Genomic DNA, 72,089 nt, shown 5'->3' on the forward strand with positions numbered 1-72,089 from the left:
CAGCTGTTTCCAGAGAGGAAACTGAGGCTGGGAGGAGAAGTCACATGACCACCGGGGCTGAGCCCCAGATCTCTGCCTTAAGTAGCCCGAATTCTTCCTGCTGCACCTGAGGTTCAGTCTGCTTAGGACTCAGGAGTGATTTGAGCTTGGCCATGGGAAGGCCGGGCTGCTGTATTTGTGACGGGTGCTTTTTGCTCACCCCGTGCTCTTGGATGGGCTCCGGGTTAAGTAGGGCTGGGATCCCTCCTGGCCAGGGTCCCCGAGTTCGGGTTGAGACTCCTCCCACTGTGGCCGAGGCCAGGGCAGACCTCAGAGGCCAGCTCCCTGCTCACTGCCCCCAGCTCCCATTCTAGCTACACTTTCTCAGGCTCTGCCTTATCTCTCCCAGATAATGCGCTCCACTCCCCGCCATCCACATTCTTTGACACCCAGTAAGTATGAAGCTTGACTTGGTAGGAAAAAGAACGCTCAGTGCTAAGCCTTGACTCTCTTTGTTGCTTTCAAAGGCTCTTATGTCATTTCTCTCTGTTACTGTAGGAAAAATAAAATTCCCAGCTGTGGTTCACGTGGGAGAGCTGGAACATTCAGCTTCCTTTCAGGCTCGTTACCCTTTGCCTAGCCTGTGGGTGATGCCCCAGTTCTCCGGATAGTGGTTCATCAACTCAAGTGTACAAAGGGTGAATTCCTCTATTTAGCTAAATTCTCCACTTGATGCCAATTTTGAACCTCAGGGTGGCAGAAATCGAATCTCCATCGATTCAAGAAAACTTTCCTCTTTTCCTAGGGTTGGTGCCTAGGGGCTTATGAGGCACCAAGGTCATGAGGTTGTGGAGGCCAGGCCCCTACTAGCCTTCTTTCATGCTGGAGTCTGCGAAATGGCCGTTGTCACCAGTGTTCACTGCTGCTGGGTCATCCTCATTCGTCTCCCTGAGACACCCCCAGGTCTGATGTTCTCCGTGGCACTTCTGGGCACTGTGGAGACGTCTGCTCCTCTCACACCATACTCGGGCAAGAGAAGCTTTCTGAGGGCCAAGACAGGTGTATTCATGTTTTGGCTGGAGTTTTGCTACATTCTTGGTGGCTCCATCAGGATCTGTGGCATCGGTTACTCCGCTTCAGGTTTCCAAAAATCATTCTTGGATTTTCTCATCTTCCTGCCGCACTCAGATCTTGGGGCGCAGGTGGGGGATTTGGGCTCCCTCTTAGAAACCCACTGTTATCTAAGTTACCTTCCCTTCAGACTCTCCCTTTCTCTCAACTTGAGAATCTTTATCCAGTATGAAAGGCAGGACTCGAATTGCTGTCACACAAACGCCCTGCTTCAGCCTGGTCCTCCCAGACCTGGGCTTTTTTTTGTTTGGCTTGTGGGATCTTAGTTCTGGACCAAGGACTGAACCTGGGCCCTCGGCAGTGAAAGCACTGAGACCTCACCACTAGACCACCAGGGAATTTCCAGACCTGAGCTTTTGAGGTTTCTTTTCCCTTTCCTTTCCAAGTAAAAAAATTGTACACACACACACACACACACACACACACACAGATTTACCGAGGCATAATTTACATCATAGAAGACAAACATTTTAAGTATACAGTTGGATGAGCGTTTGTCGATTTATGTAGTTCTGCGACCATCACCACAATCCAGGTTTAGAACACTTCCATCACCCCCAAAAGTTTCCTTGTGCCCATTCCCAGTCAAACCCCACTCACCCATGGCCCCAGGGAATCATTGATCTACTTTCTGTTTTTACAGTTTTGCCTTGTCCAGAAATTCCATATAAGTGGAATCATACACTGTGTAGTTTTTGGTTTCTAGCTTCTTTTTCTTCTGCTGTATAGTTTTTAAAGCTTCCTGGATAATTATGATTCAGGTGGTCTGAAGATGAGGGCTGGGGAACATGAGTTCTCCTTTAAGAAGTGTAGTCATGAATGGAGGCTGCAAGTATGGTGGTGGCTTGGCAGGGACAAGGGGAGGAGGGAAGGGCTTGTTTGTTTTAAGATATAAGAGACTTGAGAAGCTTAAATGCTGCAAGAAGAGTCATTAGCGGAAGAGAAGTTGAGGATGCAGAGCAGGTGCAGGGTGAGGAGAGCTGAGCTGAGAGCGTGGGGAAGAGGCTGGAACGTAGCACTTAGATAGGAGGAGGGAAGATGGAAGGACAGGCAGGTGGGCATTGAGGACATCCTCCTCTTACTATGGCTTCTTGTTTCTCTGTCATCTGCTGAGAGTAAGGAGGGTGAAGAGTAAGTGAGAAATTTGAGTAGAATGCAAGTTTGAAATAATTGTTGTGGGGAAGGGAAGGCTGAACCGATCAAGGAGACACAGTTGGATGGCCAGGCAGAATGAAAGGCCCAGGCGGTGCTGGTGAGCATGACTTCATGATGGCAGCCTTCTGTTCGGACATCCCATTGTCTCCAACAAGGCTTGGTCTTCTGGTTGCATGTGGGAAGAAGTCAGCCTTGAGAGGATTTGGTGTTTAAGTTTCACCTGGTGACAGAGATGGAAGGATGGGCAGGGAATTTAGGGTTTTGGTAGGGGAAAGTTTGAATCAGTCATTGAACCCAAGCTGAATATGGAGGGACATAAAGGGATGAAGAAAGGTTGGGGGGGAGTCGATAAATGGGCAAGTAAGTGTGGTACTGGGAATTACTGAAAGAGCAAGCTAAAGGGAAAGGAAGCCAGGATCTCAGAGAGGAATGTCTGACTTTGTGGTTTCAGAGGTGGAGCATTCTGTAGAGAAGACCACCAGGTGGCCGAATGGGAGCGGAGAATAAAGTTGATGGGCGTAAGAGGTCAAGGATTTGAGAAGGCAGGTGTAGGAGGGCTGTTCCCATGCTCTCCTGTGAAGCTTCTTCCAGGGTAAGAGTGGGGTTGGGCTGGAGTGGGAGAGTGATGGAATGACCACGTGGGCTGTGGGACGTCATGGTGGGAACAGGCAAGAGGGGTGAAAGAAACCCACTTACCTAAGGATGGTGGTCTGGAAACCTCTAGTGGGTTAAGGAGGGCTCCAAGAAAGCTATACTGGGTGTGGAAGCTGCGCAGAACTCCTTTGAGATGAGGCCGTAGGGAGCAATGGTCTCAGTGGAGAACAGGTTTCCAATGGGGCCAGTAGATCAGAGCTGGGGATGGGTAGGAACACACTGTCACCTCCTTCCCACCTGTTCACACATAACAGGATGAAGAGCAAAAGCCAATCCCAAGTGCAAATTACCCTCACAAGTTTCTGTAAAATCAGCAGCTCATCCCTGTTTGAAATAGCTCGGGGAACTGCCTGATTCCCCAGCCGCAGTAAGGAAAGGAATTAAAATTGTTGGTGATGCTTTTCTGTTCAAATCTGCATTCCGCTATTTAAGCTTCTTTTGTTGCCCTGAACATCTGCTGTGTGCGCTGCTGCGTGAAGGCCTGTTTGGATAGGAATGAATGATGTGCCTTCAACCAGGCAAGATGGGCTTTCCACTGTCTCTGTCTGTACAGGGTATTGGCTGTGGTGACTTGTTCTGGTGAATAATATAAAATCGCCATTGGAAATTCTTCTTCATGAGAAGACCAAAAAAAAAAAAAATTATTTTATGGAAGATAAATGCTCCATTTCATCCAACTACATGATTTTTATTTCTGAAAGCTGAGTGCTATTTAACTCTTCTGTTTGCTCCTCTGGGGTCAAAGAGCCTTAATCTTTTAAGTGTATTTCATAACCTTCCAACATCTGAAACCACCATGTTGCCTGCCACTTCTGGGCAGAGGAGGAATAGCCATTTCGATTGTGCAGGCCTGTCCACCACTGTTATCCATTGAGTCCGTGCCCTGAAGTGACTTTGCAATGGGTGGTGAGAATCTACTGTTCCTCCCCTGGCTCTAGTTCCTGCTCACCTCTCCGAAGGGAGCATCTCACTGTGCTGAGTGAGATGACAAGGCTTAGAGGTAGGGAGCTGTTTTTGACTCTATGTGATTTTTTACCTTTGCTCTGACCTTGAAACCCAAATCCATTGCATTTTTCTGAGGTCAGGATTGCATTGAGTTCCTTGGTGTTGTCTTATAGAGATACACAAATGAGGCCGTGGTAATGCACGTCAAATACATGAAAGAATGTAGGATCTTTCTTTGAGTCTCCACTTTGGACATTTATAGGATTCTCTGCGTGGTGTCTCCCCCTTCCTTATTATCTGGGGACATCTTGTCCCCTGAATTCACATGGCTCTTGCAGGGACTAACATGTTCTAGTATGACCTGCCCTGCTGGCCACTGTCAGTGGGTATTAGGTAGACCCTGACCCAAGCTGGGCCAATCAGTCCCTTACTTTTGGATGTGAGAATGGAGGAGGGTGACCAACTTGTCCCAGTTTGCCCAGAACTTTCCCAGTTTTAGCCCTAAATTTCCATGTCCTGGGAAACCCTTCAGTCCCCAGCAAAGCAAGGCAATTGGCTGCCCTGGGCCAGAGAGAGCATTAAAGCCAGTTCCTCTGTGTGATTGAAGCTCTAAGCCAGTCTGGAGCAGGAAAAATGTGCTGATGGGGAAACTCTGGCAGAGAAGGGAGATGGAGAGAGAGATACCCACTTCATCTCTGCATTTCCCGTGCTCCCCGCATGAACCCTCCTCAAAGCCCACCAGCCACTGTATTGCACTTTTTGCTGACGTATATTAAATGGAGCTTCATCACCTCAGCCACAAGCAGCCTGCTGGCTGGAGTGCTCTGTCTACAGCTGTGCTAGGTCCTGCCTTCTCATTTAATCTGAGAACAACCTGTGGGCCAGGCAGGACTGTGAACTTTTACAAATAAAGAAACGAAGGCGCAAAGATTTTAAGAGACTGAAGGTCAATGTCACCAAAGTAGGAAGATACAGAACTGGGAGTGACATCTAGGCCCAGAGTCTCCAAGTTTAGGGTCCTATTGTCACCCTGCTGCTGCCTCTGTAGCTGATATCTGAACCTGGCAATACTGGCAAGGTATTGGTCAGTCTGACATCTCATTTGAATGTTAGCAAGTCTGGAAAGGGTCAGTAGACCAGCGGACGCTCACTTTTTTTTTTTTTTTTTCCGACTGTGCATGGCTTGTGGGATCTTAGTTCTCCAACCAGGGATTGAACCTGGGCCCTCGGCAGTGAAAGCATGGCATCCTAACCACTGGACCACCAGGAAATTCCCTATGCTTACTTCTTAAAGTCCAGCTTCCCACTTTGGATGGGGGACATCTTTAGTGTTTTGCCTTGTTTTCCCCCAAAGTATTAAACGGCTTACAGAATTTTTGAGAAGGTTGAAGAAACAGACTCTAGGTTGACTATTCGAGAACAAGCCCCAAATTGGCAGCGCAGAACTGACTGCCAAGATGATATGGGCCCTTCTGTGAAAAGGAAGCCCTTGGCTCCTGCAATCCGGAAGCTGCCCTAAGCAGGAGGCCACCACTGCTTCCACCAGCCCCAGAACCAGGCCGCGTCTGCTATGATGTACATCAGCGAAGCGGATGCCTCATACTGTGCTTCCTGACGCCTGTGAAGCTGGAGCTCTGAGCACTGCTCAGGGAAGCCAGATGGCTCCAAGGCCAAGCTTACCAGTAGGGAGAGTCAACAAAGTGTGAGTTCCATCTACTTCTATCTTCCTAATCATACATGCTTGCATCTGATTGGCTGAGACTAAATCTGGCATCCTAGTTGCAGGGGAGTCTGGGAAATGTAGTTTTTAGCTTTCTGGCCTCTGCAACTCAAGTAGGCAACTAAGAAAGAGGACAGAATGGGTGTTGGGTACCAATGGATATTGGGGATTTATATACCACACTAGGGTTTCCCCATAGGCAGGGCTCTCTGCAGGATGCTGAATGGAGCTTCTGGGTAGAACCGCTGATGCTCTCCGTGAAATTGATTGCTGGGTGCTCAGATGAGGAACAGGGTGTGCACACGCTGGATGGCAAACTCCCCGGTCCTCCACAGCGTCAGCACTGTGAGCGTGACAGCTGTGCAACACACCCTCTGGGAAATACCTTTCTCTGCATTTTATGTGCTAGGTGGAGTGGGCAATGTGGTGGGGCATGAGGGACTCTGGACAGAGGTTCTGGTCGCCCTTTGCTAGTGACAAGGTGTGATATTGAGCATATGTCCTCTTTTGTAAATGAAGGGACTGGCCGAGGCCTCCTCTTACACTGAGCAACCTCTGAATTTACAAGAAACAGACTCACATGTGGTCACTTCATTCCAGAGCAACAATGGAGAAAGAACATATTTCTTTTCAATATCAACGTTGTCAAAACCACAATATCTGGGTCTGCATGGTTTCTGGTAAAACAGAGGCTGTTAAAACTATGTCAGCACAAATGTGGACATAAATAGATAATAAATCTTGGTAGGTATATAGGACTGCTATATTTGGATTCAAACCTGTTAACCCTCACAAGATAAAGTTCAGTTTGATGGCTCAGCTTCCCAAACTGGGCAAAGGTTCAGAAATGGAAGGTTTGTGGATTTCATTGCTAAGAAAACAGAGAGGAGAAGTAGCAATCTGGAGTGTCAACATTGTTGCTGAATTTCACTGTTGGAACCCAGGCCAAAATCCTGCCCGTAGTCTTTGGCTTGGTGGAGGTCAGGCGTAAATTCCTGGATTCTATTAACCTGACATTTCAAGGGACTAGAGCCACTTTAAAAAGCTGAAGATGCATACAAAGATCAATGTGTAAGGGCCAACGTTTAGATTCTGTTTAAGAGCTCCTAGCAGCCGAGGTGACCTTCCTAAGTATAGGCAAGCCCTCGTTGAAGAAAGCCCAGATTTACAAATGTTTGATCAGGGGGTTTATACGAGAGTATTTACATGGAAAAATCCCAAGTATCACAGTAGTCAGCTTTTTTCTGCATTTTACACGAATAAGTCTTTCCTGGCTCTTCAGAAATCCATCCTTTATGGGGCACGAAGTCCCCCAGACCAGGCAAAGCTCTTCCCTAGGAATGTACGTTTTCTTGGTTGCTAATGGTATTCACTGTTTTATTTTGTTGTTGTTCCTGAGAGCACCTGGGAATGAAGTCAAAATAGGAAAACTTTAGAGGAGAGGGCTCCCCCCACAGCCCACCCTTAGCCAACAGTGCATTCAGCTCGCCTCCTGGACGCTGATGCTCTGTGGCTCAGTTCCTCCCCACTCCCGTTCCATCCCTTTTTTTTTTTTTTTTTCCTTTCTTTCTTAAGGAATCTGTGTTGTGTTTCCTGAAAAGACTTCCCCAGTGCTTCAGCATCTCGGACACTTAACTAGCTTTGAAGCTATCCAGCTTAGCTTAGCTTCTGAGTCTGATCAGTTCCTAATTATTGATCCATCACTTGACTGAAACCCCTCTCTTTCCCCTCTACCCCCATCCACACCCACTCATGGAAATGGATAGGTCTTGGCTGGACCAGGGGTGGGGGGACCTGGACCAGTGTGAGCAGCTTCTCATCCAGAGCAGTGAGGATGCCCACAGGAACCAGTGGAGACGGGACAGAGCAGGAACCTGCAAGTCCTGTAGGTCTCCAAAGCAGAGGAGCCACTGGCGGATGCTGAAGCCGGGAGACTAGACCAGAAGAGAACAACCTCAAGGGCAGGCCCTGGGGGGCTTGGCTAGAGCAGGACTGCTCCTTCATGCTAACCAGAGCGAGTGGGGAATGCTCAGCTTGGTATATAGGCCAGGATGAAATAACAGCATCTACTGTGATCTCAGCAGAGTGTATGTGTGTAGGGACCTATGTGCAACGTGAAGCTTAAGACACGGTCCTTAGTGATGGTTTCTAATCCATTTAGAAACATGTCACAAACCCATATAATGCAGCCAGCCATGTATTACATGCTAAATTAAGGCGGACAGAGAGCTATACAAGTAACGAAGGTGCCCCATTCTAACTGTGCACCTGCTCCCTTAACTTGGCTGTGTGGGCCTCAGTTTGCTCTTCTGCAATGTGGAGGGATGGAACTAAATAATTTAAGGAAAAAAAAAATTAGAGAAAAAGATAATGTAGATCCAGGAATGCACACAGAACGTGTGAATTTCCACAAAGCAAACACTGGATCTTATGGCGTCAGTATCACCCAGGTCAAGTCTTAGAATAAAGCCTGCACCCAGCGGCCACTTTTGATCATCCCCTCTTTACTTCTCCCCTTTTTTCTCCAGATGCACCTGCTACAGTCTTCATAGTTTTGAACTCCCTTTCAGCTCTAGATACCACCACCATGGACAGAAGGTCTCCCCAGCTCTGGCCAAAACTGTTGAAAACTAGAACTCTGTGTATCTAAGTTCTTTTAAATAGTTTTGCCATAGTGAGTATTTAGGGCCTGGATTGTTCTTTTGGCCATCAGGACTCTAATTTTTTTTTTAACAGCTGAGGATGATCAACCAAGTTGCTATATCTGCTCTTTCTCCTGTGTGCTTGGTACCGTGGTTCTGAGGTTGTGCTGTGGGTCAGAAAATTCCTGCTTTCATCCCAAAGCCCAGGACCGAGTACAGAGCTATTTTTTTCTGGTGGTTCAGAAATGAGCTGGGTGGGTACATCATGGTGCTAAGCTGTTCCTCGGGGCTGCCAAATTGTGACTTGGCTTGTGTACTTACGCCCGTAAAAGGTTGTTTCAAGCACAGAAAGAGGGCAAGCATCGTGATTAAACACACACGCACACACATACACATGCACACCAGAAAGCATGACCACCAGCACAATATCTACACTACGCACCCATTCAAACGATGTTTGCAAAAGGAAATGATTTGAAAGTTCTTTGAATGGAAAAAATGGGGCTGGATAGTGTTCAGAGACAAATGAGTACATGAGGTTTTACTGAAAAGCTGGTTTCCAGCAAGGCTTAGGATAATTTTGCTGTGGCTTTCGCCGTATTAGAGGTTTCTACCCTCTTTCAGTTGGTGACGCAGTTGGGACTTCTGATGATTCACGGGGGAGTGAGTGACCTTCTGTCTGTCTGCATCCGCCCATCAGCTCAGCCCCGTCGGATCACGCCTGCCCACGTGCTCCCTGCCTCAGCTCCTGAGCACATCGGTGCACAGTCACACACATCTCCACACCTACGCGTGTGCACGCACGTGCCCCGCCTCTCCACTTCGGCTCCCGCTACCTCTGCCCACACCCATCAGAAGCGAGGTCAAGGCTGGCCTGACCCTCAACCTGCTGGTCGGGATAATGTCAAAGAAGCCAGTCCTAGGGGTTCTCTTCTGACCCCAAAGCATGGCGAAACGTGGCCTCTGATGAGCTGAAGTGCACACTCCATGCCCTGCCTGCTGGGATTTAAATAATTCTCACCACATGGAGTCTTTCACAGGGGTGGGTCACAGGTGGAGCTGGAGAAGGTTGTTACTTACGTTGCGTGATTTGAGGAGTGGCGAGGGCTCCATCGCCTCCATCTATCCCCTTTTCTCCATCCCACCAGCCTGTCACAGTGACCAAAGTCCACCAGCTTATCTCCACTCCTATGGGCTGTGAAAGATTTTTTTTTTTTTTTTTTTTTTTTTTGCGGTATGCGGGCCTCTCACTTCCGTGGCCTCTCCGGTTGCGGAGCACAGGCTCCGGACGCGCAGGCGCAGCGGCCATGGCTCACGGGCCCAGCCGCTCCGCGGCACGTGGGATCTTCCCGGACCGGGGCACGAACCCGCGTCCCCTGCATGGGCAGGCGGACTCTCAACCACTGCGCCACCCGGGAAGCCCTGTGAAAGATTTTTGGTCATCAGGAGTTTCTCATTGAGAGGCAGGTGCTCAAGCCGTTATAAGCTGACACCTAGTAGCTATCAGAGAGCACAAGTGAGGGGCTGTGGAGAGGAGCTGCTGGGGGCTGAGGACAACTTTGCTTCCTAGCAGCCAGGTGGATTGCTGAAGTTCATTGCGACAGGCAGAAGGGGATGTCCAGCTTCCAGGTAAGCCCTGGTTACAGGGGGAACCGGTCTACCAACTGGGGTGGTGGGACCGAGGCTTTCTGGAAGGCGTGTTCAAGGTGCTAATGACAATCAGCTTGGTGCTCATGGGGGTGGCTTCCTGTCTGTTTACTACTTGGTGCTTTTCTTTCTCTGCGACGAGGAAGAAGGCACATTGTCCTGGCACAGTCCCAGGGATAGACCACGACCTTTAGGGACACAGCAAAGCTTGTTCAGTGTCCCTGATTTGCACAAATCAGTGGCACTGCTTTGCAGAGGGTGCCTCCCTGACACCCAAAAGGCGCTGCAGAGTCGGGGACTCCATCAAGCAGGGTAACCCCCCGGTGGGCCCGAGGCAAGCCCGTCCAACAACTTGAGGATTATTAATAGAAGGAAAGCAAAGTAGTTCTTGAATGGGAGTCCATGCAAGACTGCAAATGAAAATATAGAGTGAAACTTGATCAGACCTGGCGCTCCTCTCCCAGGCTTCCTCGGGGCGGAGGAGATTGCTATAGACTGGAAAATGTGATTTCAAGAGGGCCTGGAGAGAGACAGCAATAAAGACCAGTTTGTTTTATTGAACATTTTGAGGGGAAAGGCTTAGGAAATGCCTTAATGGATGAAATGAGAGATGGTTCTAGAGGACAGAGCTTGATAAAAGGAAGGCGGTCGGAGCGCTCAACAGGAGAGGTCACGCTTCTTTAATTTGGTGGAATTCACGAAGGTTTTACTGTAACTGCAGCACAGCAGAAACCAGGGGCTGTTTGAGCTTCTCTTTATCGGTGCTGATGAAGCAAAGATGAAAAAGAGCTGTGGCTAGTTGTCAAATAAACAGTGGTGTGCTGGTAAATGTTTAACCAGTGGCTCTGGGGGAGGGGCAGAGGCAAGTTCTGGTCTGTAGTGTTTGCTGATTTCCTTGGTGTAAATACTCACACTGTATTCAAGCTTCCCATGTGATGTCACTGAGCACGGATTTGGGAAGAGATGCGCAGAATGGGTTCTCATGAGCCTTTATAAGCCAGCTCCAGCCCAGCTCTGCTTAAACAACCCAGGCAGTCATTTCTGTGGCTTTGATGTGGGGTGAAAGGGGAGGGAGGGCGGCTGATCTGGTTGTCCTTCCTCGGATGAGAGTTGACAGCTTGCTTCAGGATGGCAGGCCAAGCTGTTTTAGGTGGCACGAGACTAGGGCCAGGGAGGAGAGCCAGATACAGGCCACTCTCTCCCGAAGCTGTGATTTAAAATTCTAATGTTTTCAAAATGATTCCTGAGGCATCGGAAATGTTTCAGGGAAATTCCAGTAAGCCCAAAGGATTCTGAACAACACACAATACGAATGGCAAAAGAATATTGGGTCTTTAGGGGAAAGTGCCCATTATTTGAAATGGACTCTTTTTTAATGAGGTGTGTGCTGACCCCGGGTAACAGGATCAACAGGGGTCACGGGGTCATCCCTCTTGTAGCGGGTGAAGATTGCTTAGAAAGGAATGGCTGTTTCTTCCCTTGGAGCTCCTTATCCTTGCTCCATATGTCTTGCTTTTTTTTTTTTAAAGACCAGACCTGAAATAAAATGTTCTGTCCTCTTACCCCGAAAAGTACAGTCATACTTGTCAGACCGAGAACGCTATGTTTGGTCCACGTATGAGGCACCTTTCCTTTGAGTGTAGGGTTTCAACTCTTTGGGCCTCAGAGTACCACGGAGCAGCCCTCTCCCCTCCCAGCAGCCATGGGAAAGGGGACGCCCTGGGTGGGTCCCTTGATCCTTCCATGAAGCAGCCCTGCATTTGGGGTGTTTGAGGCAGATTCTGATTGGACAAAGTTTTCTGTAGCTAATGAATAGATAAATGATCAAAACCCTCAAATACAAACACCCACACCTCCATTTCCCCACCCCCATAAAAATCTTGAAAGAACCATTAAAAAGGAAAATCTGCTGTTTAATAGCTTATTCCTGCTTGTTATTTTCCTCTAATATGTCCCATGCTTAGCGGACATTTACGTCTTTTAAATCTAAAGACTGGAAGGCTGGGAAGCCCCTTAGGCAGTTTATTCTGTGTATATTTATTTCTAAGTGCTGGAAAAATAGATAAGACCTGGTTTCAGGATACTCGTTATTTAATAAGGAATGTCATATCTGGAAGGAGTTGGAACTTATGCCAGGAGGCAGTGGGGAGGCATGGGCAGTTTTTCATCAGGGGCAGACGCAGAGCTGTGCTCTTGAAAAGAGAGACCATGATAAATGTACAGGTTTCAGGAGAGAGGTCACAGCAGTCCATGCAGGTGGAGATAGTGGGAAGGGAGGAGATAGAGGGTGAGTGGTCTCACCATCAAGAGAAACATAAATGTTAAGAGCAGCTATTTTGAGGGCAGGATGAGGAGTTCAACTGAATTGTCAAGCTTGAGGGGAGGTAGGAAGAAACTGATACATTCTCCATGGGTTTCTGCTGTTTCTGCACGTCTGGTGAGCAGAGGCTCTGAGGGCTTTTGTCCCAGACTCTCTTTTCAAGGATGTTTGTCTGGCGAACAGACTTGGAAGACAGAGATAATGTGTTCCTCTGGAGCAGAAGGTAAGTTTGTTTGCTGTCCAGTAAAATAACGTCTACCTCAAAGTTCGGGCAGAGTGGCTCGTAGACCATTACGAAAATGAAGCTCATACCGCCTGCCGCGCTGTGAGCAGTAACGTCCTCGGTCTCTGACCTGGGAGTCTTGCGTGTTCCTCCAACACTCATGAACCTGCGGCAGGCTCATGGGTTAGCCTGCAAGTAGGGCAAAAATCTCAGACCCTCCACAGTTCTGGACACATGGAAGTAGACGTTTAGGTCTAGGTAGACTTTTCATATCATTTATTTCAATTTTCTTGGATTAGAGATGAGGAAACTGCAGGCCAAGGTGACTTGTTCCAGGACACAGAGCAAGCTGGTGGCCAAGATAAAACTTTGTACCAGGTGCCCCCCAAGTCCTTCTCTAGAACCTTCTCTCCATCGCATGTTGTACTTGCCTTGACTGTAAGAGATCTTCTGTGGATGATAATGGCAGGAGCTCTATGGAGTACCCTGCTGCTCCAGCCAGGGGTGCTTCCCAGAGCTTTACAAGCACTTGCCATCTCATTTAAACTTCTTCTACCATTGTCTCCAGTTGAGAGATGAGGAAGCTGAGGCACGCAGTGGGTAGGTGCTGGATCTGCACCCAGCAGTCCGGTTCTAGCATCTGTGGCCTTTACCACCATCCTGTACGGCCTCAGGCTGGTCAGAGTGGAAAGCCACTTCCTGCAAGGGGGCATAGGTGAACTTTCAAAGTGTATATATATATATATATTTTTTTAATTAATTAATTTTTTATTTTTGGCTGTATTAGGTCTTCGTTCCTGTGCGAGGGCTTTCTCTAGTTGTGGCAAGCGGGGGCCACTCTTCATCGCAGTGCACGGACCTCTCACTATTGCAGCCTCTCTTGTTGCGGAGCACAGGCTCCGGACGCGCAGGCTCAGCGGCCATGGCTCACGGGCCCAGCCGCTCCGCGGCATGTGGGATCTTCCCAGACCGCGGCTCAAACCCGTGTCCCCTGCATTAGCAGGCAGATTCTCAACCACTGCGCCACCAGGGAAGCCCTCGAGGTGTATATTTTTATTGGATGGGTCATGAAAAGAGAGGAAGGCCTAAAATGTGTTTTGATCATGAGAGTCTTGATGATTCCATTGGGATTATTTTTATTTATAACTATACATTTCCTTTTCTTTTTTTTTGTGATAAGTCTAGTTACGATCTGTCACCATACAAAGATATTAATTATTAATTATATTCCCCACACTGTGGGGAATTTAATTGTTTTTCGTACTGTGACTCATTTATTTTGCAACTGAAAGTTTGTACATTTCATTTCTGATTTACTTATGAGTTGAGAAAACCTCACGTTCAATAAGATGACAAAGATATCATCTGTTGAGAGAGAGAAGGGAAGAGGAGAGGGTCAGGAGCACAAGCCAGCAGTGACAATTCCCTCGAGTGAGAAGGGACAGGGATTTGCTTTTGCCTTTTGTTTTCAGTAATACTCAACATGTCCTGGCCTCTTACTATGTGCCAGCGACTACGTGAAGCATTTTACATGTATTATCTCATAGGAACCCCCAGTGAGTCTGTGGAGTAGGTATTTTCATCACGTCCGTGTTACAGATGAGGAAATTGAAGGCCAGAGAGGTAAAGTCATTTAGCAGCTATGTGTTAGGACCCAGGATTAATTCCAGACAGTCTTCCTTCAGGCCCTGTACTCTCAGCACTAACTTGGCTGTGGGATCATGGAAGGCTCCGTGGAAGAGGTGGCATCTGAAGGCTAGGCAGGCTTCTGATGTGGGAGTGGGGATGGCACCCTGGTTAAAGGACACGATACCAGCAAAGGCACAGTTAGCTCTCTGGTTGATGTGGGTAGTGGGAGATGGAGTTGGAGAGACAGGATTGGATCAGATTGTGGAGAGTCTTGAATGAGAAACTAAGGGAGTCTGAGATGGCTTTCAAGGAGGAAGAGGAACAAATCATTAATGCTGCTGTTTCAGACATAGGAAATGGCAAGAAGAAGAGGGCTTTGGCTGGATTCTAGGATAGTAATGGGAGGATGGAAAAGAAGGGGCTGGCTTCCTGCTTCCTCTCTTCCTGTCCATGTGTTTCATGAAAATGGCTGTTTCATTACCTAGTAATTCTCCTTGTTTGTGGTCTTAACACAGTTCAAAATACTTCAGCCTAGACTATTAGACATGAATGTGTGGATTAGGTAGTTACTACCCACGCTCTAGGAGCAATCAATCGTTCCACTTGGGAAGAAACACCCAGAGGTGATCCGTATTTGAAACATTATTCCCAAGGGCGCTCTCTGCAGGTAGGTACTGCAGGCTTTAGCGATCTTTACGTACAAACCCAGGGGCTTTTGTTGATAGCATAACAGATGAGGGAAATTGCTTTCCATTGGTGAGTTATGTTTGAGACTGGCCTGCAGTATGAAACCAGCACTTCCCTGCTGTACAAGCAGGTAGAGGAATGTACCGGGGGTCCAACAAACGGTCTGCGCCCTTTGGAATGATGACCCAAGCTTGATTCTGAGCCAGCCCAGTCCAGCTAGTGCTTTGGAGGAGTCTCACTGTCCGCATCTAAGGACTGGCCTTGGACATTGACCTTGAATGACATTGACCTTTCATGCAAGTGCGATTGAAGCACCTGAAAAGACGGCTGAGACTTCCTCAAGTTTTCAGGAGAGCTGTGTGACTGTTTTTGTGCCACTTTGCTATGTTTATATCTGGGGCACAATCAGTCTGAAACTAACTTTCATTGTAACCTAGAAGGGAGGTTATGGGGAGGAGACCCTGGCCCCATTTACATCTAATTGTTGGAGACTACTGATATTCTCCCCAAAGAAGCTCATTATTGGGAATGACCAAATTGCCTGTGGGTTTGCAACTCTCCCGTATGAGGTAGTTATTATTAATACCTTCCTAGTCCAGGTGAGAAAACTGAGGCATGGAGAAGGGGACCAGCTTGCCCAAGGCCACGCAGCTAGGAAACATGAGCTCCGAGATTCAAAATGTCACCTTCACTTGTTCTGCTAAAGCAAAATATATGTCATTCCTTCCTCATCATGAAAATTTAATTTGTAGCAAGGAAGGAGTGGAGATTATATATGTGGAGTTTGCTATTTAAAATACATGACTGTCAAAGGTCTATATTTTTAGAATTCATTGCCAGGGGGCAGATGAAGTTGCCACAGGAGGGGCCCAGCCCTAGGGGATCCAAATATAGATTTTAACATTGGTGCCTTTCCCTCCGGCTTATTCTGATCTTATTTTAAGGGCAAAGAAGAATGCTGACCTTGGCTTGGGTAAAATTGGAATTTACCTGCCTGGTGTTTTTTCTTCTCATAAGTTAATGTTAGTCTTGGTTCTGTGAAGGTAGATTAATGAGTCATTGGTGGTAGATGCCTCCCAAGAGCTAATCTCCTTTTTTCCTTGATAAGCTTGGCCTAAGCCAGCCATGGAAATTCCATCCTCCTTTACTGGTGAGTGGTTTATGGGGAAACATGTAACCCAATCCTGGACAACCATGGGGGTTTTGTGAGTGATTTTGGGAAATATTTGCCTTCCTGATAAAAGGCAGAGAGCATTATGAGGAGAAAGCCCTTTTCTCCTGGCTTCTTCCTTCCTGCGTGGATGGGACACTGTCATGTGAGGATATGATGTCTGGTGCTGCAGCAGTCATCTTGTGACCATGAGGGGAGACTCACCAACATGTGAGGATGGCAGGCAGAGGAAGGACAGAAAGATCTGGGGTCTCTGGTGGCATTATTGAGTTGCCTAACCATCCCTGGGAAGGCTTACCTGCAGCCCAGTTGTTGTGGGAGACTAATAGTTTAAGCCACTCTCAGTTGGATGTTCTGTTACTTGTGGCTGGAAGCATTCATAACTGAATAATTGTTAATTAGTAAAGAACACATCAAGGGAACAGTGACTAATTCTCTGAAAGAATAGTCAGCGCCAATGTGCATGAAAGATATGTCCTGAGACCTTGATTAATCCCATATTCATAAATCAATGATAGGCCCATAAAAAGCAATAAAGCATTACTAAAAAATTGAAGGGAATTTTTGTCCTACTAAGGGATCTTTTGGTTGCAAATGGATGTGAAAAATCAACGAAAAGAATCTATTGGCCCAGTAAGTAAAAGATGGGAAATGTAAGCTTCAGATACGGCTTGGTCCAGGGCTCAGTGATGTTACTACGTCCTAGTCCCTCTCCATCACTCAGTTCTGCTCTTCTTAGAGTTGACTTCAGGCTCCAAGTGGCAGCAAAAATGCTGCCATCAGTTTCAGGTCCACAGACTCCATTATTCAAGCCCAGCACTAAAAGGGTAAGTTCCCTTAAAGGTCCCAGCAAGACCCATTGTTTCCATTGGCTCTAATTGGGCTGTGTGATCCCCGAGGAATGTGGTGCTTTGATTTAGGCCATAGTCACCTGCCCAGGCTTGGTGCGTGGGTAGAGTTAACCTCACCTGAAAGTGCATAGGCTGGGAGTGGGGAAAGACTGCATTTCCTGAAGGAATCGGGACTGTTGCCAGAAAGTGAATGGGAGGTGAATGGCAAAAACTGGAGTGGTCCACTCTGCCCCTTCAGATCCTTTAGAAAGTCTGTTTTCTGCTATTTCTTCAATATTCTCATTTTTTATACACATACACTGTTGAAAATTCCATTACAAACATTCCTTTTCAGTGTCATTTTTCTTGAAGTTTTTAATGTGATGAGCAGAAAACAGGCCACAGATATGAATGCAGAGAGGTCTGCTAAGACCCCTCGCCAGCCTGAAGGTGTACAAATTAAAATTCACACCTTGGAAAGTTACAGATTAGTGCAGGGCACACAGCTTCTGGTTTTGCTCTCAAGTTGTTAGACGGGTAAGTTTGTAAAGTGACAAAGAACGGCAGTGATGAACATTCTACTGTGGGTGACAAAAAACTTGGAAGGACGGACAGATGCTGGAGTGACCCTATTTGTGATTCCATTTGTCACAATTTAGCAGAAAACAATGAATGCCTCTTTCCCTGACAGCTGTGACAAGGCCTGGGGTGTGCCTGGGGGAGGCCACTGAAGACCCTCCCAGGAGCTGCCGGAGGCAGCGGTGTTAACCTATAGTGCAGTGTCTTTTGGAATATGGGGCTCACACCAGGGGGGAAATACACTGTGACATTAGGGGTGACACAAGTAAGCTGTTCCTCACTTTAATAGCTATTAGAGTATAAATAGTAGGTTAAAAAAAAAACCCACAGCTAGCACACCAGGTTTTGATTTTCTGGATTTTGCTGCAGAAAAGGAGACTGTAGCAAGCAGCTCTCAGGTGTTTGTCATATGCAGCCCTTGTCGATCACAGGTGCAGCCCCCGGGGGAAGGTGCATGTGGCGGGTGTTGGGAAGACAGACTGCAAAAGCTGAGGTTTGGGAAACAGGACCCCTCAGAGTCCTCTCAGGTTAGAAATGTTTGCCATTGCATTCATTTTCTATTGCTGGGTAACAGATCACCATAAATTTGGCCGTTAAAACAGCACCCATCTTGCAGTTGCTGTGGGTCAGGGTACTGGGCATGGCTTAGCTGAGTCCTCTGCTCAGGGTCTCCCAAGGCTGCAGTCAAGGTGTCCACTGGGCTCCTTCTCTTCCTGAGCTCAGGGTTCTCACCCAAGCTCATGGGGCTGTTGGTAGAATTCAGCTCCTTGTGGTTGCAGGACTAAGGTCTCTGCTTTCTTGCCGGCTGTCAGATGAAGGCCGCCTGTAGTGAGTGCCTTGCCATGCAGCCTCCTCATAGACCCACCTAAAACGTGGCAGCTCACTTCTTCTAGGCCAGTGTTCAGCAAAAGTCCCTTCCTCCAGTCCGCTAAGACAGAGTCTTATATAGAGCGATTTAATTATAGGAGCGACTCCTTTGCTATGTAACATAATCGAATCAAGGGAGTGACAGCTCTTCGTATTCTCTGGTCCCACCACTTCAAGGGGAGGGATTTTGCTGGGTGTGTGTACCAGGTGGCAGGAATCTAGGGCAATCTTGGAATTCTGCCTTGATTTCTCCCTGTGGATGGTTAATTTTATGTTGTCAACTTGACTGTGCCAGGGGTGTCCAGATATTTGGCTAAATATTATTCTGGGTGTGTCTTTCTGGATGATATAAACCTACAGATAGCTCTCTACATAGAAACACCCCTGTTGGTGCTCATGTGATTATGGAGGCTGAGAAATCAAGACTCAGAAGAACTGATGCTATAAGTTCCAGTCAGAGTCTGAGACCGAAGGCAGGAGAAGACAGATGTCCCAGCTCGAAGACAGTCCAGCAGAAAGACGTCTTTCTCACTCGGCCTTTTATTCTATTCAGGCCTCGCTGGATTGGATGAAGTCCACCCACACTGGCTTCTGCTGCTCTTGGTACTGGGATTCTGGTTGAATGTGAGCAGCCAGTCAAGGCTGTTCGTCCCTTGGTCTCTTTTACTGCTGCCTTTGTACCTGACAGTGTTCTCATTTATCCAATAGAATTTGAAACTGTTGACCCAGATGTTTGGTTTCTCTATTTACGATGGCCCTCAAACACTAAGTGCTCGTTCACTGTGAACCCCTGGATAGAGAGAGGTTCCCTAATGGTCCACAGGATGCGGGAACAGCCAGGTCCCAGAGGTTTCTCTGTGAAACTCTAGGTGTAGAGGCAGGAGGCTGAATCTTGCAGGTATTGGGTGAAGGACACACCAGATGCCCAGGTGGGCAGAACTGAGGAAGCGTGGAATCAGGCTGGCTTTGTGGCCTTGTGACCCGTGTAGCTGCCCCGTGCTTAGAAGGGGCCCACACTTAGTTTAAGTCTCTGCTCTTGTCATCTTGAAATTCTTGATAATTTTTGAACAAGGGACCCTGCATTTGCATTTAGCACCGGGATATGTATATTATACAGTCTATCTTGCCTCGATTTGTATTGGGTAGCTTGTAGGATTCAGGTAAAACAGCCTGAGAAAAATATGTAAAATAGGATGAGTACTTTTATGACCTGAAAGCTAGACTCGTGTCTGTAATTACAGGGACACCCGGGGTGTTTTTGTGGGCTTGGGGACAAGCCATTGAGAGTTCCTGCCCAGGATTGCTGGTTTGGGGTGAAGCAAAGGGAACTCACAAAGAGCCCATGGTTTGATGGGAAATAAAGACCCCCGAAGAGGAGTGTAATAGAGAACCATGAGGTGAGCACAGGGATTGTGGGAAAGTGGAGGAGCAATCCCTACCCACTGGGGAAGGAGGATGGGAGAGTGAAGCTGGGGAGACTCCCTGGAGGAATTGAGGCCAGAGCCAAGCCTAAAGGGTGAACAGAAGGTAGCCCAGGGACTTCCCTGGGGGTACAGTGGTTAAGAAGCTGCCTGCCAGTGCAGGAGACATAGGGTCAATAGGTGGTCTGGAGATCCCACATGCCGCGGAGCAACTAAATCCGTGTGCGGCGACTACTGAAGCCTGTGTGCTCTAGGGCCTGTGGCCGCAGCTACTGAGCCCACATGCTGTAACTACTGAAGCCCGCGCACCTAGACCCTGTGCTCCACAACAAGAGAAGCCACCGCAATGAGAAGCCCACGCACCGCAATGAAGAGTAGCCCCACTTGCTGCAGCTAGAGAAAGCCCACACACAGCAACTAAGACCCAACACAGCCAAAAAAAAAAAAAAAGAAAGCCCAGCAAACTGCGGGAATGTAGTGGGACGTATGGGTGTGTGTGTGTGCGTGTGTGTGTGTGTGTGTATGCATGCACTGGGGCAGGGGAACGATTCTAGGTAAAGTAACCCCATGAACAAAAACACAGAAGTTGGGGCTTCCCTGGTGGCGCAGTGGTTGAGAGTCCGCCTGCCGATGCAGGGGACACGGGTTCGTGCCCCGGTCCGGGAAGATCCCACATGCTGTGGAGCGGCTGGACCCGTGAGCCATGGCCGCTGAGCCTGCGTGTCCGGAGCCTGTGCTCCGCAATGGGAGAGGCCACAACAGTGAGGGGCCCGCGTACCGCAAAAACAACAACAACAACAACCAAAACAATACAGAAATAAGAGAACCGTAAACATCTTGTAAATGTCAGTCTATAAAGCATGGACAGTAAGGGATGCAGCTGGAAGGACTGATTGTGGGGCCCCTGGCAGCCCTGTTGTGATGACTGGGGCATCACGCTGTAGGTGGTGAGGAATCATCCACCGTATATAGCAAAGGCGGCTGACTCTAGAGAGGCAGCTACCCTGCCCAAGTTTGTATAGCTAATTAGCAGCAGAACTGGCATGCAAATCCAGGTCTGGCCGATCCCCAACTAGGGCTGTCAGATTTAGCAAATAGAAATAGAGGATGCCCAGTTAAATATGAATTTCAGACAAGCAAGAAACAACTCTTTTAGGCATAAGTCCCTTGCATTATTTTGCATGCACTTATACTTAAACTTATTTGTTGTTTATACTAAATTCAAATTTAAGTGGCAACCGAAATCTGGCAAGCCTCCTCTCCAAACCGTGTTCTTTCTCCTGTTACATGATGGTCTACCACTGTTAATGCTCCTCCATCCAAGGAAAGTTCCATGAAAGACATGTGAGATGGCATAAAACATGAGATGAGGAGAAAGAAATGTCCGGAATATGCAGAGTTGCAATTTAAATAGATATTTATTTTAAAAATCATTTTTAAAATCATTTATTTATTTATGGCTGCGTTGGGTCTTCGTTGCTGTGCGCAGGCTTCCTTTAGTTGCGGTGAGCGGGGGCTACTCCTTGCTGCGGTGCGTGGGCTTCTCATTGCAGTGGCCTCTCCTGTCGCGGAGCACGGGCTCTAGGAGCGCAGGCTTCAGTAGTTGTGGCACGTGGGCTCTAAAGCGCAGGCTCAGTAGTTGTGGCACATGGGGTTAATTGCTCCGCGGCATGTGGGATCTTCCCGGGCCAGGGGTCAAACCCGTATCCCCAGCATTGGCAGGCAGACTCTTAACCACTGCACCACCAGGGAAGTCCCTAAATAGATATTTAAAAATAAAAGTCTTTTCTGGTTGCCTATGTCAGGGAGCTGGGATTTAAATTAACCAGTGCTATGGTCCACCATCCCATTATCCTGAATGCCAAACGGGATTCTCCAATTTCATGTGCATATGGGGAGACAGAGAAGCAAGTTCTTTGACACCGGGATTATTTTGTCTTTTTTTCACCCATTATATTTCAGGAGCTTTACCATCTTTAAAGACAACCTCGGGGGCAAGTACAGATGTCACTTATAGTTTTAAGCATTTTCTATTGTGTAAAAGAAAAAGAGGAATTCCAAATATGGAAGACCATATTTTCCAGTGTTCCAAGCCACTTTAAATACTCTTCAAAGGAAGTGCCAAGAAGAATGAGAGTGTAGAAAAGTTTTTTTTTTAATGTCTCCCTTATTATGTTCTTGCCTTCGTAAGATCTTAACATGCCTGTGTCAGATGCAAGTAGCTTTTTACTATTATCTTGAAACAGAATCATGAGACGTTGACTCTTGAAAAATGTAGATGATTTTTTTCTTCTTCTCTAAGTAGAAATAGCACATTATGGTTAGCATATGTGTCTCTCCCTTTCATGTGCTCCTTTTGATTACGTGTTCTGTCTCTCTAGGTCTTTGTAGTTGAAAAGGTGAGGCTTTCCCTTATAAACACTGCAGTCCTGTGGAAATGCCTTGGCCAGCATTACCCTGAGAAGCGTATCTGCCTGGTTGATAATTGTCAGTGCTGTGCGTTTCTGACGGGTGTCTAGAGAGCTCCCATCTCCAGGCTGTATTCCATCCACGCGCCTTGCTGCATTGCAGGGTTCTTTCTCCCCTTGTTTGGAATTGTTTTTGACTGGGCAGGAAAGCGATGACTCTTTGATTCGTGTTCCTGGCCATGTCGACTTGAGTGACACTCACTACTTGGAATCCTCCTTTGCTCACCTGTAAGTCAGGAGTGGTAATATCCCCCTCTCAGCATTGTTGTAAGCACTAAACTCCACCGGGACGTACGTACAGTTTGCATTAGTTTCTCGAGGCCGCCTCAACAAATTGCTACCAGCTTGGTGGCTTCACACAACAAAAATTTGTTCTCTCACAGTTCTGGAAGCCAGAAGTCTGAAATTAAGGTGTCAGCAGGGCCATGCTTCCTTGGAAGTTTCTAGGGGAGGATCCTTCCCCGTCTCTTCCAGCTTCTGACGGCGTCACTGCCCTATCTGCATTGTTTTCATGTGGGCTTCTCTCTGTGTCTCCGGGGGTCCTTTTCTGTCTCTTATAAAGACACCTTCATTGGGTTAGCGCCCACTCTAATCCAGTATGACCTCATCCTTACCTTTTTCATCTGCCAAGACCCTATTTCCAAATAAGTTCCCGTTCTGAGGTTCCTGGAGGACATGAATTTCTGGAGGACACTGTTTCACCCACTACACAGCTTCTAGTGCAGTGCTGGGCTGCAGACAATGGAAGTTCCCTGTTCCACCTCTGCCGTCCGGGCATATGTTAACTTAGCCAAGATTTTATGTAACTTTCTCAGTCCCTCTAAAGAATAGGCTATTTACACACGGCCTCAGAAGATGTCTTGTAGGGCCACTGTCTGAGTGGCTCCTCTGCCAGCTGGCCCATGCCAGATGCTGGGAGCCAGGGGCGAGGTGACGGCCGTCCCAGCCCTTTAGGAACCTACGGTCCAGCAGAGGAGAGTGACATGTAAACAAGTAATTACAATACTCCTATTTATTAGGCTGGTGCTTGCCCGGGACTCCGTCCAGAACAATGCTTCCAGAGCTGTTGGCTTCACACGTGGTTCAAGAAGCCAGCCCTAGCCTGGCTCTCCCTGCTGGCTCCTTGGGCCTCACCCTCCTACCCCCGCGTCTGGGGATGGCAGGTTACTTACAGGTTAATCTCAATCGTCACACTCATCCAGATCCTTGTCTACTCTCTGGTTTTGGCCTTTATCTTTATTGGAAGCATCTCAGCTGGCTTACTGCTGTTTCACTTTTTTTCCTTGGTGATGGATTTCTACACCCCTTTTCAAAAGACAAAACAAATTGTTTGTTTAACCTCCCCAGGAATAAGTGGGCCAGGGGTGGCGTGGGAAGGGAAGCGTACTTATTATTCTTGTGGGCAGGCCTTCCTGGGTATTTCCAAAGAGATTCTTGACTGACTCACCTTATTTCATTTTCCCCATTGTATTAAAGAAAAAAGTCACCTCTCTGATTCTTCCTTATCCATCCCCGCTTCTCTTTCTTTTTGTCTCCCAACCCCATGATCTTCCTTTATAAGATGTGGCTAACGTGTACTTTCGGATGACTTACTCTTAAATTTTTTAGAGATCAGTGCATGGGGCACAGAAGCCACTCCAGATGTCATCTGATGACGGACAAATGACTGTTATGTTGGTTGAATGGGGTCGGGGGCTGCTATGTTAGAAGCGTATGTCTGTGGCAGAGCTCAGAAGAACCAATCTTTTGGGCAAATTCCCAAGGTAATGCTTCTCAAAACCAGTGACTACGTCGGAATCACATGGGTGGAAGGTGCTTGTTAGAAATGATCAGTCCACCCTGGAGATTCCGATTCCTTAAGTCCAGGGGGAAGGCCCAGCCCTGACATGTTTTAGAAGCTTCTCGGGTACCTGACACATAGCCAGGCTTGAAATTCTGATGCCTGGGGTGTGTCCCAGACCCATCAAATCGGACTGTCTGGTGTGAGACCCAGGCATCACTTTGCTGGGCTTTAAATCTACCCAGGTGATTGCAGCGTGTGGCCAAGGCTGAGGAGGCCCAACCACGCTCAGACTTGAGCTGGAGGGCAGGTTGAAAACATGGTGGGCACCGTCCTGGACTCTGATGCAGTCGGGCCGTGGTGGGGCCTGAGAACTGACATTTCTAACATGGTTCCAGGTACTGCTGCTGCCGCCTGTCTGAGACCACACTCTGGGGACCACGGCTGTACAGCCAAGTCGCTTTGCCCTAAGTCACATGTTATTCTCATTTTCTGCATCTTCCCTTAATCGTCACCATCTCCTCCCTGCCCTTCAGTCCATCCTCATCAACTCAGAGACACTGGTATTTCTTTTGAGTGCAACCGCCCAGGGTTTGTCCTCTGTATCACAAATAAAGGGCAATCGCAGAGTGGATTTGCAGAGGAAGAGAGACCTACTTTTTTTTGGTTTTCTTTCTCGGGCCATCACTCTGGGTGCAGGTACAGTGAGTCCGCAGGGAGCCAGATTCCCTGACATCTGCTCCCCTTCCCTGGAGGAGGCTGGGCTGTGTCCCCAGGGCTGGTGAGGACCCCTCTTAGCACAGCCAAGAGATCTAGTCTACACTGGGTGCCACAGGGCACCTGAGCCTTTGGCAGGTGTGGGCAGCTGATGGGGAATCCGGGGGACGGTGCGGGGGTCGGGGAAGGGTGGGATGCTCTGGGCTGCAAAGGCTACAAAGCTGGAACTTCAGGAAACCAGGAGCCCAGGAGCCCCGTAATCATGGGTGTTCTGCAGGGTTTAAGGCAGGTGGACAGCTATGCAATCTGGAAAGGAGATTGGGACGAGGTGAGCACAGGCCTGGCTGCTGCAGGAAGGAGTTGTCTCTCTTTGTCTGTCTCCTCCCCAGAGCAGAGAATTTGCCATCCAGATCTGTGGCCCAGGAGCCACTTAATTTAAAGGACATGATCCTGTAGTAATCATGGAGGCTTCTAGTATCCTCCCCACTCTTACCCTGTGGGACAAAAGCAGCAAGTGTCCAAAACGGCACTCCCCGTGGAATAGAAGGCCGTCTTTGTTGAGTGCCAGGCTTATCTGAGAACTCTTCACAAACTTCAGGCAACACCCCCACTCCTGTTTCCCTTGGGCCAGGTAAGCCCGAGTCCTGAAACCCTTGTGAAGTTATCTGTTGAGGAAGTGGGCTCTGTTTGAGGCGGGGAGGGATGCCTGGGAGGGGGGCGACAAGGAGGCCGGCTGCTCCCCAAAGGGGACAAGTGAGGACACTGGGGTGTCTCTGGGCTCCTAGGACAGGGGTGTTCTACTCAGATTTCTTTCCTTTTGGGACTTCAGTGTCCCTTAAAGCTGCCGTGACCAGCTCATGGCAGCTCGTGTTGACCTGGGCACGAGATCTGGGTTTACTGTAGGAGAGTCTGTTCATCCTGAGCGAGCAGTAAGGAGAAGGTTCCAGAAATCAGGCCCGAGAAGGCTGGAACTTGGGGGAAATGGCTTCAAAGAGCATCTCTTCTTTACTGTAAGAGATAGGGTTCTGTGCTTTTCAAACCCATTTCCCCAGCAAAGTCAGTGAAGGAAAGAGAATGATGAGACAGTTGCTGGAGAGACCCATCTCGTCGCTCTGCACACATCCGTCGGGCGCCCCCCACGGTCCCGGGGTTGTTGTGGGTGGTGATGCTGAGAATCACGAAGGCAGGATCTCTATCCCCTAGGAGAGCAGTCCTCAAATTTTTGAGTCTAAGACATTTTATAGGCTTAAAAGTCGAGGACCTGCAAGAATTTTCTTTGAGGGTTATATCTGTCAGTATTGATCATGTTAGAAATACAGAGAAACGTTTAACACATTTATTTATTTATTTATTTATTTATTTATTTATTTGCGGTACGCGGGCCTCTCACTGTTGTGGCCTCTCCCGTTGCGGAGCACAGGCTCCAAACGCACAGGCTCAGCGGCCATGGCTCACGGGCCCAGCCGCTCCGCGGCACGTGGGATCTTCCCGGACCGGGGCACGAACCCGTGTCCCCTGCATCGGCAGGCGGACTCTCAACCACTGCGCCACCAGGGAAGCCCCCCACATTTATTTTTTAATTCATTAGAAAATAAGTCCAATACATCTTAATGAGGAAACTGTATTGTCTTTATTCTAAACAGGTTTATTGAATTATAATTGATATCCAGTAAGTTGTACATACTTAACGCGTATCATTTGATGTTTGACATACGTGTACGCCCTTGAAACCATCGCAGAACATCCATCCCCCCGAGAAGCTTCCTTGTGCTGCTTTGTGCTTCTCCTTCAGTCCCTGCCTCCCCCCTTCCCAACAACCATTGATCTGCTCTCTGTCACTGTACATTAGTTTGCCTTTTATAGGGTTTGTATAAATGGAATCCGACAGCCTGTAGTCTTTTTTCCTAGCTTCTTTCACGCAGTGTAATTATTTCGAGATTCATCCAAGCTGTTATATGTAGCAATAATTCATTCCTTTTTTTATTGCTGAGAAGTATTCCATTCTACGAATTTACCACAATTTGTTTATTCACTCATCTGTCGATGAACATTTAGGCTGCTCCCAATTTTGGGCTCTTAGAAATAAAGCTGCTATAGATATTCATGTACAAGTATTTATATGGACGTATGCTTCCCTTTCTGTTGTGTAAATATGTAGGAGTGGAATAGCTGATCATACAGTAGGCATGTGCTTAACGTTTTAGGAAACGGCCAGACTGTCTTCCGAAGCAGTTGTACATTTTACATTTCTACTAGTAGAGAATGAGAGAGCTAGTCCTCCCATATTCTTGTCGATACTTGGCATGATCAGTCTTTTAAATTTTAGCCATTCTAATAGGTAATGGTATCTAATTGTGTGTTTAACTTGCAGTTCTCTAATAACTAGTGGTAACTGTGCATCTTTTATGTGAATTTCATGTTTATCATTTTTGATGAATTTCTATTTAAATACTTTAGTCGTTTAAAAAAATTGGGCTGTGTTTTATTGAGTTTTGAGAGTTAAAAAAAATATATATATATATATATTCTGGATACAAGTCCTTTATTAGAAAATGCTTTGCAAAGTGTTCTCCCAGCCCATGACTTGTCTTTTCATTCTATTAAAAATGTCTTGAAGAGAACCTAGGGGCAAGATGGGAATAAAGACGCAGACCTACTAGAGAATGGACTTGAGGATATGGGGAGGGGGAAGGGTAAGCTGGGACAAAGCGAGAGAGTGACATGGACATATATACACTACCAAACGTAAAATAGATAGCTAGTGGGAAGCGGCCGCATAGCACAGGGAGATCAACTTGGTGCTTTGTGACCACCTGGAGGGGTGGGATAGGGAGGGTGGGAGGGAGGGAGACGCAAGAGGGAAGAGATATGGGGACGTATGTATATGTATAACTGATTCACTTTGTTATAAAGCAGAAACTAGCACACCATTGTAAAGCAATTATACTCGGTAATAAAGACGTTAAAAAAATAATAAAATAAAATAACTAGTGATAATAATATTGCATTATCTGTTAGTTGGGCACTAATTTTTGACCCACAATTATTTATATTTGCTGTTTGGAGGAAATGTGATTAAAATTCATTTCACTAAAAAAATTAAAAAAGTGTCTTGAAGAGTTGCAATTTTATTTTCTATGAGGTCCATTTTATCAGTTTGTTCTTTCATGGATTGTGCTTTTGCTGTCTAATCTCACAAATATTTGCCTAGTTCAAGGTTACAAAGATTTTCTCCCACATTTTCTTCTAGAAGTTTTATAGTTTTAGGTCTTACATTTACATGACCAGTTTACATTTAATTAACTTTTTAATTTTGGTATAATTGCATGCTCACATGCAATTCTAAGAAATAATACAGAGAAACATCATATTACCATTTACCCAATTTTCTTCAATAGCAACATCTTGCAAAACTATAGGAGAATGTTACATCAAGGATGTTGACATTGATACAGTCAAAATACAGAACATCTCCATCACCTCAAAGAGCCCTCCTATTGCTCTTTTATAACCACACCCACCGACTTTTCTCTGCCCCCTCCTCCATAAAACCACTACTCTCCTCTCGGGCTGTATAATTTTGTCATTTCAAGATTGTTATATAAATGGACTTAAACAGTATGTAACCTTTGGGGACTAGCTTGTTTTCATGCAGCCTAATTCCCTGGAGATTCATATAAGTCACTGAGTGTATGAACAGTTTGTTTCTTTTTATTGCTGAGTGGTAATCCATGGTATGGATGTACCATGATTCATTTAACCATTCACTCATTGAAGAACGTCTGAGTTGTTCCAGCTTTTATGGAAAAACTTTATTATAAATAATACTATTTGTATTTGTACTACTTGTGTGCCAGATTTTATGTGAATGTAAGTTTTTATTCTTCTGGGATGAATGCCCAAGGGTGCAATTGCAGGGCTGTATGGCAGTTACATGTTTCGTTTTGTAAAAACTGCCGAACTGTTTCCCAGAGTGGCGCTACCATTTTGCATTCCCGGCAACAGTGTATGAATGATCCATTTTCCCTACATTCTGGCCAGCGTTTGGTGGTGTCACTACTTTTTCTTCTAGCCATTCTGATAGGTATGTAGTGATATCTCATTCTGATTTAAATTGTTATAGATCCCGAAGATTTTCTCCCACGTTGTTCTCTAAAAGTTCTGTCGTTTTATGTTTTATACTTAAGTTTGTGATCCATTTTGAGTGAACTGTTGTAAAATGTGTGAGGTTTAGCTCAAAGTTCAATTTTTGGCCTATGGATATCCAGTTGTTCCAACACAATTTATTGCAAAGTGTGTCCTTCCATCATTGGATTGCTTTACATTTTTGTCAAAAATCAAGTGGGCATATCTGTATGGATTATTTCTGAGTTCTCTATTCTGCTCCACTGATTTCTGTCTGTCCCCCCATCAATCCCACACTATCTTGATTACTGTAGCTGTATAGTAAGTAAGCCTTAATACGAGATAGAGTGATTCTTTCTCACAACTTTATTTTTCTTTTTCAAGATTGTTTTAGCTATTCTAGGATCTGTGGCTCTCCATATAAATTTTAGTGTAAGTTTGTCTATACCTACAAAAATCTCGCTGGGGTTTTGATAGGAATTACATTAAACCTATAGATCAATTTGGGGAGAATTGTCATCTTTACTATGTTGAGCCTTCCGCTCCATGAACATATGCTACATCTCTCCATTTATTTGATTTTTAAAATCAGCATGTTGCAATTTCCAGAACACATGTACTGTACATGTTTTGTTAAGTTTATACTTAATATTACATTTTATTTGGAGTGATTTATTTGTAGCGGTATTTATTGTGTCTTTAATTTGGTTTCCACACATTCATTGTTACCATACAGAAATGCGACTGATTTTTTTCTGTGTGCTGAACTTGTTTCTACAATCTTGCTAAACTCCCTTATCGGTTCCAGGAGTGTTCTCAATCATGTCATCTGCAAAGAGAGATATTTTTACGTGTTCCTTTCTAATCTGTAAGCTTTCTATTTATTTATTTATTTTCTTGCTTTCTTGCTGTGGCGAGAACTATGTTGAATAAAAATAAGGGCTGGGGCTTCCCTGGTGGCGCAGTGGTTGAGAGTTGGCCTGCCGATGCAGGGGACACGGGTTCGTGCCCCAGTCCGGGAAGATCCCACATGCCGGGGAGCGGCTGGGCCCGTGAGCCATGGCCGCTGAGCCTGCGCGTCCGGAGCCTGTGCTCCGCAATGGGAGAGGCCACAACAGTGAGAGGCCCGCGAACCGCAAAAAAAAAAAAAAAAAAAAAATAAGGGCTGATGTCCTTGACTTGTTTCCAGTCTTAGAGAGAAGGCATCCAGTCTTTCACCATTAAGTATGTTAGCTATAAGCGGTTTTATAGATGCTATTTTTCAGGTTGAGGAAGTTCCCCTCTATTTTTAGTTTGCTGACAATTTTCATGAATTATCACAAATGTATGTTGAATTTTGAATGTTTTTATGGTGTCAGTTGACACAATATTTTTGGTTGGGTTGAGTCTTCCTTGCCGTGCTCGGGTTTTCTCTAGTGGCGAGCCGGGGCTACTCATCGTCGCGGTGCACAGGCTTCTTGTTGCGGTGGCTTCTCTTGTTGCGGAGCACGGGCTCGAGGTGCGTGGGCTTCAGTAGTTGTGGCTCGCGGGCTCTAGAGTGCAGGCTCAGTAGTTGTGGCGCACAGGCTTAGTTGCTCCGCGGCATGTGGGATCTTCCCAAACCAGGGCTCGAACCCGTGTCCCCTGCATTGGCAGGTGGATTCTTAACCACTGTGTCACCAGGGAAGCCCATAATTTTTATTCTTTAGCACATCTATATGGTGAAATATAGTGATTGATTTTTTTTATTTTAAATGCTGAACCAACTTTGTATACTTGGAATAAACCCCATTTGGTCATGGTGTATGATTATTTTTTTATGTTGCCAGATTTGATTTGCTAACATTTTGTTGAGGATATTTGCTTCAAAGTTCATGAGAAAATTGGTCTATAATTTTCTTTTTTTGTACTCTCTTTGTCTGATTTTGGTATGAGGATAATACTGGTCTCATAGAATGAGTTGAGAAATATTCCTTCTATTTTTTTTTGGAAGAATTAAATTGTTTGTTACATTGGTGTTAATTCTTTTAAAATTGCTTGGTAGAATTCTGCGGTGAAATCATCTGGGCTTGGAGATTTCTTTTTAGGGCGCCTTTAAAATTACAAATTCTATTTTTTAAATGGTTGTAGGACTATTCAGGTTGTCTGTTTCATCTTGATTGAGTTGTTGTAGTTTGTGATTTTTGACAAATTGTTCTACTTCTTCTAACTTGTCAAATTTATGAGCATAATTGTAGTATTCCCTTATTTTCCTATAAAGGGATATGCAATAATATCCTGTTTCATTTCTGATATTATTGATTGTACTTTCTCTCTTTTTATCTTTGTCAGTCTTGCTAGAGACTTATCAATTTTATTGACTTATATTTTTTAAGAATCAGCTTTTTATATCATTGACTTTCTCTATGGTTCTCCTGTATTCAATTTTATCAGTTTTCTGTATTTATCTTTGTTATTTCCTTTTGCTTGCTTTGGGCTTGTTTTGTTCTTCATTTTCTAAATGTCATTATGTCCAGAATTTTTAATTTTAAGAAGGAGGACCAGGGAGGAATGGGGCTGCTCCGTATCAGTGGAACTTAAAGTCAATTATCTTTTAAAAAGATTTAAAAAATAAGAAAAAATATCTTACATGGTTTCTCATTTACTAACTGTTTCAAATGGTCCAAATTTCTTTGTGTACATTCAGATTTTCATATGAGGTCATTTTCCTTCTGCCTGAAAGGACATCTTTTAACATTACTTATAGAATAGAGCTGTTGATAATAAATCCTTTCAACTTTTGAATATCTGACGATGTATTTTGCTTTCATTTTATTTTTAATAAATTTTAATTTTAGAATATTTTAGACTTACAGAAAATTTACAAAGATAGTAAAAAGAGTCCCCAAATACCCCAGACCCAGTTTCCCCTATTGTTAACATCTTTCATCACTGTGGTATATTTGTCACAAGTAATGAACCAATATTATTAAAGTCCATACTTTTTTCATATATCCTCGACTCGCTTTTACCTAATGTCCTTCTCTTCCAGGATGTCACATTACATTTAATCATGTCTCTTAGGTTCCTCTTGCCTATGACAGTTTCTCAGACTTTCCTTGTTCTTTATGACGTTGAAAATTTTGAGATATACTGGTCAGATTTTTTTAGAATGCCTCATAATATCGTATTTTTCGATGTTTTCCTCATGATTAGATTGGAGTTATGGGGTTTGGGGAGGAAGATCGCAGAGGTAAAGTGCCATTTTCATCACATCCTATCAAGGCTACATACTGTCAACATGACTTATCACTGTTGATGTTTGGTGTTTATCAGGTTTTTCCACTGTAAAGTCATCCCCTTCCCTTCCATAGTGTACTCTCTGGAAGGAAGTTGCTATGTGAGGTCCACACTTATGGAGTCCAGAGTTATAGTTTACCTCTTTGAGTAGGTGGTCTCCTCAAAAATTATTCCCCACTTATTTATTTGTCCAATCATTTTATTATATCACAACGATTCGTAGATATTTATTTTATTCTTTGGATGATAATCTAATACCATGTGTTTTTGTTTTTTTGCGGTACGCAGGCCTCTCACTGTTGTGGCCTCTCCCGTTGCGGAGCACGGGCTCCGGACGCGCAGGCTCAGTGGCCATGGCTCACGGGCCCAGCCGCTCCGCGGCATGTGGGATCTTCCCGGACCGGGGCACGAGCCCGCGTCCCCTGCATCGGCAGGCAGACTCTCAACCACTGCGCCACCAGGGAAGCCCATAGCATGTTTTTTTAAATTTTGTTGCTGCCTTCATTTTGAAAGATATTTTTGCCGGATACAGAATCCTAGGTTGACAGGTATTTTCTTTTAGTACTTTAAACATGTCACATCAGTGTCTTCTTGCTTACATTTTTCCAATGATAAATCGGCTGTCATTTTTTTGTTGTTGTTGTTCCTCTGTACATAACATGTTTTTCTCTGGCTGCTTTTAAGATTTTCTCTGATGTGCCTTGGTGTAGTTTTTTCCATGTTTCTTCTGCTTGGGATTTGTTGAATTTCTTGGAGTGTAGGTTTATAATTTTCATTACATTAGGAAAGTTTTAGCTATTACTTCTTTAAATTTTTTTTTTTTTTGGTCATGAACTCTATCTTCTCCTTTAGGAACTCCAATTATCCATATATGAGGTGGCTTGAAATTGTCCCACAACATTGATATGCTGCCTATTTATTTTGATTTTTTAAAAAATGTGTTTCACTTTTGATAGTTTCTTTTTTATCTATGCCTTCAAGTTTACTAATTTTTTCTTCTGCAGTGTCTAATCTTCCACTAAGCTCATCTAGTGTATTTTCCATTTATAGGACATTCAGTTTAGGACTTTAGAAAATATCTTCCATGTCTCTAGCTAACTGAATTTCATATGTTCAAAAGTTATAATAACAGACTTAGTATCCTTCTTTGCTAATTCTAACATCAGCATCATTTCTGGGTCCCTTTCCATTGACTGATTATTCTCTTCATTGTGGGTCATGTTTTTCTGCCTCTTTGCCTGATGATCTTTGATCGGATGCCAGACACTGTGATTTTTACCTTGTTAGGTGCTGAAAATTTTTATTTTACTATACATATTTTTGAGCTTTATACTGGGATGCAGTTATGTGAATTGGAAGCAGTTGAATTCTTTGAGTCTCACATTTATGTTTTGCTAGGTTGACCCATAGCAGCACTCATTCTAGGGTTAATAATTCCTCGTCACTGAGGGAAGACCTTCCTGAGTGCACAACAAATACTCCGTGAATTATGAGCTTTGCCAGTCGGGCTGGTGAGGACTAGTTCTATACCTGGCCTGTGTGAGCACGAGGCATTGTTTCTTCTAATCCTTTTGAGTGAGTTCTTTCCTGGCCCTTGGGTAGTTTTCTTTTACCCATGCACTGATTATTTCTCAGCTGAATCTTTGAAGAGGACCGTCTGCAGATCTCTGGAGTTTTCTTACTATGCAGTTTATTCCTCTTCGTCCTATGATCTCTAGCTGCCTTGGTCTTTCTGGACTCTTAGCTCTGTATCCTCAACTCAGAGGATCTCTGAAGCTGTGCCTCAGTTTCCCTTCCTGTGTAACATCCTGCAGACTCTCTCAAGACAATTGTATGGCTCACCTTGTTTGTTTCCTGTTTTTCAGGGATCACATTTCTTCATTGCTTGATGCCTAGTGCCATGATAACTGCATTATATATTTTGTCTGGGTTTTTGGTTGTTTCAGATGAGAGAATAAATCCAATTCTTGTTATTCCATTTTGATTGGAAAATCTGTAGAGTTTTAAAAAACTGTACATGGTCAGATCCTAGACATGGGGATTCTGACTCACTATGACGTCTGAGGTGAGCACTGGGCATTCAGGTTTCCAAGTTGAGAAAACAAAAATCATAACAACAGCAACATTAGCAACAAACTAGCATTGGTGATTCTTATGTACCACCTTCTCCCACCCAACTGAGAACTCTACTATAGATGAGAATAATAGTTATAATACTTTTCCCATGAAGTATGCACCATGTTAGCTGTTTTACATGCTTTGTATAATTTCATTTTTGTAATAAACCATCGATCAAGGTGTGCTTAGCAGTGCATCTCAGAAGATGAAACCGAAATTTAAGAAAGGATAGAAGGATAAGAAAGGAGAACAAGGAAGAAAGATCCTAGCCCTTAGTCACTTCAGGCCAGTTTTCTAATCCTGCTGAAGTGGTGCCCTGCGGTCCACATCCTCTCCCATCTACAAAGTGCTCACTCTGATATCTCAACAAAGCAGGCAGATGCTTTCAGAATCATTTTTATTCGTTGTGATGATTTACTGGGTTTTACTAATTCTGTCCTTGTGCAATTACTTTGCCATTTAGAGATATCTTTTCCTTTCTTAGTTATGATATTTTTGTTGTTGTTCTTTCGGTCCTTCTAAAGAAAAATTGAACAATTATTAAACACAAACAGAAGGACATTTACAAAATGTGTAAGGCGTAAAGAATTTCAGCTCAAGAAAGAGTTGAATGGTTCTCTGCAGATATTTCAGGTGAGACTAAGGTGCTTTGACTGAGTGCGTAGACCTCAAACTGCACCCTTCCGCCTCAGCCCCTCCCACCTCCGTTTGCTCTAATCTTTATTCTGAGCAAGCTCTCCAAAATGTTTTATTTGATAAGGTTCAGGGATCAGGAGCCCTTGTGAATGGGGCGCGCTACCTCACATATCCCGGGGAATAGATGCTCTCAAAGGCATCGTTTGGCTGTTTGCAAAAGAAGAAGCACTTTTGGCAATCATGTAGCAAATTGCATAGTTAATAAAAAAGGAAATACCTCAGAGGGAAGAGTGGAGCATATGTTACAGTCTCAGGGAAGCAATATCTCATTTTCTGTGCCAAAAATCAGAAACTGTTTAGGAATTGCATCAGGTAACTTCTCTACGCTGGTGTTCTGGCCAAAAACAAAACAGCCCTTGACCACCACCTCTTTCACAGAAGATAAAACATGACATCTGTTTTCTTTATTTTTCTCTCCAAAGGAAGTTACCTATAGGCATCATAAGTGGAACTACAGATGTGTTGCTTTGTGGATTACACCTCCTCTCCCAAGCTGGCTGAGTGAATTGTGTCGATTCATACCATGAAGATCTGTGGTTCCCGTGTGTGGCAGCTGTGATGTCCGGGAGATGGTGCCAGATGGCGATGGGGGATGTCTCAGAGTAAAAATTCATATGTACACCAAAGCTTGTGCACACATATACTACTGGTTGTCAGATATAGGTAGATGCTTTGGGAATTAAAGATGTGAATCAGTTCAGTTTCTGAATTAATGGTTAAGTTTTTACCGTATATATACATTTTCAATCAAGAGACAAAATACCACTATGAAGGGATTTGTGAAGTTTTCTGACTTTAAAAATAGACTCATTACTCAAAGTTGAGAACTGTTGGACTAGATCATCTCTAACCTTTCTTCTTGTCTAAAATCCCATGATTCTGTAACCTTGGGTATGTCCTTGGATATATTCTGGGCTTTTCATGTTTTTCACCTCCTAGGATTCTATCTCATGTGCCAGAACGTGTGTCTTGATTTTACATTTTGAGCAGAGTATTTCCATGGACTTCAGCTGAAGAGCTCCTCAAAGTTCACTGTGGGTCTTTTGCTCCCTGCTAAGTCTGAACTTTCCGTGCCATTTTTACAGCCCTTGGGTATTTCTGTGTTTTTTCACTCATTGCTTTCATAATCTCCTAATTACCTGACTGTAGCATTTAATCCATCCTTCCCTAGTCCCCCAAGTGATCTCTGAACTAAAATGACTGCAACTACTTCTTCTCCCATCACATAGTAAAACTCCAATTCCCATAGTGCCAATGATCTCAATTAGCTAGGGGTTAGGAGGAATGCGCTCTGATTTAACGTATTCATACAAATTCATACAAGTATGACTGAGAGCCCCATAGAGACTAACTCCCCTCATGCATTTACCTTTGCAAAAGAAAATGCTTATTAATCTCAATTATCCCTTAATTGGTAACTTTCAACAGTGAGGAAAAAAAGATGTGAAAAAGTACAGATACCTAGGAAGAGGAAATAATTTTTTGGGCATGAGCCCACCAGACAGGTGGGCCAGTCTGGGCTAAAGTCTCTTCACAAAGTCAGCATCCCCCCTCCCCTTCTCCCTTCCTCCCCTCCCTCCCTCTCTTCATTCTTCTACTTCAAAACACTGCACATTTTTACAAGTGCCAATATTTTCCACTGTGGCTTACCTATCAGGGAGGGCAGAGGAAGGAGAGAAAACCTGTAGGTTGTTGACAGTGGCAGATTTTTAATTTTTTTATATAATTTTCCAGTGTGAGTCTAGTACTTTCCTACTGGGAGTGGGGAGCAGAGCAATCATAATGGTGAAGAATTAATATTAAAGCATGGCTGAAGATGTGAGTGTCTTGCAGCATTTATATCCTGACTGTATTCATTTAGAAGTTTTGTGCATTCTAGAGTTTTTCCCTACTCTGTCAGAAATAGTGAGTCAATGGACTTGGTAACAAAGCCTGATTTCTAGAGAGCGTTTATCCCAGAAGAGTGGGAGTGAGGGGCTTGGGAAAGCAGGGGTGGGGACAGTGTAGGGATGGGGACGGGCACTGTTCAGCAGGGGCTGATCCAGAGAGGTGAAGGGTACCTGGACATCGTGAATCCTTCTCTGTAAGAAAACAGGGCTGCAGTTTCCACTGGAGGCTTGGGGCCAGATTCTAGTTCCTGGTGGTCGATGGGGCATGGCATACCAGAGTCCCTGTGTTATCAGAATAAAGACTTGGAAAACTGCAACGGCTTGTGCTGAGGGGAAAGCAAAGTCTCCATGGTCAGGATGGAGAAGCCGTGAAGGGGGCTGGGACAGGGATATTGGAAGCCCAAGCATTATCCCTGGACTCCATATCCCAGGTCAGCCTAATGGTGAACTTGGCCCTGTGCTAAGGCCTTGTGCATGAGGGGCTGGAGAACAGAGGTCTTACCTGTCACAACTCAGGTTTGGTTTGCTAAAGTTTCCTGATCTCCGCAGAGCTTAGCCTACCTGGGGATCCAGCAGAGCAAGAGGACATTTAGAATACAATTAGGTTAAGTGATACAAAATCAGTATGAACAAGCTCTGGGAGAATTGTGGGAGACCAGAAAAAGGTAGAACTAACTCTGTCTTATGTTAGGTGTTGGGAAAGGTTTTTCGGGAGGAAGACCTCTGCCAGGCATTGAGACGTTGAAGCTCTAAGCATTTCATAGTAACTTGAATGAATGATGTGGCCAAGCTCTGTTCATTTTTAACTTTTTTAACCCCCTAAACTTTAAAAAAAATTTGGGCTAATTTTAGGCTCACAGAGAAGTTTCAATAATAGTACAGAGAGTCCTCAGATGCCACTCACCCAGTTTCCCTTAATATTAACATCTTATATAACCATAGTATAATGATCAAAACCAGGAAATTAACATTGGAAGCATGCAATGAGCCAAACTGCAGACCTTATTAGAATTCTACTAGATTTTCCACAAGTGTCCTTTTCTCTTCCAGGGTCCTATTCAAGATCCCACAATATATCTAGTTGTTATTTCTCTTCAGTTTCCTCCAATCTGAGTGATAGCTCGGCTTTTCCCTTCTCTCACGCCCTTGACACTTAGGAAGAGTCCTGATCAGTTATTTTATAGAATGTCCCTTAGTTTGGGTTTGTTTGGTGCTTTCTAATGATTAGAATGTTGTGCATTTTCAGAACAAAAATTATGTTGCTGCCTGCTCTCGAGGGCTTTCTGATGTCCATGTGTATTGTCACTGGCGATCATCACCTTGATTACTTGGTTCAGGTGGTGTCTGCAGGGGTACTTGCTGTAAAGCTCTGATCTTCCCTTTTGTAATTAATAAATGACTTGGGTAATAAGATGCTTTGAGATGATGCAGATATACTGTTTCTTCTCAAACTTTCATTCACTAATTTTAGCATCTGTCAGAGATCTTGTCTATGATACTCATGACTGTGTTATTTGCCTACTGGTGATTTTCTATGTCCTTCTTTCCTTCTACATTTATTAATTACAATTCTTCTGTAAGAAAGAGCTGTCCTTTCTCCCCCAGTTATTTATGCACTTGATTTTTTATGTTAATACAGACACTGTTTTAGTCAGCTCCGTGGCCACACAAATACATAGACGGGGTGGCTTAAACAACAGAAATTTATCACAGTTCTGGAGGCTGGAAAGTCCAACATCAAGGTGCCAGCTGATTCAGTTCCCAGTGAGACCTCTCTTCATGCCTTACAGATGGCTGTGGGGAGAGAGAGAAGAGCTCTTTCCTTCTTCTTATAAGGCCACCAATCCTGTTGATTAAGACCCCAGCCCCCCCATGACCTCACTTAACCTTCAAAGGCCTATCTCCCAATACAATAGAATCGGGGGTCAGGGCTTCGACATTATGAATTCTGAGGGGACACAATTCAGTCTAGAGCAGACACATATATATTTTACTTTGTGGGTTAAAATCCAATACTATTGTTTTTCATTTTGCTGCTCAGGTTGTTCTAGTTTTGGACATTAGAAGCTCTTTCAGGGTGTCTCCTGTGCTTTTTGACAGGCCTCCCTTTCATTCATTCATTCACACTTTCTTCCTTTCTGGCACCACAAGATATTCTAGGCTCGTCTTGTATTTCCCCTGCCCCAACCATGGAATCAATCATTTCTCCAATGAGCTCTTATTTTATTAGTGGAGAATAACATTTAGAAACCAGTATTTGAGTGTTAAGTGTGCTTATTGCTACTCGAGTGTCAGCATCTAGGCCCTCTCAATGGACAGAGCCAGGAAATATATGTGTGCGTACTAACCCAGACGTATACATGCCTCTGTACTTCTGTACCTATCTGTGTCTTTGTATATACAAAATACCATGAGTTCCATGATCTGTTTCTAATTCACTATGCTTCTTACACAAAATGTGTGAGATTCGCCCCCCTCCCCAATACCAACCAATTCTCTAACCCTCTGGACACCACTTGTCAATTCATTTCAATTCTGGCACTCCCTATCTGGAGGTAGCACAGCCCCTTCAGGTTAAGGGCTCAGTCCCATAAGACTGCCCCCCTTCAGACACCAATTACAAGTCTAGGCCTCTGTCATTTCTGACAGACCAGCTATAACTTGGGTGTTCCCACAGCCCTCTCTTCAGGTTTTATGTGGTTGTACCATAGTTTATTCGACTACTCTCCTATGTAAGCATTTAGGTCGTTTCCAGTGTTTTGCAATTACAAATGGTGCTGCAATAAAGACCCTTGTGCATAAGTTTTGTTATATTGTTGGAAGTGTATCTGCAAAGTAGACTTCTAGAAGTGGGATTGCTGGGTGTAAAGGTAAGTGCATGTACAGTTTTGTGAGGTTTTGCCAACTTTCCCTCCAGAAGGCTCATACCAATTTGAATTCCCACCAGAAATGTACAGGGTGCCTATTTTCCCACAGCCCCAACTGTAGAATTTGTTGTCATATTTTGAAAATGTTGCCAGTCTGGTAGGTGAGAAATGGTATCTCAGGAATGTTTTAATTTGGATTTTTCTAAGTATGAGGGAGTTTGGGCACTTTTTCATTTGTTTAAGGGTCATTGTTAGACCTTTATTGTAAATTGTCTGTTCGGTCTGTTTCCTTTTTTTTCTATTGGGTTTTGTTCCTTGGTGCCACATTTATGAAGTCTTTATATGTTAAGGATATTAGCTCCTTGTCTATGGTACATGTTGTGAATATTTTCCCCCAGTTTGTCAGTTGACTTCACATAACAAATGACACCATAAATAATTTTTAAAAATGTTTATGTATTCAAATCTGTCGAGCTTTTCTTTTATTGCCTCTAGGTTTGGATCATAGGTAAAAAGCCTTTTCCTATACCGAGATTAACCCTGTTTAACTTCCAGGTCTGGAAATCAACAGTCTGGATTAGGCAGTGGGTTGCACCACTCCCCATTTTGTAGGATTCATGCAATAGTCTAGCCAGCTAGGTGAATCACACACCTATTATTGATAACTAATCTTTATAACCGTCTCACACTTGCATACCCCGTGAGCACCTCCTTATAAGCTACAGATATCCATTTACCCAGAGGCTCCGAGGCCTGGCATTAAAGCCCTGAGAGATCACAGTCGCTGGAATCAGAAGGCACGTTAAGCTTCTGATATTAAGACTTGTTCCTAGAGAGTAGATACATGTGTTTTCTGTGCAGGTGAGAAACTGAGACAAAGGGAAGATTAGTTGTCTTCAGACAGGGAGAACTAAAAAAAAAAAACTTTTTAAAAATTTCAGTTTCTGAGTCTGGGGTTATAATTATATCTAAGAATATAAGTTGAACTTTTCTTTGTTTAGAAAGAAAAGAAAATTTGATCTCAGTACTTGAAAGCCGCTGTCCTTTAAAGCCCTTCTCAATTGTCTAATCGTTTTCTGTTTCCTCCTTCATCCAGTTAGGGAACCCAGGCAGCGGCAGAGTTTTGGTGATTTGAGTGAGAGCATTGCTCAATTAGGTCATTCGTGTAGCTCATTTAGCAGATATTTGTCTGGACTTACCATCTTCCAGGCAATTTTGTGTTAAAAAATTTTTTTTTAAAAACTGATACCTGCACCTTACCCAAGTCTAGTTAGAATCTCTGCCGTTGGAGCCTAGACATCAATATTACATAATTGTCATCAAAACTTTCTCATATGCATGTTATGGCATCACAACTTGCCATCAGAACGTTCTCATATGCAGTTATGGTAGGAAAACTGGCCTGTATCGTATTTCTCAAATTCTAATGTGTCTGCAAATTATGCAGGAATCTTGTCAACGTGCAGACTGTGACTCGGTAGGTCTGGGAAGGGGAAGGCCTGAGATTCTGCATTTCTGACTGGCTCCGCACTGAGGCTGATGCTACTCATTCATGGACCATACTTTGAGGAGTAAGCCTAGACCATCCCAGAGAGTAAGTTTGTGGATGTGTTTGTTGGGTAGTTTCAGCTGTTAGGACTGACTGAATGGTTGTCCTGAGGCTGGAGGACCCTTCCCTAGAGCCTTGCCTTTTTTTCTGTTTTTTTTTTATTTTAATCCCAAAAGCTGAGGGAGGCTTTGCCCATGAGGCCTGGGGCTACCACTCCAGTCCCCGAAATCCAGCTCCATAGCAAGGTGTAACTCAGCTGTGTAATCCATACCGTTGCATCCAGCAAGCTCTTTTCAGGAATGATATTGATCCTGTTCCCTCTTGTTCTTTCTCTCTGTGGAGTCTGCACTGCGTACTCTGTGTAATTGCAGGTTGGAAGGGAGCTCTCCAGTCCACCATAGGGAGGGTGGCTAGGACCTCTGGAGGACTCTCCATCACCCTAACCAGCAATCAAAACAATGGCGGTTTCATCAACATGAAACAAACCCGGGACAGACCGCCCCATTTCATTTTCAGGATGAGACCAATGGCAGCCCCTTCAAACAGCTGGGAGCTGTTCTGCTAGTTTTGATCCCAGATGTGATTAGTGGTTAATGGGCCTTGAAAGGCATCTTTATTTATTACCATTGCAGATCACTGTTGCCTCGATATTGATCTTTTCCAATTTTCTATTTTGTCCTTTGAAATGCTCAGAACACAGCAGGGGCAACTTGTTGCCTGCAGCATTCACATAGTTTAAAGCTCATTTCCTCTTGCAATGAATGTAATGATATTTCATTGTAATTATTATTTGGTTCACTTTGCTTTTAGACCAGAGGCTTGAAAGAAATGAGGACCCATTGTCTTAAAGGCAAGTGGCAGGTAGATGAGAACCTAGTTTGAAAATAAGTTCAAAACTTCTAACGGGGCATCGATGGTGGCTTAATCAGTATATTTACCAAGAGGTTGTAATTCTTTTTTTTTTTTTTTTTTTTTTTTTTTTTTTTTTTTTGTGGTACACGGGCCTCTCACTGTTGTGGCCTCTCCCGTTGCGGAGCACAGGCTCCGGACACGCAGGCCCAGCGGCCATGGCTCACAGGTCCAGCCGCTCCGCGGCATGTGGGATCTTCCCGGACCGGGGCACGAACCTGCGTCCCCTGCATCGGCAGGCGGACTCTCAACCACTGCGCCACCAGGGAAGCCCTGTAATTCTTGATATCATAACACAGGAAAAAAATGCAATGTAGGATTTGGAAATTTTAGAAGATTGATCATTTTGTTGACCAGAACGTATGTTATCCAAAGTATTTTTAGGAGGTCTATATTTATGTTCAGAGAAGATGACTTAAATAATATTACAGTTTATGAGAGCTGGGCTAGTGTTTACAGCTTTGGTCCCTTTGCTCAGTTGGAAGCACCCAATGTTACGTACTTTCAAGGTGCTGAGTCGCACCGGGGACATGGAGATGGATGGCACATCCCTGTGCTCTAGAGGCCCAAAGTCTAGGGGAGGAGGGCAAATAGATAACAGAGAGAGCCATATCTCAGACATAAGTGAGGTTCTAAAGTCAGTCCACAGACAGAAACTCTATAGAGTTGAAACACCATAGAGCCAGTGTCATTTCAACAAATCCAGCTCAGCCCACGTGTCCTCTGCCCCGGGATAGAGCACTGCTCTTTCATTTACTCTCCAGATGGAGAAGTTGGCTTGTGTCTGGGTCTTGCGGTTCTAAAAGTATGGGTCTTTAAACGCTAGAATGTTTCCCAGAGAAAGAAGATGCCCATAGGACAAGAGGCATGTAGGGACAGCAGACATGTGTGTCTCCCGCTAGTTCCCTCTGAGACTAGCAGCTGGAATTCCCTGCCCCATCTCGTTGCCCTTTGTCTCGCGAATTCACATATGCACTTTTTGTTTGAGGCAAGGGGCGGGCAGAAGTTATTCGACCTGTGGTTCTTCTGGATGAAACCAGGAAGACTTTCCAGGTGCTGGAAGGAAGGTATGCCCAAAGGGTTAGGGGAATTTGGGGGAAGAAGAGATTAATTCCAACTGAGGAGATGGGGGAAATCTTTTTGGAACAATGAGGATGGGAGTCAGACCTTGGAGGACAGGTGCGACTTTGATAGGTAGTGTGTGCGGACCTCGAGACCCAGGTGGAAAAGGCACAGAGTATGCTGAATCAGGTGTCTGGGATGCAGATGTGTGAAAGTGTGGGAACAGGCAGTGTGTGACACTGTGTGTCTTTCACAGTGTGCCTTCCTGGGCCATCTCTACTTTATTCTGGAGGCAGCAGTAGAGTGAGGACACAGAACGGTGAGATCTTTGATGGAAGAGGGCGGGAGTTATGAGGTCCCTGCGGTGGTCGTCTCAGCGGGCCTTCAGTGGAGGCAGGGTAAAGATGATTCAGGCAGGGAGTGTTTATGGCACAGAAGGGGCAGTGTGATGCCCGGTGGGGTGGTGGTGGAGAGGTGGGAGGATGAGGGTACTGAGTTTGGAAGGACCTGAATTGAGTGGGGAGCAGAGAGCTGTAACAGAATCTCTGGGGGGCGTAACAGTGGCCATGAATGTTTTGTAAAAAGCACATGCAATGTTATGATATCATTTTGTATTTGGAAAACAAAAAAAAGTTAGATTGTTTTGATGATGTAAACTATAGGAAGCAAAATACTAGAGTCATTTTGGGGTCAGGGGATGGGGAGGGAGGAGGGCGTGTTTTTCTGGCTGGGCAAGGGGGTTCCTCAGAGGGACCGGGCAAGTCTGAGAGCAAGGGAGTGGGCCAGAGAGAAGTGCTGTGTGACTCTCCCAGAGTCCAGAGAGGCTGAAGAGAAGGGCCAAGACATATGTGATCTCTGTGTGGCTGAGGTTGGGCCGAGGATCTGTTTGGTAAGGGGGTCCTTAACCTATTTTTGTGCCATGGACCCCCTTGGCAGCCTCAGAATAATGGCGTTAAATGCATGAAACAGTACATAGGCTTATAAGGGAAACTGATTAGACCAAATTAAAATTACCAAAAAAAGGTTAAAAATCACTATATATATGTACACTTTTAATTAAGACAATGAATCAAAAGAACTAGAGGCAGGTTAACTCACGAATGTAATTTTGGAACAGTGATGAGTGGAAATGAAATTTTGAGATTTACAATACATTTGATGGGATAGGAAACATTTTTTAAATATCTAATCTTGCTAAGATGACCATGGTTTGTTGCTACCTTCATAATTACAGAAAATGCCAAACCTCAGATAGAGGTCGGTGTCGTTACAGAGGTACTGTTTTTCATCCTAGTGTGTGCACCCTGTGAATTCAGGTTAAGATCCCCTGGAATCCCACAGTCAGCTTATGCCTTTCTCTTGACTTTGAGCGTGGGAATGGGGACAGAGGAGCCAGTGGTCACCATCAAGGCTCACAGCGTTCATCAGAGAAACCAAGAACAGTCACCGTCCCCTCTTGGTTGTTCCTAGATGGTGGGAAGATGGGTTCAGCAAAGGTTTGTGTGGGTATGAGAGCGGGCCCTGTAGGAGAGGGCGCTGGGCTGTACATAGAATTGGTTTGGGCACCTCCATGTGCCCCTAATGGCTGGCGGACAAGGAGGGTCTCTAGGTTTGTCCTAATGCATGTAGAGCTTCCTATAAGGATATATATGTTTAATAGAAGGATTCCTATAACACTCGAAGTAGAGGAATTAGTTTTAGTGAAGCAGAGTTTCAGAGAAAAGTGTTACATCTCTGGGCTATCAGATAAATACTTTCAGGAACGATGTTCTCATTTAGGAACCTCACCCGAAGTCTCTTTTGGGTGCCAAAACAGTGTCCACATCTTGAATGTCCTTAAGAATTCCCTCACTTAATAACCCAGCACCTCATCAAGGGTATGAGAAAATGTCAAGAAGATGCTAATTTTAAAAGTGTTTAGACGATGAAAACGTAATCTCTGCTGTTATGACAAGTGACCACAGTCACCACTGAGCCCATTTCTGTTGACTTTTCTGTGCAGGCTGGTCCCACGAGGCCCTTATTCCACGTGAGGATGACAGTCGTCATTGTGGCACTAACCCAGGCCCCAACAGAGGTAGAGCTTGGGGTGACGTGAACTGTTTTCATAGGAGCGAATTCTCAGTGGGTCAGGTGGTCCGACCATGGAAATCAGACTCATCTTGCATTTTCTTTTTCTTGACCACTTAAAGCTCAGCACAAAGCAATGATGTTTAGCTATGTGGGTTTGCTGCAAGTCAAAGGGCATCTGAAAGTATTGCAAATATGACTGAAGATTTTATTTTATTTATTTATTCATTCAGTGTTTTTGTTCAATTTTACTTTATTTATTTATTTCTGTGTGTGTTTACATATTTATTTATTTTAACATCTTTATTGGGGTATAATTGCTTTACAATGGTGTGCTAGTTTCTGCTTCATAACAAAGTGAATCAGTTATACATATACATATGTTCCCATATCTCTTGCCTCTTGCGTCTCCCTCCCTCCCACCCTCCCTATCCCACCCCTCTAGGCGGTCACAAAGCACCGAGCTGATCTCCCTGTGCTACGCGGCTGCTTCCCACTAGCTATATCTATTTTACGTTTGGTAGTGTATATATGTCCATGCCTCTCTCTCACTTTGTCACAGCTTACCCTTCCCCCTCCCCATATCCTCAAGTCCATTCTCTAGTAGGTCTGTGTCTTTATTCCTGTCTTAGCCCTAGGTTCTTCATGACCTTTATTATTTTTTTTTCTTAGATTCCATATATATGTGTTAGCATACGGTATTTGTAAATCTCTTATGCAGAAATTACAAGCTCTTCCTGAAACGCACACTTTCTATTGTGTTCTCACTAGCCTTTGAGATTCCCCAGAGCAAAATTATTGGCATTCTTGTTAAGAGCCAGCTGGTACTTCAACTGTTGAGCTGTGTGCCTCTTTCAAATGTTGTCTGTAGGACTTCGTGATGAAACTTACAAAGTTCCCACACCCAGTTGAGGATGAGTTTCCTAGGGCTGCCGCAGCATAGCACCACAAATCTGGTGGCTTGAAACAACAGAAACTTATTCACTCCCAGTTCCGGAGGCTAGAAGTCTAAAGTCAAGGTGTTGGCAGGGTTGGCTCCTTCTAAATGTTCTCAGCGAGAAGCTGTTCCATGCCTCCAACCTAGCTTCCGGTGGACCAGCCGTTCCTTTGGCTTGTGGTAACTTAACTCCAGTTTCTGCCTCCATCTCCACATGGCCTTCACCCCCTGCGTCTGTGCGTCAAATCTCCCTTTCCTATCTCTTACAGGGACACTAATCCAGGATAATCTCATCTGGAGTTCCTCAGTTATATCCGCAAAGACTCTTTCCAAATAGGGTCATATTCACAGATAGCAGGGGTTAAGACTTGAATGTATCTTTTTGTATGATTACGGGAAATGAGGGAAGGCATGTACCTAGTACAGTGCCTGGGGCATAGCAGGGGCCCAATTAACAGTAGCTATTCTTATTGTACTTAAGGCCAGACAAAGTGTCGGGCAGCCTGGGTTTGGTCCGTTTCCCTGTCCTACTGTGGAGCCACGGTATGCGAACGTAATCTGACTACTATTTGGGCAATGCCAGTGGGTTATGTATCCGACAGTTTGGCATCATCTGGATTAAAAGTTGGGCCTCTTTCCCACTCTGTGACTTCTCTCCTGGTGCTCAGGGGTGGAGCCTACCTCCATCCTGCCCTGGACAGAGCCTAACACTGGTGTTGATCCAGACCCAAGTCTGTACCTAGTCATGAGGAAGATGAACCTGTGCTCGAAACACTGCAGGGCAGACAGGTCAGGGGTAGTGTGTCAGAACTCAAATCCTTGGTATTGGCCAACTGTCTATAGTAGCCTGATAGATAAAACACTAAAGGACCCAGTCAACGGTTTAACTTAGGGAATTCCCTGGCGGTCCCGTGGTTAGGACTTGGCATTTTCACTACCGTGGCCCGGGTTCGATCCCTGGTCAGGGAACTAAGATTCTACAAGCTGTGTGGTGCCACTGGAAAAAAAAAATTAAAAAACGAAACAAAACAGTTTAACCTATTGAGTTATAGCTCAGGATGAATGGAAGGGCAGAGAGATTCTGTGGCTAATCTCCTGATAGAATCATCAGTAGGATTTTTGCCACCATTACCAGCTGTGGACCCTGGACAAGGGACTTAACCTTTCTGTACCTCAGTTTCCCCACCAGTTAAAGAAGGATAATTAGAGGATATTCCCCATCTGGTGTGTGGCTCACAGATTTAACGAAGGCAAATCACATGGGCCAAGGCCTGGCACATGACAAGCCTGGCATTGAGGCAGAGGTTGTCACTAATATTGTTATCAGGATCACCATTCCCCACGGTGTCAGGACCACAGTTCTATATCTTTGGAGGGACTTTTGCTCACTCTGGTTTTAAAAAGACTAAAGGAAATCCAGGTTTTGTTTCTCAGAGGCTTCTCCCACAAATCACTTATTTTGTAGGCTGAGCATCTTTTGAACAGATAACTGGGCTTTCTAGATTAGCTTTCAGGTAGAAGTGATCGGCTGGGGTAAATATGATCACTTATAGGGAAGTAGAAATTACAACCAGCAGAGATATTCTCTTCGCTGCCGGGTGGTAATACAGCAGCATTTAACTTTTAAAACTTGGCTTCAGTTTGAGCTTTAAAACACTTGTTATTATTCCTTTCAAAAGATATGTAAACACAGAAAACAACAAAACAGTTACTCTTATACCAACATCAAAAGGAAACATTATCCACTTAGCTTCAGATCCCATCACAAAGAAAGAACACAGTCCAGACTTTATGCACCCACCCTCTCACGGTCCACACATTATGTAAATGCTGCTTGTTTTTAGCATTAATATTGTTGTTACTATTATCCAGTGCCTCCAGATCACAGTTCTACCCCTTGGGTTTGATGTATATCATTCTTGTATCTGTTTGTGTGTGTTTTTAACTATGTGTGTATATACCTACAAGAGGTAAATATTCATGTGTTTTAAATTTTTATCTGAATGCTGTTGATACATAAATCGAGTTAGTTCATTTTAATTGCTAAATGGAATTCTGTTATAGGACTAGAACATAGTTAATTCATCCACACGCTTGTACCCCGCACATGGCGTGTGTGTGAGACTGTCTATACAAGTGGAATTCTTGGACGGTGGAATGTGTAGGGAAGCACATCTTCGACTTTATTAGGTATCGACCAATTATTCTCCAAAATAGATTCGCCACAGTTTGCACCTTTGGGTTGGGGGTGTGGTAGCATTCAAAAACCACCTTAAATATTTTTGTCAAATGGATAAAATGAGTTGCGGACACATGGCATTTAACAGAATTTGAACCCAAACATTACAAATCTCGCATTTTTGACTTTCAGAGAGCCTCTTCATTTATTGTCTTATGCATTGTATAGACGCTCCTATTTTTAATCCGTAATCCAAATCTCCAATTGCTATGACTTCTGAATATGTTTTTCATTTATTGCTCAGATGCTAAATACCCCACACACTTTAGTAAATTCTTGCAGTGTTTTACTTCAAAGAGAGAACTACGTCATATTATTAAAACAAATCTGAAATGTAGAAAGCATTTAACCCTTTCATAGCAAAACCAGAAGAAAGGGAATGTTACAGAGCACAACTAGATGGAAAACATCAAAGAGGGCCAGATGTTGTTTCTACTTTTAAGGAATTTATAATCTAGCTGTGGGTGACAGATTCAACATAAAATGAGCAACAGTTTCATAGCAACGTATTAGCAAGTACATGGAGGACATGTTTTCCATATTTTATGATGGAGGAAATAAGAATAGCTTGGAAGGATCTGATAGCAAATTAATAGCTGTAGAAGGAAACTCACGTAGCTTGATATGCCATTTATTATCTTCACCTCGGTTGATTAATAGGTCCTGGTGATGTTGAAAGGTTCTAAATCTGTACATTCTCGAAGAAAGGAAATGGCGTTGCTGGTGTTGACCACATTTCAGAGTGACTCTTGCCTTCTTTTTTACTGAGTGGAGGCAATGGGCTGGCCGTGGCCAGAGTTTTTAGCTCACCTGTCAACTCTGGGGACAGACTTCCTGCTTGTGAATTTTGCCTGGACATCTGAGTCCAGCCCCAGAACCAAGTTGTAAACCTAAAAGAGTATCCTGCCGTTTACATTTTCATCAGTTTGAGACAACCTGTGTAGAGCTCAAATGTCACTTAGAATTGAGAAGCAAAGCCACTTTTGCCAGAGGAACATGGCCAGTGGGCCCAAGGAATGAAGTGAGGCCAGGCTGACTGTGGCTCCAGGAAGTTTGTTCTTTGGTGATGTCTGTGCTTGGGGAATTTGGGGGAGTGGGAATGTAGCACCAACATGTCACAAGCTGTCTTCTGGAAGGAGAACAAATGTCTTCTATGGAAAGTTAGCATCTCAGGGTGATGGGTGATGAGTTTCATCTCATCTTTTGCTTTCCAGAATTTTCTTTTTGCAGCATCACGCCACTTCTCTCATTGACTCTTTCCATTGTTTTCCTACTAATAACGGGATTTCTGAATGTCAGCACTACTGACATTTGGGGCCAGATAATTTTTTCGTAGTGGTCTGTCCTGTGCACTGTAGGCTGTTTAGCGATACTCTTGATCTTTACCTACTAGACGGCGGTGACACCCACCTCTCTTGCTCCACCCCGTGACAATCAAAAATGTCTCCAGTCATTGCTGAATGTCCCCTGGGGGACAAAATTGCTTCCTGTTGAGAACCACTGACTTAGAGTAACATCTAACTCCTTTGCGCGGTCAGCAACGCCTTGATTCCTCTTTGACGTCTCCTCCAGCTGTCTCTCCTGGCTCAGTACGTCCCTCGGTTCTTTAAACCAAGCTTATTCCCTCCTAAGGGGCGCCGTTCAGGGCCAACAGCTCCGCCTGGAAGGCACTTTGCTCAGATCTTTGCGCGGCTGTCTGGCTCCTTCTTATCCTTTAGGTCTGAGTCAGAGGCCTTCCCAATCTTACCACCTTAATCACTCTCTCTCTGTTACATCCCTCTGTTTATTTCCTCCATCATGCTTATCCCTACTGGAAGGATCTAGATAGTCCTTTGCTTTCTGGTTGATTATCTGTCTCCTACTAGACTGTGAGCTTCCAGCAACAGAAACCATGTCTATCTTGCTTATTACTATATCCTGGAGTCTAACAGCTAGTTGGACTCAATAAATTTTAGTTGAATGGAATTATGAGAAAAGGTTGACTAAAGAAGTGGACCAGATGACCGCTTCCATACCAGCTGGAGATTCCACTGAGCATGTTGCTGAAAATAGGTTGAATGGGGCAGACTTGCCTGAGTGACTTTTGGGAAGTGACTTTAAGTTTTACAAACCTCTAAATTCTAGCAGACATCCTTTTTTTTCTTTCCTGGTTATATCGCATCGGTTTTTGTGGTCATGCCAGCAGCTCTCTAACAGACTGTTGTCTTGCTGAAGGTCAGAGGTCACCCACAAGGTCTAACTCATAAACTCCACTGGTGAAAGACTGGTGTGGGGACAGGTTCCAATTCCTTCCTAAGCTCCCCTCTCACACTGGTTCTTTTCTGCAGATAATTCCCTAAATGAGCTGGAAGCTCATGATGCAAAGACCAATGGGGTCATTGTAGTCGGCTTTGAACTCTTAGCAGTTCCAACACAGTCAGTGTTTGGAGGCCGTGGAGCAGGCTCTCCTTGTCAGACGGAGAATGCCTCATCACTTTCAGGCCGAGGTGTAGAAGTAGGGCAAGGAGAGTCACGTTAATAAAAGCAGTGAAAATGAAACTTCAGCACGGGGCGGTGAGAGAGCTCAATTTTATTTTGTTTTCACACATTAGGTTCTGCTTATAGCAGACAAGTACCAGTGAAAATGTTCTGAAAAGAGGCTTTGTGTAGGAGCTGGACGTGGCTCCATCAGATTTGTCATTTCAGGAATGTCGCCAGATGTATTGACTTACTAGCAATTGCTTTGGTGCCATCTGGCCTCATGGAGGCCGTGCTTGGGATGGAAAAAGCTGAACAGAAGAAATGAAATTTGTTAATCATGCCATTACCCTTGCTGCTTATTTAAAGAAGGGAAAAAAATGTAACTTCTTGGCAGGGGGTGCGCCATTTGAAAATAAAATATAAGGATTTGGGGGGCAAGAGTTCCAGAATTCCAAAGTCAGCCGTGATGTTTACACAGAGACTTGAAAGCTGACCCCCCTTGCTGTCATATTGTGTGTGTGTGTGTGTGTGTGTGTGTGTGTATTTTGTTGTTGTTGTTGAATGTAAAACTTCTTTGAGACTCTACTGTTCCGTATGTAAAAAATGTTAACCTCTTAGATCCTGGTCATTTGAGTTAGCTACCTTGTAATACTTCTTGGAATGTCACCAAATAACTAACCCTTTGGCTTTTACCTCATGACAGAGATTTCTGCTTTATCCCAGCTTATAATAAGTAGCTGAGATTGTTGTCACCCAGTACAAATCTTTTCCTGCGTCAAGGGGATGCTCCAGGAAAATCAGATTAAATTTGCTTTCCATACCCTTGTTCATAATCCTTCTTCCCTTTATAGTTGTGGCTTCATTTCTGAATATAACTTCAATCAGTTTACTCAGTCTGGGGGTGACAAGCCTGTATAAATATCTCAGACGTTGGAATTTATATGTTTTTCTGGGGTAAGCGGTAAAAACACTGTTGTATATTCAGAACCAACTACATAATCTGCCGGGTCCAGTGTGAAATGACAACATGGGACCCTCTGTTCAAAAATTATGAAGACTTTCCAGATGGTGACAGCAGAGTGTTTAACCAAGTTGGGGGCCTTCTGAGTGCAAGGCCCTGTGTAGATCACACTTTCATGAAGCCCACCCTGTATATGTTTTCATTACCCACGCTTACTCCTGTATGAAGAAGTTTCCGGGATCCATCCTTACCCCCTGCCATCTGCCCCAATATCCTACTGGCTCACTTAGCCTTCAAAACTCAGCTAAATTGCCTCTTCCCTGGGTCCATATCTCTCCCCACTAACCCTATATTCCCTTTTTGTATTGTACATGTAACTTTCAGTTTTTATTCAGTTGACATAAGAAACATTAAGTACTACTGGGTGCCAGGCACCCGGGATACAGTTGACTTTCTTTCATGAATTTATTACCTCCTTCATTTTTTTCCTTTACTTCCCTCTTGCCTGCCCATCCTCCTTACGTGCAGACTGAGATAGGGCTGCCTGCCTCAGGAGGAGACAACCTGAGGGCAGGCTGAACCAATATTACAAGGAGATAGCCGAGAAAATAAAGGCAACCCTCAGCATCCTGGCGTGACTTGTGTGCGGGCTGTTAATTAAGTAGGAAAATGGTCCATTGAAGGAAATTACAGTGTATTTTCCAGGAATTTTGGACTTGCTAGTTTAATTCTTAAAAACAACATTATCCCCATATTATAAATGAGGAAACCAAGTCTCAGAGGAGTAATTTACTCTTGGTCATATAACTACTAAAATGTAGAGCTAAGATTGACTCCAAAAGTGCTCTAGCATTTGATCTCAATCCTATGATCTGTCTGATTTGTGAAAAAGGGTGGAGTGGAAGAGGCTGTTTCAGGTGCAAGGACAGAGTAGGAAAAGCAACTGGGCAGTCAGGTACGGAAAGGTTTCTGCTTCACATTATATCTCACATTTTCTTGTATGTATTATCTCCTGTACTTCTTGTATCAATCCTTTGAACTATGTAGGGAAGGTATAGCTTATTGTCTTAACCTACAGCATGAGTGCACGGCTCAGTTTATTTGGAAGAGTTCCAGCGTCAAATATTCTGCATTGTCTCCCCAGGCTCACTCATATTTATGAACGTATCCCTGCTTTTGTTTGAGGAAATATGGTCATCACAGGTATATAGGAAAATTCCATACCTGATGTCCTAGAAAATTCTGGACCAATGCCATTTTTTATTGATGAGAAGGCAACACGAGATACAGAAAGAGCCTAGGGCCTGGGAGACAAGAGACCTGGATTTTGTTCCCATCTTTGCTGACCCCTGAGCGTGTGACTTTGGGTAAGACATTTGGCATCTTTGCCTCAATTTCCTCTCCCTGTAAAATGGGCTCTATGATATCTCCTTCTAGCTCTAACGTTTGAACTTCTAAGGAGTACATTGATTGGCTAAAGAAGAACCAGCTAGAAACATGAGAAGGTAAAAACACCTTATCAAGTCTTTTGGTATTCTGGATTCTGTAGGAGAATAGGGTGAGTGATTTGTGGTTGGTAAGTGAGTGGTTTTCCTTCCTCGGTATTTATTTGTAAAACTGTCCCTCAGGACTTTCCTGGTGGCGCAGTGGTTAAGAATCCACCTTCTAATGCAGTGGATGCAGGTTCAATCCCTGGTCAGGGAACTAAGGTCCCACATGCCTCAGGCAACTAAGCCCATGCACTGCAACTACTGAGCCCGCGTGCTCTAAAGCCTGCACGTCACAACTAGAGAGCCTGTGTGCTGCAGCTACCGAGCCTGTGAGCTCTGGAGCCCATGTGCCACAACTAGAGAGCCTGCGCACCACAACTACTGAGCCCGTGAGCTTTGGAGCCCACGTGCCACAACTAGAGAGCAGCCCACGTGCTGCAACTAGAGAAGCCCACACGCCGCAATGGAAAGACCCCACATGCCGCAATGAAGATCCCGCGTGCCGCAACTAAGACCCGATGCAGCCAAAAAAAAAAACCTCTTATTGCAAAACTGTCCCTCTGTCTGATTTGAACCATAGATGTCTTCTGAACCCAGACAGAAATGAAGAGCCATCATCCTGACAGAAGAACCAAACTTTTTTTTTACTATGGTGCCAGGGGGTGAGGGAGGAACATAGGATATGTGGGTGGAAGCCAGAGGAAGACTGATTTCAACTCAGTAAAAGATGAGATGCCTCCCAGGCAGCAGCCTCTGCTAGTGGGAGTCACCCACCACTACCAAACCCATTACTATTCAGTGGAATTGAAACTGCAACTCAGACTGGGACTCGAACCCACGGTCTTTTAACTGAGATCACACACCTGGTCTCAGAACTTAATGAAGCTCAGGTTCTTGATGTCTCAGAGAGAATTCCGTGAGAGACAAGTGGCAAGAAGTGGATTTATTAAGAGAGAAACACACTCCACAGACAGAGTGTGGGCCATCTCAGAAGGCAGGAGGCCCTAAAATATGGCATGGTTAGTTTTCATGGGCTGGGTACTTTCATAGGCTAATGAGTGGGGAGATTATTCCAGTTATTTCCAGGAAGGGGTGGAGATTTCCAGGAACTGGGCCACCACCCACTTTCTGACCTTTTCTGGTTGGCTTCAGAACTGTCATGGCACCTGTGGGTGTGTCATTTAGCTAATGTATTACAATGAGCATATGAGGCTCAAGGTCCACTGGAAGTCAAATCTTCTGCCATCTTGGACCTAGTTGGTTCTAACCAGTTTTTGTCATGTCCTATGGCTGTGCCATTCTTTTAAAGGTTGTGCCCTGCCCCCTTCCCTCCACTTTCAGAAGCAGATGCCCACTTACTGTGGCGTGTGTGTGTTTGTAAGGGGGATGAGTGTGTGTGTGTGTGTGTGCTCTAAGCATCAGATAAATAACTGTTTTTAAGGACTCGAGAAGGTTTGGGAATTGTTTTTAGAGCCTCGAGAAAGCCCTAGAGACAGGAAGTAACCCCCCCCTCCCTGCCCCCCGCTAGGATCTCTAACAATCTCCACATGTATAAAGGCTCCCAAATATTACAAACTCCAATGAGCAAAGAGCTCCTAATAAGCCCTTCACAACATAAACACCAACAATAAAGACAAATGCGAAAAAAGTCAGATGCCCGAAGATTCCAGGTAGACTGAAAAACCCCATTCTGCCCAGTCGTTCTAGATGTATGATCCTTTCTCTCTCGCTATGTGCTGCAGCCCAGCTTGTGCTCTCAGTTCCATGGTGAGAACAGTACGGGAGGGGAGGACAGAGGCCTGACCTCTTCGAATCTCTGCACGCCCCACATCTTGTGGATTCCATGGTTTTTGTCCCTCAGTACTCTGTAGCCGTTTTGGGTATGTCATTCCACTGGGCAGAGATTCAGCCTCCTGACTCCCCAGCATGGTTCCAACCAGTGATGCCAGGACATGGCACCTTGGATTGTAGGAAAAACCACGATGGCCTGGGAAATCTGGGCCTTATATTTCAGGCCCAATAAAACAGAAAATCCTCTTCATGTGTTTACACGCGGAGTAATTACATTTCAGGTGCTTCTACTGGAGTGCTAATGGTTAGGAAAAAAAGTCCTCATTTGGGGCAAGAGGTCAGATGACTCTTGCTGGCTGGAGTGTGAAATTCGGTCACATGGAAATGCCCAGCGCGGTGGGAAATGATTACCGTAAAGGTCTTGGGTAGAGTCAAATCTCCGTGAATGGGAGGGCTCGGGCACGGGGACTGCCGCGTGACCTGGCCTTCCGAGGGTCAACCAGGAAGCCCTCAAAACTTTCATTCCTGCTGGAAAATTGTTTTACGATTGTCCAGTCTCTTTCCTGATGGCGCAGTGTAATGAACAGAATGAAATTTTTAAAAATGTGACCTGCCTTTAACCTCATGGACTTCAGCTCCTGTTGTGTAAGTGTAGACAGCGTAGGACATGAACTAGAAAGACCTGGAAGTTGCTCTTTTTGAATCAAACCTTGCTACCCCTCTCGTGTGGAGCTAAGTGGTCAGTCTCTGGGTAAGCGACTTTGAATCCTGGCTTTTCCACTTGCTGACTGCATGTCTTTGGCAAATTATTTGCAACCTCTTTAAGCTTCAGTTTTCTCATTTGTAAAATGTCTCTAATAATCCTGCCAGCCTCACAGGGTGACGGGGAGGATTAAATCCAGGCGTGCCATTGTCTGCGCTATGTCCGGTGCTGGGCATGGGCTAAGTTCTCAAAAATGTTCATGTTTTTGTTAGCAGCCTGGTGCTGTTTGTCAACCCCTCTTTTTTTTTTTCCCCGTACGTGGGCCTCTCACTGTTGTGGCCTCTCCCGTTGCGGAGCACAGGCTCCGGACGCGCAGGCTCAGCGGCCATGGCTCACGGGCCCAGCTGCTCCACGGCATGTGGGATCTTCCCGGACCGGGGCATGAACCCACGTCCGCTGCATCGGCAGGCGGACTCTCAACCACTGCGCCACCAGGGAAGCCCCAGCCCCTCTTTTAAAATGAAAGCAGTATATAGGCAGAAAGTTTTGTAAATGGAGAATTGTGTTGGTTGGGTTTAGGGCCTTATTCAAGCCCTCTTAATGCTGCTCCTCCAGACCCACGAGGTCCAGAGAAGGGCTCTGGGGATGGTACTTAACGACTTCAGATAAGTCTCCAGTATGTAAATCTGGGCTTCCGAGAAGCACCTAAAACTTGAGGACATCGCATGACCTTTATCTAAATCTCTTAGGTTTGCAAATGGAGCTTTGATTTCACAAGAAGGCTTTCTGGAACTTCCTGCTCCTGGTCTGGGTAGCACCGTGAGAATAGCCTTCCCTGTGTATTTTGGCAGTGGTTGGCCGGAACAGGGAAGCAGAGTGATGTGTGGAACTCAAGAATAATATAAAAAGCGTGAAGTGATACTTTCCAAATCTCAAAATTTTTTGTTTGGGTTCATTTCAAATTTGAGCCCAGAATCATGGGGCTGGTTCTCCTTCTGTTCACAGGGAGGGCTGTGCTCCTTATAGCGGGGAGATATGCAACCCTTTTTTTCACCTGTTTCCCCTACTCTTCCCCACAATGGTGATTTGAACTGTCCTTTCCTTTTTCTCATTTTTTCCAAGTAACATCCCTGTGTTTCCCAGTCCTTTTAGGACTTCAGTGAGTATTTTCAAGGAGACCTGTGTAGAACCCAGTCATGAAGTTGGGCTTAGAAGTTGAATGACTCCATATTTTATACTTTACTTCCATGGAACATTTGCTTAATGAGCTAGCATGAACCAGGGACAGCACTGACCTTTAAGATAAGTAGATTTGTGGTCCAGCAGGTTATTAATTTTTTATAAGGAAATCTGCTAGGTGAAACTAACTCTTTATTTCCTTTGGAGTGGAGCAAAGAACTACTTTGTTCTTTGATTCCTACTTGGAATGTTCCAGCATTATTCCTGATACAATGCCTTTTTCCTGATACTTAAAAAAAAAAAAAAAAGCCATCTTCCAACTCTCCTAATCAAGTTTATTTGAAAGAAATATCTATGGGAAATCTAAAGATGTCATGTTTTATCATGTGGGCCTTATCTAAGTTTGGCTGATGGGACAGTTAGGAAATGTTTTCTGGGGTCTGAAGATATGATTTCACTGATACATATTGAGTTCAAATATATAATGAAACAATGATAAAGTGGAATCTAAATTAGATTTTCACTCCTGGTGGGTAGCACCTTAAAAAGCTTTTCTGATAAAGTTTAATTGAGTCATATTCTTTCAGATATTGATTTATCACCTTTACTGAATGTTCCGGGCTTTCTAAGCATTGGAACATTGGGTGCTTCCCTTGGTGATAAGAGAAGAATGTGCCCTTTAACATTTATTCAATACAGATGTCTTGAGCACCTACTGTGTGCTGTGAGGAGTGTTTCCTCTGTTTCCTCTGTCTAGAATGCTCTCCTTTAACTACTTAGAATTCTTAAATTCTAAAAGCTTTTCTTCCCGTCTCTTAAGGCCCAGGCTATAAACATCACTTTCTCTGAGAAAATGTCACGTTCCTTTCCTGCTTGTTTCTTTGAGATGGTTTGTACCTCAGGCTCTAGTACAGGATTCCTAGTTTGTGAGGTGCTCCCCAGAACTGGGGACTTTTTCAGAGCAGGAAACGTATCTTTTTCTCCTTCTTCTTTGTCTTCATTTTGGACTTTTTCTGTGCTCAGAAAATGTTTATTTAATTAACGTTGAGTGATCTTCAAAACAGGTGTTGAATAAATGGATTGTCACCTCTTAAAAGGACGGATGATCTTAATGACTGGGAAGACAAAGGCTCCCACCAGCCCGGGCGCTTCAGCTGCCTCTGGGGAGGGGCTTTGTCCACAGAGCTCATGGGTCTGGGGGGCAGCAAATCAACCACTGTGTGACTTGACGTACATACGGCCACGGCGAGTGGTGGTCTGCCTGCCGTAACTCTTCGTATCGTCCAGTTTGGCTGAAAGAATTAGTGGTTGAGTTTATTTTCATATTGGGTGGTCACAACACAGATCGCCATGATCCATAAAGCCCCCCCATGAAATCAATGAAAGCCCAGTAGTGGTGTGAATTATGGACCTAGAAGTGATTCCTACATTTGCTAAGCAGTCCCTTGTCCAGTGAACAATGCTTAAGTTAATTTGTCACCTTTCTTTCTGAATTATCCTGGATTCTTCGTAAGTAGGATCGGAAGGAATGACATTTTACCATATGGCCAAACAAGCAAACGAACAAAACCAGTAGTCACGGGGTGAGGAGGGAAAAAAAAATCATGATCTTAAAAAAAAAAGAAAAGAAAAGACGAGCCTCTAGATTTTTTATTTTTTGTTTGTTTGTTTTGCGGGCCTCTCACTGTTGTGGCCTCTCCCGTGGCGGAGCACAGGCTCCGGACGCGCAGGCTCAGCGGCCATGGCTCACGGGCCCAGCCGCTCCGCGGCATGTGGGATCTTCCCGGACCGGGGCACGAACCCGCGTCCCCTGCATCGGCAGGCGGACTCTCAACCACTGCGCCACCAGAGAAGCCCTCTTCTTTAATTTTTTAACTTAAAATTTTATTTTGACTTTTTTCTCTGTTTACATTATATTCAAGAAAGAATGAGAAAGAAGGACTATATAGCCTCCTCAAGGCGCTGTGTTGACCACCTCTGAGATAAAAGCTCCCCCTCCACCTCAATCCCCCAGACCTATTTTTCTAAGCCTGCCAGGAAATTTCTCAGACACCCTACCTGACGGCCGCCTGGCCCTGAGACTGTCCTGTTATTGGACTGACAGGCTGATTGAAGCCTTACCCAGACACCCTCTGTGGTCAGTTGTGGGCTTGATGGCGGGCTTTTAGAAAAGGCGTAAATTGTCCTTTCACTCTTTGCAGCAGCCATATTGCCTCCTAGGCTTCAAGCCACATCCTCTGGTGGTGTCTGTGGGAACTCCAGAGACAATCAAGGGCATCCGGCAAAGTGGTCACGTCCTTCAGGACTTTCCTGGGCCGTCCAGATGAGGGCCCATGCATCTCTCTTCTCTGCTGCGGTCAGCCCTGCATCCTCGGCAGTTTCAGGCTCGGTGGGTGGTGGTCCAGGGTTTCTGCACACAGACCTCAGCCCAGAGGCTGCCCTGAGCCAACACCACAGCTGAAGGAGCTTCGCCTGCATCTGACAAAGCAGAGGGAAATCTATAGAGATCTCAGATGATACTGTACAAGCATATATATCTGATTGTAATAATTGTAAATATCTTTGTTATATACGTGTATGTAGTGTGTATAGAGTACTTCTATATGGCTTCTGTGTAAGATTTCATTTAAAGATATAATTCTTTACCTTTAGCAAAAATTCAAAACCACTGCTATATTTAAAAGTGCATTTTCTTTATTCATCCAGCCGTCCATCCATCCATCCAGCCAGCCAGCCAGTAAACACCTGTAGCACTTCTAAGGTGCCAGGCTAGATTCTAGGGGTGTCCCAAATATAAACTCATTTAATCTTCACGATCATCCCAAATGGTAGGTACTACCATTGTCTCCATTTTGTGAGTGAGGAAACTGAGGTACAGAGGACTTAGAATGCTGCAGCCCAAGTTGTCTGGCTGGGTCTGCTCTCTCAACCGCCTAGACTCTGCAGCCCTTCCCCAAGACAGACCCTGCAGGCTACTTTCCCTCCACAGGCTTGGAGCCCTGAGACAAATGGCCCCATCCCTCTGCTCTGGTGTCAGGGGCAGTTCCACTCCATCATCGCCAAGGTCCCGTTTGGTACTGATGTCTGAGCCTCTTAAGTCAGAGGACTGACTGGTCACATGACTTACTGTGCATTTGACACTGTGGCAACCAGCAAGAATGTCCCAAGGGCAGGGATTCTGAGACCCGCAGCAGATGTGGGTCTCAGGCCTCAGGCTGGACTCTAAACAGCCCTGACAAAAGCCAAGCGGCTATTAGATGGTAATGAATGTGGGCCACTGTGGACCATTAGCAACCTGAACCAGAAGTGACTCAGCTCTTAGAAACAGAAGGTCTGCATTCTATTGCCCATCAGTTGGGACGGGAGAGACAGCAACAGTTATACTTTATCGTAACTGCAGCTGAAAACAGTCATGCTTCCACTGAACTGACACTGATATTGAGCAACCCTTAGAAATCAGAAGTGATTTACTAACTGCTAAGTAGCCGGTTGTGGTCCTAAGTTGCCTAAGATTTTATTAAAAATTATAAAAGATTTTATGAACATAGTGAAGTAGAGAATAAGCAGAGAATCAATAAATGTGTTGGCTCTTTTTTTCCTATAGAAGGGATCACTTATATTGTTATAGTCAGCTGCCATACTGGGGGGAAAAATTATCCTTTTAAGAGAGCAAAAAGGTTTTAAGTGACTATATCTTTAAAGGCTCTAGTGAAAAGAGATGTCTTAAAATGACTTCTGTGCATTAATCCAAGTTTTTGTGATGCTGCTGTAGTACAAAGTGTGGCTTTTAACGTAGAAAAGTAGTGCCATTTTCTGTGTGACTCCCAGAAAGTTCGCAAGCTGTACTCCAGTGTGATGTTGGGAAGAGGGTTGCAGGGAAAGATGGAGGGAAATCTGAGGAAGAAAGAAAGTTGATGTTTCCTCTTTGGGCTAAAATCTCCCTTGTGGCTCGGTGGTGGGCCTGGGGCCGGGCCTGCTTCCACAAGCATCTCTCAAACAGCTTTGGAGATTTTATGCAGCCCTCATCTGACTCCCGGAGGAAGGCGTGGGAGGGTGCCCTGCAGGGCTGGCCTGCATAAAACAGGGACTGGTGGTCTTATGCATGGGGCTGGGGTGGAAGAGGTCCCCACGTGGAGAAGGCTTCACATCTGGGGGATTTGTGATAATTTCCCCGTTCATTTGGCAAGCGCTCCAGTGTCACTCAAGCACTGAGCCTTGGAGCTGGATACTGGGAGCAAACCCCGCACAATTACAATAGAATATGAAACGTGCCACAGAGGGCTACGGTAACCGGAGGGCAGAGACTGACTGGGATTTGGAGAGCCAGGAAATTGTTCACAGACGGGGGTGTGGGACATTTGAGCTGGACCTGAGGGGTGAGCAGTGGTTTGAAGGATATGGGGGTAGTTAGGAAAAGGCATTCCATCTCCAAGCCTAAGCACTGAAGACTGATTTCTTGCAGAGAAATGGGGGCAATGGCCATTTGATCCTTCAGGATCAAAAGTGTTTAGGTCTGGGGAATGCAGTTAGACTAAGGGAACTCCGTCATTCCTCAATTATCCTTGCCCCCTCCTTAGTCCCTCCCCCGACTTCCCTTGTTCCAAAAGAACTTATTGAGGGGCTTCTCTGAGCCACAGCTGGTAGCCCAAATCCTCATTCACTCCACTGTGGCTGCCTCCCAGGATTCTATCCATGGGTGATCCCTTCCCACACTCTGTCGTGGTTGGTCTGTGTGACCAAGAGCATATGGCAGAAGCAGTAGGATGTCACTTCTGAGACTAGGTTATAAAAAGCTCGGGTTCCATCATGGATCATGGGTGTGTCCTCACACTCCGGGTCACTTGCTCTGGGGGAGCTAGCTGAAACCTAATGGGCATCCAGCTTAGCTGCTCTAGATTCCTGACCCAGAGAAATCTGGTCTAATAAACGCTTAGTATTTTAAATCTGTAAAATTGGGGGCTAATATTTTATATGGTAATAGATAACTAGTACAAAGGCTACCTTCTTTCATCTTCATTCACTTTCCTATTCCTACTCACTCAAGTTGACATTAGCTAATCAGGAATATGGCTGCTTGAAGTATTGGTCTTAGATTCGGGCAAGAGGTACCTTGCACCAGGCCCCATGCTTTAGTGGGCCCAGTCATGTCTCTTTCCTTGGGCCAAGGATCTGCAGGGGCAGGAGGACTGCCGCCTTCACTGCCTGACATCCACATAGCAACTGTCCAGGTACCTGGGACTCTCTGTCCAAAGGGAACCAAACCTGCTTCCAGGACCTAGAGGCATCGTCCCTGGGCTTGACCTCACAAGGGTGAACTATGCTGCCGGAGATAAATCCGGGTCTGTGGGCATCAAAGGGATGACTGATCTTGAGGATGTGGGTAGATCTTGGATGTGTGGGCCACATATCCACACGTGCACACCCATGCACGTGTGTGTGTGCGCACGTGTACGCATACACATATGTACTAATTTTTTCTTTAAACTTTTAACTGATGTCCACGTGGGTGCTCACAGGGACCCCACGGTGTGCAATGGTGAGGGATTAAGAAGCGAAGAGCGCCAGGCCGCAGTCTGGGTATGGTTCTTCTTTAACATTCTCACGAGAAACCCTGAGAATTCTTAATTTTTTTTTTCTTTTTAAGATTTCTAAATTTGAACCTGGCCTTTCAAGTCATTAGGAAGGCATATTTGTCAAGGTAGGAGGACAGAATGGACTTTTTTTTTTTTTAACAGTTTGTGATTGTAATATATAACTTTAAAATATTTAGATTTATGGTATTTATTCTTGTTCTGGGCCCTACAAATATTAGAGTCAGTCATGGCCACTTGATCTCAAAAGGGATTTGTAGACAACAGTTCTTTGGAACTAGAGTTGGTCAACCTACAGATAAGAAACACTTTTCTACCTCTTAGAATCTGGGATAAAATGGAAATAAAAAAAATTTATGTGTTTAATCTTCAACTCTATCTATATATATTCTAAATAGGTAAATATCTATCTATCATCTATCATCCTTTCACCCAGTCATCCATCTACCTACCTACCTACCTATCTAAAAATACCTTTCTCTTTTAGGACATTTTTTTCCCTCTAAGAAAATTTTCTGCTCTCTACACTTCTTATTTCCCTTGGGGCCCCCTCACCTATTTCCTTTAGGGCATTCTTCTTAGGCATTACTTTTAAACACTGGGCTGGCTGGCCAAGCTGTTGGATGCACACTGGTGAATTTGTGGGATTATTGGATTTCTGAACTCAGTACCTCTGCTGTTCCCAATTAGAAGTAAACTTCTGACTTCTCCACCATTTTTCATGCTAGAAAAATGCTTCCTCCCCGACTTGCTCTTTCTTTGTGTCCTATTACATACAGCTTCTCCACTCTAGTCCAGGAGATGACGCATTTTAGTGGTAGAAGAAGTAATGGGGGTCTATATTTCTCTATCTTTTGTTGACTTGTGAAGCTCTTTGTCTCAATTATTTGTATGTGGGTATTCTAACCATTGGGGGAAAGATATAGAATCATTTTCTGTTCCAGCTGGAACTGGGACCTTAAACATAAACCGTATTGCATTTGAAAATGGCCCTCTAGTTTTATCACGCTCACAGGAATCTTATCGCATTCTTGTGTTCTAATGAAATCCAAAAGAGACTGGCTGGCCATTAGTAAAATCAGTGACTATTAAACAATGCTCAGGTTACCTGACCCGTATCTTTCCTTCCCTAAAGTATGCGATAGCACCATTTTAGTAAATATGATACAGGAAAGCAATTTTCAAGTTATTTCCGGATATCTAAAAGCATTTAATAATCTACAAGTTGAAGAATATTTTGGAGTTACTTTCTCAGTGTCTATGTGTGTGTGTGCATGTGTGTGCACACATGCACGCATGCACACGCGTATTCATTTTTTCTTTAAACTGATTTTTATTCTGCAGTTGTCCCACATGCCTTCTGGCCAAGTCAGAATGGGTTTGTCTATGAGAAACGTTGGTTCCCGAAGCAGTTGCAGCATCAAACAGTCAGCATAGACGGGGTGTTCCAAGTTATCAGTGTAACTCTAAAAGACACGTTTATTTAATCCTGACTCGTAGGACTTAGGCCATCAAGACCCTCCTTCTCCTTTGCCAGCAAAGTAATTGCTACCACATTGAACTCTATGAATGTGGTGCCATTTCCCTGCAATTGTGGTTAACTAAGGAGAAATCCTGAGACACATAAACCTTGGTCTCTATGAGACATATATGTATGTCATTGAAATATGAGAGCTCGCCTTTACAATGGTATCCTTTTAGAGAGCCAGAGCTATCCAAGGCTCCTTGGAATGGTTCTTAAAAGACTTTGGCAGTGCTGTGAGCTTTTCTTTTGCTTGTCTTGTTTTTTTTTTTTTTTTTTTTTTTTTTTTTGGCGAGGGGGGGCTACAGATTAGGGAAAGAGAGAGGCAAATGGGTGGGGGAGGGTATTTAAGTTTTTTTGTCAGGAATCTGGCATTATTCGGTAGAAGCCATTTAGGCCCATTTTTAGGCAGGGGCCTTAGCGTCTGACCACATTTGAAACATTCACCCTGTAAATGTTCCAATTTTCGGATGGGCTTCCAAGGGGAACATCTCCAAAGCGTGGTGACTGACGAAATCACCGATGGAGATTAAAGCTTCCATCCTCTGTTGACACCTGAGCACATCATCAGAGGGAATACTGAGCTGTCAGCAGATGTCAAGGAATTATTTACCGGAGATCCAGTGAAACCACGGGGGCTAGAAACACAATCATCCATAAAAAACACATCATTTAAAAACCGGCTTCTAACCTAACAGCTTCAGTCTGGCCGTCCCTCGGCAGCCATCTTGGATTTATAGGAACAATCAGCGGGTCGGTCCGTCTCTGTCCTCACGCGCAGGCGCAGCGTCTTCTCCAGCGGATGCCGATGGAGAACCATTTCCGCAAGTTCGCTGTTCGTTTGAGTTTGCAGAAGAACCATGAAATTCAGGAAGTAAGCAGACACCAGGGAGAGCACTTCTGCTCCAACATACACCTGTGTGGGACATCACATCTGTGTGATCATATTTTTATTTCGGAAATTTAGAAAGTACACTAATGATAACTGAGCCCTTCTGCAACGCCTCAGAGTTTTCCAGTCGACGTGCACCAGTCCTGCAATGCCCAGCTAAGTGGGCAAGATCTGTCATCCTTTTAAATGTGCGGGTTAGGAAATGGAAATAGTCAGGAGTTACCTGCCGGATAAAGGGAGAGAGCAGCTTTATGAAAAGAGCATGTCAGAGTGTCTGGGTCCAGGTGTGAGAAGCTGTCCTTGACTCCTCCTGTTTTAAATATTTACTGAGCGCCTTCTACGTGCCAGCCGCTGGGATGAGCAAAACGGGAAGACTCCTGCTTTTACAAACTTCCCATTCTAGTGGGAGTGACAGACTTCAAATAAACAATCACGCAAACATATAATTACAAACTGTTGATAACTGCTACTGCAGTGAAGGACAGGATGCTCTAAGGGAACGAAACTAGGGGACCTCATTTGTTTATTTACTTTTTATTTTATATTGGAGTATAGTTGATTAACGATGTTGTGATTGTTTCAGGTGTACAGCAAAGTGATTCAGTTATACATATATATATCTATTCTTTTTCAAATTCTTTTCCCATTTAGGTTGTCACATAATGTTGAGCAGAGTTCTCTGTGCTAGGGGACTGCATTGAGATTGTCAGAGTTGGGGGTCACCAAGGGATGTCCCCCTCCCAGGAAGTGACGTTTAAATTGAGAACTGAAGCCACAGTTGTCCAGGGAAGAGAGAAGGAAGAACTTTGTAGGCTTGAGGGAAGGTTATGTGCAGAGGTCATGGTATAGGAAAGAGCTTGATCCGTTGAAGGTCTCGGCTGGATCCAGATGGAGAGATGCAGAGGGAAGGTGGAGGAACCAGAGAGAGAGAGTGCGAGAGGCCAGGATAACAGGTCAATTGGAAGCAATGAGCCTGTCTCAATGAGAGAGCTCCGTTTCCCACCCCAACAAGGAAAAGAATGGGACCTCCTTTCGGTTCCCGTGGAGTTTCTGATTCAACTTTGGAAAATAAAATATCTTTAAGGCAATTTAATAAAAGTATCCCCCTCTGTACTGCATCCAAACAGGAATTCAAAACCTATTGCTGATATAAATCACTTCCCAGAGTGTGTGGGTGGGAAACTTCTGTCTTATTGTTTCAGTAATCCTGTGTCTACTGTTTATTGTACAGAAATAAATCCCCAAAAGAACAAAGTTCATGTCAGAGTTGATCCTCTGGGGAGAGTTGCAACACATCTATTCAGTTTCCTTTTCATATACTTCCTCATGTCAATAAATCTCTGTCATGTCAATAAATCTCTATCCATATTCCTATAGTTATTTTGAAATATACAGATTTTAGAAAAAAAAAAGTTCTTCTTATTCAAGTCCTTGAGATCAAGCTCTTTCCTATACCATGACCTCTGCACATACCCTTCCCTCAAGCCTAGAAAGTTCTCTCTTCCCTGGACAACTGTGGCTTCAGTTCTCAATTTAAACATCACTTCCTGGGAGGGGGACATCCCTTGGTGCCCCCCAACTCTGACAATGCTGTTCTCAAACTTTTCAGACAGAAGTCTTCATTGAGACTGTTATCAAAGAGACTCCAACTGAGAAACTAGGAATACAATGCAGCTTCACATACATCTCTTCCCAGGTACACTGGGAGCTTGGACAGATCACCCCAGAAGAAGAAATCACTGTGAAATTAAGACTGAAGCAGCAGTCTGACCCTGAGTCTCTGAGTTTTCTACTATGTGATGGGATAAAAATCTTTTTTACTCTGCCAAACTTCCTTCCAAAATGCTTTTTAAAGGTATACAAAATTGTCTGTGAAGAACTCCTTTCCATTGGTCCATTGGACGAGTATGTAGTGAATGTTTGTTATGTGCCATGGACTGGATCAGATTTTCTAAGGGACTCGCCCTCCCCAAGAAAAGATTCCACCCTGTCTTTACAGAGCTTACAGTCTCATGAGGACATAAAACCCAAGTTCTTCCACCCCAAAGTAGGCGTCACATTGATAGTTCCAACTGAAAAGGCAACCAGAATTCAAAGGATGTGGCAATGCCTTGGGCAAGGAGATCTGGAAATGGGGGTTGCAGGGGAGGGGAGGAAGGGTCAGGTGTGGATATCAGGTGAGCAGTCACAGAGAGATAAGAAGGAGGGGATGGACCGTGGTTGGGGGAGAGGAATACAGAAGCCATGATGAAGGGTAATGCTTGGGGGAAACCACGGTCTTATTTCATGGGGATGATCTGAGGCCATATTTTATTTGGAAAATGACTTCTTGAGATGAGTGGTTGACTCCTGTAGATGCAGTGAATGGACTGCTATGGATAGAAATTTGCAGATAACCAATAGATGATCCAGATGGGGGAGGGAGGGAGCGATACCTTAGGGGCCATGTTCTTGTTGGTTTCACACACATCTACTGACTTTTTTTTCTAACTTAAAGTCATGGATATGGAATATAGGAATGGGGAAATACAAAAAAACTATGAAGGACAAGAATAGTTCATAATCCTGCCGTTCTGAGATGACTTCTTTTAGCATAACATTTGAGTATATTTATTTACCCAAAGCTACACACATAATTTTTGGAAAGAAAGTGTTTGTAGTACTAGAAAGGTTCTTTTTTTTTTTTTTTTTTACTTACTTATGTATTGTAAGCATTGTTTTATAGCCCAAAATGGTCTCTGAGAATATTATTTTAATGGCTATAGATGGCTTTCCATTCTATGGAAAGGATGTGCTACAGTTTCCTTAGTCATTCTCATTTTGTTAGCCATTGTATGTTACTCTCAAGTTTTTGCTAAAATGAGTAACTGAGTGAGAAACACTCTGGAACATAATATTTGTTGTCACCTCTTGTTATTTCCTTAGGGTAAATTTCTAGATGCGTAATTACTGGGTGAAGCAGCTTAAACATGTTCTAGGCTTTTGGTGCACCGTATCAAATTGTCAGGGCCCACCGTGGACCTCTTTGTTCTTAGATAGGAGCAAACATTTCATCTGGTGAGCTTGCTTCTGCCACTGGGATGCCATTTTTGTGTCTTTCTTCCAATTTTCCAAACCAAGAATGGATTCCCATGCCCAAAAGTGTGGGTCCCTTTGTACAGTTAACAGATCACAGAAGAGAACGACCTGGCATGATGGATAAAGTAAATGTGGTCTATGCACACATGGAATATTATTCAGCTATAAAAAGGAATCAGATTCTGACACCTGCTACAACATGGATGAACTTGGAAATTATTCTGAGTAAAAGAAGCCAGACATAAAGGGTCACACATTTCACGATTCCATTTATATGAAGTATCCAGAATTGGCAAATCTATAGGGAGACAGAGAGTTGGTTAGTGGTTGCTAGGGGCTATGGGGATCGGGTGGGGGGGCGGAATGGGCAGTGACTGCCTAATGAGTATGGAGTTTCTTTTAGGGATGGCAAACATGTTCTGGAACTAGGTGGAGGTGATGGGGGCACAGCATAGTGAATGTACTAAATGCTGCTGAATTGTATGTTTAAGAATGGTTAAGATGATAAATTTCACGTTATGTGCATTTTACCTCAATGAAAAAGAAACATGCCTGGTATGTATAATAGCTCAGTAAACCAGATAAGAGAAATTACTCGGGATCACAGGGACCCTCTTCATCTATTTCAGCATATCTGGTTCAGGCCATCTGAGAAGCAAAGCACATTCCTTTTGGAAAGAGAAGAAACTAGATCAAAGCTTTGATTTCAGTAGATGACAATTACTTTTCTAATAACTGTCCAGGTAAATTTAGATATAGCGCATTTCTCATAGCATTTAATTTTTCTTTAGAGAGGCTTCCTGATAGGGCAAGATCTAGTTTTCACAAAATAATATAAAATGAAATTAAAAAGACAGCTGGAAGTGTCAGCATTTCAATATGGTGGTGGGTGCCTTTTAATGTAAAGATTACCCCCAGAGCCCATGTTACCGACTAGCTTGGAGAAGTTCATCTTTATAAAACCTCTCCCTGGTTCTTTAGTTACTCATTTTGTGAGGGAATGAGTTATTGACTATAAAGTTGGCCAGAGAAAGTCTCCGGGAGTTAAAACCTGAATGTAAATTAATAATTAGCTCACCTGGCCTCAATTTTCAGAAGTAAAATATATTCCCATATCTAGGTAAAAGTTGCCAAATAGCTAGCTCATTGGAAGTCTCCTATTTATAGGGAAATGGCATTAAATCTCTTTCTCTCACTATCTCTGAGATTTAAGATTTTTAAATGACAGTTTTGGCTTTGGTTATGCATTAGAATTAGTGTTTCTGAAAGTTTAAAGATATTGATATAAAATAAAAATAGTCTTTTGTCTGAAAAATGAAGAGTACCTTTAGAAATTTCCATTAGAAGATAGCAACACTGGAAATGAAATTTCCGTCAGTCTTATTAACAAAAACCAGGGGACTTGCGAAAGGTATTTTAATAGAAAAACCTAGCTCAAGAGACTTACAATTAAACCCTAAAGATGAGAAAAAATTAACTTCTTCATCTTTATAGTTATTAGATTTGTGATGGAGGAAAACCTGTGTCAAAGATGAGCCCTCCCGGGCTTCCCTGGTGGTGCAGTGGTTGAGAGTCCGCCTGCCGATGCAGGGGACACAGGTTCGTGCCCCGGTCCGGGAAGATCCCACATGCCGCGGAGCGGCTGGGCCCGTGAGCCATGGCCGCTGAGCCTGTGCGTCCGGAGCCTGTGCTCCGCAACGGGAGAGGCCACAGCAGTGAGAGGCCCGCGTACCAACAAAAAAATATATATATATAAACATGAGCCCTCCCAAATAGTGACTCATTGATTAACTCATTCATTCATTCATTCAATAAGCATTTACTGTGAAGTGGCTACCTGCCTTGCATCGTGCTAAGCTCCATTGATACAAAGACTATATGAGATAGTTTTTGACATCAGGGTACTTATTGATAATTCAGGACCCATAGATTAGTAATACTGATACAAAGTGGATAGGAATATGCCACGTAATTAGTGCAACAAATTCTACACCAAAGGAAAATATGCTTACTTGCTGGGGAGATTTGAGATTTCACAGAGAAAATGACTGCGGCACTGGCCCTTGACAGGTAGATGGCCTTTCAACAGGCAAAGTTGAGAGAGGGCATTTTGTGGGGGGTAAATAGCAAAGTATGCAGGTAGCAAGGTGAGTAGGCAGAGAGATTATGGTCTGTTTGAGGCACGATGGCTGCTCTCATTTGGCTCAAGTGGAGTTCTTGAAATAGTGGAGTGGGATCTGAGACTGGGTAGGTAGAGGTACAGTGGTACATGGGAACAGAAAGGCAGGTGGGGCTGGACCATGGATGCTCATGAGACAGAAATTGAAACTGAGCATTGCTTTGGAAGTGGCCTCTCAGATTGGGCATTCTGGTCTTTTTCTCTTGTGCGGTCTGCTGAGGACACTAATTGTTCCCTTGATCAAGCCACTTTGCTGTACTTGCCTCCCCTTCCCTCTAACAAAAGCCCGTACATGGAGGGAGAAATATGACATGTCCTAAGAGCCCTTAGAAATCTTGGACTTAAAAGGCACTTCTTTTATTTAAAAATGAAACAAAGCACTTCTTATTTTATTGGGGGCTGTGATGCTGTGGTGAGCTGAAAGAAGTAAACTATTCTCTAGCAGTGAATTCCCCTCAGTGTTTGATGATTTAAAGTCATGCTGAGGAGAGCTACGTTGACACCCAGGAAATTTCATCTCACACACCTTTTTGGGGGGAGGATGTTACCCATATTACTCAGACTGGCCAGGGTGGTGAAGATGTTCATTGGATCCTACAGCGGGTCCTGGGGTGGAGGGAAGAGGGCTTCTCGAGTGAGAAGGAAAGAGCAGTCAGAAGACGTGCTGAAGGCCACGGTGAGCCTGGGAAGGGAGGAGCGTTGCCACAAGCGGTGGCAGCAGGCAGACTGGGAAAGCAGGCAGCCGTCAAGACTGGGGCACTGTCCTTTGTTTCCAGAAAGGGTTTTATATGAGTCTTTAGAGGCAGCAGTGTAAATATTGTCAGTAACTGCCAATGAGGGACATGTGAAGATCCAGATTTAAGTTTTAGTTTGCTTGGGCCCATATAGGATTACTAGGTAGGTCCTTTTAAAACTTCATTCAAAAATTCTCATTTGCCATCCATCCGTCCATCCATCCCTCCATCCTTCCCTCCATCCACCCCTCCATCCATCCCTCCATCCTTCCCTCCATCCATCCCTCCATCCACCTCCATCCTTCCCTCCATCCATCCCTCCATCCATCCCTCCATCCTTCCCTCCATCCACCTCCATCCTTCCCTCCATCCACCTCCATCCTTCCCTCCATCTACCCTTCCATCTATCCCTTCATCCATCCATCCACCCATCCACTTGTTCATCCATCCATCCATCCATCTCTGAACACAGTATGTAATAATGCCCTCCTCAAATCAAGGTATCACCATATGCTTGCTTATTGTCCTTACCCACCTCCCACACACCCCTTAGACTAACTTCCATGGGAGTACACATTGTCTCTGTCTTGTTCACCACTGTATCCCCCATACCTAGGACACTACCTGGCACAGAGTAAGTGCTAAATAAATATTTATAAAATAAATGTTTTAACTCATTATCATTCTTTAATTCACTCATCCAACATTATGTACCTACTATGTTCTAGGCTTCGTGATATATTCTAGGCATACAATGAAGAAAAGACATGTCCTTTGCACCCAAGAAACTAGTATTGGGAAACAGGTAAAAAGAACACAGTAAAACATATATTTGATAATAGTGATATAGATAGGAGACAGGAAACCGCATTTATTAAGTAGCCTGTATGCACTCGTTACTGTGCTTGTTGTTTTCCATGTGATGTATTTTTCTCATATCACCTTTGCAAGGCATAATCTCCATCCGACTGATGAAGAAACTGAGGCTCTGAGAGATAAAGTCACTTAGTTATTGCTAATAAAAAGTGCTTTTAAAAATTTTTTTTAAATTTTATATTGGAGTATAGTTGATTAACAGCGTTGTGTTAGTTTCAGGTGTCCAGAAAAAGTGCTTTGAGAGTACAGAGAGGGTGTGGTTTATTCTGTTGGTGAAGGGATATAGAACTAGTCAAGGAAGACCCCGCAAAGTAGGTGACAACTGTGCTGAGACTTGAAGAAATAACCA

Source organism: Phocoena phocoena, chromosome 16, assembly GCF_963924675.1.
Source record: "Phocoena phocoena chromosome 16, mPhoPho1.1, whole genome shotgun sequence".
Lineage (NCBI taxonomy): Eukaryota > Metazoa > Chordata > Mammalia > Artiodactyla > Phocoenidae > Phocoena > Phocoena phocoena.